Source organism: Poromitra crassiceps (assembly GCF_964638095.1).
Source record: "Poromitra crassiceps genome assembly, chromosome: 17".
Classification (NCBI taxonomy): Eukaryota; Metazoa; Chordata; class Actinopteri; order Beryciformes; family Melamphaidae; genus Poromitra; species Poromitra crassiceps.
The window spans coordinates 27,207,261-27,261,668 of NC_139635.1; the positions used below are offsets into that span (position 1 = coordinate 27,207,261).

The 54,408-nt window shown below is 43.8% G+C and overlaps 4 protein-coding genes and 1 pseudogene across 5 annotated transcripts; all 5 read right to left on the reverse strand.

Moving 5' to 3' along the window:
* Positions 1 to 5,868: 5,868 nt before the first annotated feature.
* Positions 5,869 to 7,421, reverse strand: LOC310791717 (E3 ubiquitin-protein ligase TRIM21-like; annotated as a pseudogene). Its single transcript has one exon. The product of its transcript is annotated as an E3 ubiquitin-protein ligase TRIM21-like (transcript).
* An 11,814-nt stretch (positions 7,422 to 19,235) lies between these two features.
* LOC310791698 (E3 ubiquitin-protein ligase TRIM39-like) lies at positions 19,236 to 20,876 on the reverse strand (the record flags this gene model as incomplete). The annotated part of the gene is made up of 1 exon (XM_083653353.1): positions 19,236 to 20,876. One exon carries the CDS (start codon positions 20,874 to 20,876, stop codon positions 19,236 to 19,238), a length of 1,641 nt encoding a protein of 546 aa, XP_083509479.1.
* Positions 20,877 to 27,190: 6,314 nt separating this feature from the next.
* Positions 27,191 to 28,822, reverse strand: LOC310791711 (E3 ubiquitin-protein ligase TRIM21-like; the record flags this gene model as incomplete). The annotated part of the gene is made up of 1 exon (XM_083653366.1): positions 27,191 to 28,822. One exon carries the CDS (start codon positions 28,820 to 28,822, stop codon positions 27,191 to 27,193), a length of 1,632 nt encoding a protein of 543 aa, XP_083509492.1.
* A 15,612-nt stretch (positions 28,823 to 44,434) lies between these two features.
* Positions 44,435 to 46,075, reverse strand: LOC310791788 (E3 ubiquitin-protein ligase TRIM21-like; the record flags this gene model as incomplete). The annotated part of the gene is made up of 1 exon (XM_083653453.1): positions 44,435 to 46,075. The coding sequence occupies one exon, from the start codon at positions 46,073 to 46,075 to the stop codon at positions 44,435 to 44,437; it is 1,641 nt and encodes a 546-aa protein (XP_083509579.1).
* A 4,683-nt stretch (positions 46,076 to 50,758) lies between these two features.
* Positions 50,759 to 52,399, reverse strand: LOC310791787 (E3 ubiquitin-protein ligase TRIM21-like; the record flags this gene model as incomplete). The annotated part of the gene is made up of 1 exon (XM_083653452.1): positions 50,759 to 52,399. One exon carries the CDS (start codon positions 52,397 to 52,399, stop codon positions 50,759 to 50,761), a length of 1,641 nt encoding a protein of 546 aa, XP_083509578.1.
* Between the last annotated feature and the right edge of the window lie 2,009 nt (positions 52,400 to 54,408).

A 54,408-nucleotide genomic window follows, 5' to 3' on the forward strand; every position in this document is an offset into this window, starting at 1 on the left:
CTAATCTATTTTGAGCTGTCTGGAGCCTGTTTTTCAGTGACAATGTGATGCTGGTGTACCATGAGGAACATGCGTAATCGTATTCAGGCACGTGCACACATAGACATGAAAGGGGGATTGAGCCCCTGCCTTTTTTTCAGTCTGTAAAAAGTGCTTTTTTTTTTTTTTTTTTTTTTTTATTATAATACATTTTTCTTTTTCATTCCAACAACACATGAACAAAACAAACAGCTCAGACACATTAAAAAATAAAATAAAAAGTGCCCTTTCCTGACCATGAATGCATTTCTAATGGTGCTTTGTATGGAAATTGCCCTTTCCATGCCGTCAGTGAAGGCAGCATTCAAAGAGAAATGCCTTTTCCGAGCTCTCTTGGCCTTGAATGCATCATTTGTAATAGGCCTCTGCATGGAGCAGTGTTTTTCTAAACTGCCCCTGAAGGCACCAACCCAAAAATGAACCCAAAAATGAATGAATAAATAAATACATAAATAAATAAACCACCCAATAAATAAATAACCAAAATATAGGGAACAAATGCAGAATTGTTGCTCTTGAAAATATTTTTTACTTTACACTATTGGAAAGGGATGTTGTGTTGTTGAATCCGCAAAAAATAAAAAAAATTCTAATACACCTTATCTAAATCTTCTGTCTTGCTTTTTAGAATTATGGTTAAAATGCATGGTATATTACAAGCCTCACTCAGTATCATTCAATGTTTCTGCCTGTGTTGCTATCTGTTGTAGTACAACAACCTAAAGGGAGAAAAGGAGCAAATACATATTGATGCTTAAATGATTTCACAACAGTATTGCAACAGCATGCAACTTTTATATACTAATATTATTCAGTTATGGAGTTATTTTTCCGTGACAAGTCTCATCCTAAAATGAGATATTCCTCTAAATCTGGGTAAAATCGGAATATTTAAAATGAGTTATAGCCCTAAATTGGCCTTCAAATTGCCTCAAATTTCCGTGCCCTTTTATTAATTTGAGCCCCTGCCCCTCTAATGTTCTGTGCACGTCCCTGATCGTATTGACACTGAACCAGGGCTCCCGCTAGAATTTCCAAAGCATACCTGTTAACAGAGGTTGAAATCCTGGTGAGGAATTTCACTCTCTGGTTAACCTTTTTGGCTACCCTCTGCGCCATGCTCTCTCCTGATAAGGTGTTGTCCAGCACACAGCCCAAGTATGTGACCTCCTCTCTGGCTGAGACCTCAACTTCTCCCACCACAACCCTAAACCCCGGAGACCTCCTCAATTTAATGGTAGAACCAAAGAGGATGGCTTCTGTCTTACCTAAGTGGAGGGACAACCTGTTATCAATCAGCCAGCAACTGATCCTGAGTAGTTCTCGGCTGAGGATCCTTTCTACCTCCCCTTTATCTTGATGTGATACCAGTAGAGCAGCATCGTCCGCAAAAAGAAGCAAATCACAATCACAGGCAGATTTCATGTCGTTGACATATAAAAGAAATAAGACTGGACCTAAAATGCTCCCTTGAGGCACCCCACAAGTTGGCTCTAGTGAAGATGACATGGTGCCATTCACTTCCACCACTTGCTTCCTACCCCTTAGGTATGACTCCACCCACCTTAGCGAAGCACTGTTAAAACCCATAGCCTTCATTTTAAATAGCAGTATATCGTGGTTCACGGTGTCAAAGGCTTTTTGTAAATCTAATAAAACCATTCCACAATATTTACCTTTATCTACTTCTGTTCTAATTTGGTCTGTCAGATACAGCAAACATGTGTCTGTTGAGTGAGATATTCTAAACCCCGACTGATACTCATACAGGATGTTGTTTGTTGACAGGTATTCATTTATTTGCTCAAAGATGATTCTTTCCATTACCTTTGACACCGTGCTGAGGATCGAGACAGGACGGTAATTCCCCGGGTCTAATTTATTTCCTTTTTTATAGATAGGAATAACTCTGGCTGATTTGAGATCAGTGGGAAAATGCCCCTTTTCAATGGACATGTTTAAAATAAATGTTATACATGGAGCAATTGTCTCCGCTGCGTCCCTCAAGAATCTGGCGGGAATTTTGTCCTGTCCTGTTGCCTTCGCAGGGTTGAGGGCCTTGAGTTTTTTTTCCACCGTGACCTCAGACACACTTGAGAAAGAAAAGGTATCTGCCAGGATACCTTTCTTCCTGTAAAACTCCCCCACCTGTTTATTTCCATATTTGCCACTCGGACTGGGCAATTTATTTACTAGTTTGTTTGCTATAGTAATGAAGAACGTATTTATATAATTAGCTACATTGGTATGTCCTGTAATCAGCGTGCCTCCTATATCTAAGTTCATGTTTTTAGCTTTTGTCTTGAGCCTGTTCCCGTATCCCGTCATTTTCAAACACTTCCACAATTGTTTAGGATTTGACTTATTTTCTGTTATTTTTTCATTGTAGTATTCCGCCTTGGCTATCTTAATTAATCTAGTTACTTCATTTCTAAGTGTTTTAAACTCAATATATAATTGCTCTTCGCTATTTTTTCTAAATCTAGTGAACATGTCATTTCTGGACTTTATTGCTCCAATTATTTCTGTGTTCATCCAATCTGGTTAACTTTGTTTGTTCTAGCAAAGTGATTGCAATTTCTGTTTGATTATTTTAATTTATTATTTAAAAAAGCACAGATGTAGGCCTACAGTAGCAGTCACAAGATTTTGTTTAAAGTTGAAATGGAAGTCGTTTTTTTATTTGGACAACATTTTTGAAAGAAAATAGAATGGAATAGTCATGATCTTGATGTTATTTCAATAAAAGTTCAACTTGGACCTTTTTGTTACAATTGTGTTGGGGCGGTGGGGCATGAACATTTTTCCTCCTTCAAAGTGGGGCATGACAGAAAAAGTTTGAGAACCACTGTCTTAAGCAGAACCCCCCCCCCCCCCCCCCCCCCCAAAAAAAAGATCCAGACAGTGATATGCAGTTTAGTTGGTGCTTTATTGCAGTGATTCCCAACCATGGGTACGTGTACCCTAGGGGTACTTGAGCAGCTTGCAGGGGGTATACTTGGAATGATTGGGGAATACAATTTACCTCCAAAATGATAAACAAATATATATATATTCCAAGTCATTTCATAAGCCCATTGTTAAAATGTGATGTGTGTGCCGCAACTAGTTCTGCTGGCAAGTGTCAACTGCTACACTGTTCTGCTACTGATAATGGCAAAAAACAACTAAAAAGCCCAAACACCGACAGTTCAGTGAAACATATATTTTGTATAGATTTACGTGTATGTAATCATCACCACGCATGAGTGAGGGGTACTATTGTCATGGAAAAACAGCTCAAGGGGTACATAAGACAAAAAAGGTTGGGAACCACTGCTTTATTGCACAGAGATGAGACGAGCATACCAGTTTGTTTCTAGTTGGTTTCCAATGCTGCTCTTGGTCTGTGGTCTGGTGAGAACTGTGTGTGCTCCCCCTCACCTGTGCCTAATGATCTCCTGTTACCTGTGCCTATTATTATACAACTCTGTGATCCATGACTGCCACCAAGTGTCCAAAAATAATACTGCAAGATATCTAAACAAAATAATATGACATGATGCCAACAACAAACATAAATGACTCCAACATTGTGATTTGGACAAACAATGAGCAGCATACACCTATTGTGTGTTTCTCTGTCCTCTGAAGCAGTCCTGGCTGGATTGATCCTGCAGGCTACTTAATATTTGAGTCTTTCCCTGTAGGATATATTTTTAAGCTTGATTTTTACTCAGGCTCTGGAGCTGGATCAGCTTAACAGAAGGGGTCATAGAGGTCATGTTTGAAATCATAAGGGTCAAAGTCGGAGGCTTTCTGCTCCACTGGTGCTTCAGCAACATGTTCCTCAGCTGGTGCCACCTCCTCTTTCACCACTTTCTCCTCAATGGGCGCAGCCGGTGAGGCAGTTTCTGTGATGGGGCGGGGAGGGTGGTCGATGAGGCAGTCGGGGTCCCAGTACGGGTCACAGTCGTACTCCATGCCCTTCACAGGAGGTGGAGGCGGAGATGGGGGTGGGACAGACTTTCTGGGAGCAGGAGGTGGGGACGGAGGGGGAGGTGCAGCAGCTTTCATCTCCTCCTCTGTCATGGGCCTGCAGGCCGGGTTGTGGCGCGGGTCGCACAGCACCGGGACGGCGCCCGTCGGCAGGTAAACAATCTGAGGCTTGCAGAGCTTGTTGGCGGGGTTACACAGGAAGATCACCTGGGCGTCGGCCATTCATTTACAAATTGTATTATTGTACAAAAGTGACTCCCTGGACTTCTTATTCATTAAATGTGTTATTATTCTAACCATAAAACCATATGAATTCATAAGACTGAACAGACACATGGATATTAGTTTAGAATAGATCAGGGGTTTTCAAAGTATGAGACTGTGGGCCTCCCCCCAGACAAAGCTTCAATTCCTGGATGCCTATGGGATCATCATGATTGTGTTATTTGATACCATAGACACTCAACAATTAAAGCCAAGATGGCCTGAGATTGGTGTCTGACATACTTCAAACTACACCAAATACATACAGGTCTGTCTGAAGGCATTTATTTGTTTCTAACTCTGGGAAAGTGGGGAAAACTGTCAAATTCCCCCAAACGATTGTATCTCTCAACTATCTCTTTAACCAAATCAGACACATTGAGGATATTCTATGTGATCACCTTTTGATAACTAATGTAATATTGCTTCACTTCACTGAGCGTCCCCTGAAACTGCTTGGAGCTCCCCTGGGGAGGCCCGCCTCCCACTTTTTAAACCGTTGGAATAGATCAACAGCAACTTAGTAACAACATTTCGGGTTCTGCCCCATAAATGCAGCCAATGGGACAGGCCGGGCCGGGCTTGTTTGTTTGGGCCTGATCTAAGCTCTATATTGTACTAGCAAACACTGTAACAGGAAGTAAGCTATGCACAGCCAGTTGCACACCAGCACAGCAAAAGTGGCTTGGAGTGGCTGTCCACCCTGCCCCGCTGCTCGATTGGTGCTGCAGCTTGATTGGTTGTCTTGCCGTCTTTGCATTTGACATTTTGAACTTAGCCCCTCCTCATGTTGCTGTAAATGCTCTCATCCATCGCCAGGTATCCCAGCATGCTTTGGAAGGAGATGACAGACGCATCCAATACACAATGAATGAATGAACAACTGACTAGTGTCACTGTGGTGTGCATCATGCACCGTTAGAGGAGTGAATAGAGATGTTACAATGAAACTGGAAAATGTGTCGTTTTCACACACTCACTTTAATGATCAAAGAAAAACTGGATATAAGGAAAAATACTTTTTTTGGTTGCAATTTTCAGAACATAGGCTCCGACAAAAACATCATCATCAACATTCCAATGTTACCACTAACCAGCCACGTCAAGTGCTTGTGTGCTTGTAAGAGTTGTGTGCAGGATCCCACGTAAGGGGTCCATGAAAAACAGGATATAAAGAAACATACTGAACTCTTGTTTAACTTTAACCCCCCCCATAATAAAACTAAATCACTTTGTCTACGTCACATGAACATGAGCCATAACACCACACATTTTGCCAAGAAGAAGAAAGGTAAAGAGACAAGTTACATCAGTAGTTACTAGTCTTCTCTCAGTGGAGAGCCCTATTGAAAGAACTTAATCTTCAAATGTGCTAGACAAATCTGAAAAGTGTTGTTGTTGTTCTATAAAATAAAATTCAACATTAGACTGGCTGCTAGTTACCTGAAGTCAAAACATGTGCGTAAATTGTCTTAACTGACAATGAATCCTGAGGAACATGAATGTTTAGTCTAATCTGTGTGATTGACAGGAGAGATGATCAGAGGGGTGGAGTTTTTACCACCATTATTAGAAGAGGTACTGAAGTTATGGGTAGAGTTTCTCAGTGAAGGTGCAGCCAGTAAAGGAGTAGATAAGAGCTGCAGCATCTACATCATAAAAGGAGACTAGACCCTCATCATAATCCACAAACACCCCCACCTTCTGAGGCTTCATCTTCAGAGAGAGGAGGACATCAGCTCTGTACTCATTTCCATTCCTCAACCCTACAGTCCAGTAGCCTTTCTCAGGACTCAGTGTGATGCGTCCCTTCCTGTTGATCGACCCTCTGGCCACTCCACATCCCAGGCAGTCTTCCCTTCAACCTGGACCTCGTAGTAAAACTTCCCTGAAGAGAAGCTCTGCTTTGCTAAGACACAGCTAGAAGAAGAAAATCTCTCTGGGTTGTCTGGGAGATTCTTCTTTACATCACCATCATGTACTTGTTTCCCGTCATCAGACAGGATGAGATGGGGATTTGCTGTATCAGGATCCAGAGTCACATCCACTGCAAACTGCTGGACCCTCTTCAGCTCAACATCAGCAAGCAGCTTCTCCATCTCTTTACTGAGTGTCTCCTCCAGCTGAGCCACAGCTCTCCTCACAGTCCCCTCATATGATGAGTGGACACTGACCTCTGTCCAGTCTTTGGTGTGTGGAGGATTGTTCAGGGATGGGAAGGTTTGGAGGAGGTGGAGGTGGTCTTCAGTGTGTGAGAGCTGCTCCACCTCAGCGGTTCTCTTCATCAGCTCAGAGATTTCCTGTTCCAGCTCTTTGATGACGCCTTCACCCTGTTTCTCTGTTGTTTTCTGCTTCTCTTCAATCGTCTCAATGAGCTCAGCCTGACCTCTCTCCACAGACTGCTTCAGAGCAGTGAAGACCCGCACACTGTCTGCTATCTCTCTGTCTGCATTTGCATTACTGAGCTCTACTGAGTGTTTGATCTCATGAATCTTCAGTCGTCTCTCCTGGATCATCTGCTGAATTTCAGCCTCCGTCTTCCCCAGTTCAGCCTTCTTTCCTTTATATTCTTCTTCCAGAGGGACAAAGCGATGTGACTTGTGGTCTGACTCAGTACAGAACTGACATACACACATCTGGTCCGTCTTGCAGAACAGCTCCAGCGGTCTGTCATGCTTCTTACACATCCTGCCTTCCAGGTTCTCCACAGGATCCATCAGCTTGTGTCTCTTCAGGGCTGAGATTCTCTGATGAGGCTCCAGGTGAGTCTCACAGTAGGAGACCAGACACACCAGGCAGGACTTCTGGGCCTTCCGTTTGGTCCCAGTACAGACGTCACAGGGAACTTCTCCTGGTTTGGTACTTTGTTGCTCTGGGCAGCTGCTGGCTTTCATCTGAGTTGACTTTCTGAACTGAGCAGCCATCTCAGATATGAAAGTATTGACATCCAGCTCAGGTCTTCTGTTGAAAAGCTTCTGACACATGGGACACTGGCACTGGACACTAACATCCCAGTGCTGTGTGATACAGTTCTTGCAGAAGTTGTGTCCACATGGTGTGGAGACTGGATCAGTGAACACATCCAGACAGATGGAGCACAGAAACTGCTCTTCAGAGAGCAGACTGCTGGCAGAAGACATAATGAGACCTGAAGGGAAAGTGTGAAATAACAACATTTATTACATCAATCTTGAATGACAATACCTTAAAAAGGGAATTGAAGTTGGATAAAAAAAGGGACTACACTCACATTTTATTCACTTTTAAAGTCTGCATCTATTGACTTCATTATACCATAATGAAACTGTCCTCCTATATTGAGGACACAACTGATGTCTTGAATAAAATGTCTGGCCTCAGTAATCTCCATTCACACTTCTTGGTAGCCTATATGCTAACATCTCTATCATGAGTTCATGTCTGCTTTGTGACACGTCCTGATCGGCTGGATATCCAGTTGTTCCTTTACTGTCTTTAACTGCCTGGATCATTCACAATAATGTCTTATCTTTACTGTCTTTAACTGCCTGGATCATTCACAATAATGTCTTATCTTTACTGTCTTTAACTGCCTGGATCATTCACAATAATGTCTTATCTTTAGGGACAACAATTACTGTCTTTAACTGCCTGGATCATTCACAATAATGTCTTATCTTTAGGGACAATATTCACTGTCTTTAACTGCCTGGATCATTCACAATAATGTCTTATCTTTAGGGACAACATTTACTGACAAAAGACTGCATGGTGTTGTAGTTGGCTCAAGTTTTTCTCCCAATGTGTTTATCTGTTTAAAATCCTCTTAATAATCATTTGTATCACTGTATTACTACTCTGTGGTCAGTAGGCTACATTGATGATATTTTCTTGATGTCATATTCAGTGGAAACTTTCATTAAATTGTAAAAAATTAGAATATTAGATTGTCAATGCATTATTCCCAGGCACAGATTTGACTGACCTCTGGGTCAAACATGAACGCTATGTAACATTCAGAATTAACAGAACACATTAAACCAATAAGGCCCGCCCACCTGTCAGCTGATGGCCTGATGAAGACCATGCTGATAAAGGCTTTCAAGTTAGTGGGCACTCCTAGCTCTCCTCTTTTTCACTTTAAGAATGTCTGAAAGCAAGTGGAGTCTCTTAATTTTTGGACGTACACTAAACACTTCAGTTGAAATCTCTAAAGATACAGGACAAACCGAAATCCATTCCATTAGGCCTATCTCTCGGCCACAGCTCAAGTTTGTGTTCTTTCTTGCTCTGTTTCAACACAGTAAATATAATCTGCTGTTACTCACCGCTAGTTTTCTTTTCTTTTGAGAGTCCTTTCTCGAAGCTCACTTGAGAATTGGACAGACCCACCCAGGTCTTTTCTCGACTGCAGCAAACAGCAATCTTGTCACAAGTTACTTTCTCTTTCAATTCCGGAACGTGACGTTGAAATTCGCTCATCTCAGTTTCCTGTTGCTCCGCCTTTTTTTGGGCGGGGGGGGGGGGGGGGGGGGGGGGGGTCCAAATCAATGTGTTGATTCATTTATATTCTTACCATTAGAGAGAGCTGTAGTACCACAAATAGTTGGCACACAAGTTTATTGTGCATTTATTTTTTTATGAACACACATATAAACATGACATCATACAGTGTAATTTGTGATTTGGGCAAACAATGAGCAGCATACAAATATTGTGTTGGATGGATTGGATTGATCCTGTAGGCCTACTTCATATTTTAGTCTAAAAATCCCCCTTTGTAATATGATTACTCATTATGGCTATTAAAATGAATCTTGAACAAAAAATCTTACTTGAGTAGATCAATGTAGCAAGTAAAGGCACTAAGGCAGAGCAAAATCTGCCAACACAACACTTGACAACCTTAAAATGATGAACAGGCATGTTTGTTTGTTTTGTTGTTAGTAAAAAATGATTGTATGTCAAACGTCAAATGCATTTAGATAGATGGAGAAATTGCAAAAAATCAGAATAGTATTACAAAAGTTGCGTCATTATTCCATGTTTGCCACACACACACACACACACAGGCACGCACACGCACGCGCACGCGCACGCGCACGCGCACACACACACACACACACACACAGCTCATTCCCATTCCATCCTACACCAATGATTCTCAACCCTTTTCATATCAAGACCTCTAATTTAGTCCACATTAGCACCACAGACTTGATGAGATTGTGTCTCTTGGACCCAAATCTGAGAATATTGTAGCGAATCAGTGTTACACATACAGTGGTGAGCAATGGTAGTGCCTCGAATACAGATAGGAACTGATGTGTGGGAGTGTTACTGGGGAACACTATGCTTGTGGGAGACTTCCGGGGGAGACTGAGCATGCGCGGGCAGTCTCCGGATACCGCCTAGAGAGAAGCTGCTAGCTATGAGCGTGACAACCGCCGAGAGTTGTAAATATGACTAACTGTGAATAAAGAACCCTGTACCAGCAAGAAGCCTCTGCCTCATCAATGCCAGGAACACTACATTGGCGTCAGAAGTTTAAACGGTGAATATTGCCTCCAGAATCGGCGAGATGGTTAACAAGTTCCTGAAGAAAGAGCGGAAAAAAATCAAACAAGAGGCGGGAAAAGAGAGAACCGGGGCAGACAACCAGGCATCCGAAGAGGAGGATGACTGGGTAGACGCAGCCGCGGCCACAGAGACCCAAGCGGGGACGGCAGCAGAAAGCCAGGGGCTGGTGAGGATGAAATCCGAGCTAGACGGCGCTGTCACCGTAGCCACGGAAGCTATCCCACGGCCCGGGGTAGCTAGCCAGCGGGTCAGCGAAGCGGGAGAGGGAGCGGAAAACCCGGGGCTGGTGAGAGTGAAGACCGAGCCTGTTGACGTTGCCGCTGTAGCCATGGAGGCTGTGCCACAGCCCAGCGGGGCTAGCCTGCGAGCCAGTGACAAAGACGGGGCACGGATCGAGGCGACAAAGGACGGCGGGCGCCGGGGAAAGAAGGAAGTGACGCCGCCAAAATACAACGGTAAAGGCGAGTGGGAGCCATATTGCACGATGTTTAACGTAGCAGCAGACATGAATGGCTGGTCGAGAGAGGAGAGAGCCAGTCACCTGGTGATGTCCCTAGAAGGCGAAGCTATAACGTGTGTGGCGGCAATGGCAGATACAAAAGACTTAGACGTGGTGATGGCGGCCCTGAGGAGGCGTTTCGGACAGTGCAAAGAAGAAGGCATCGTGGTCGCGGAACTGTGTAAACAGGCGTAGACGACCGGGGGAGTCGCTGCGGGCGCTGGCAACAGACATTGAGATCCTTAGCCGGCGCGTATACAGCCGGCTGCCGCCAGAATTGCTGGATGAGTTAGCCCGAAATTACTTCATCCAGGCTATCACGCCACGAGGCCTAAGAGATCAAGTAATGCTGCAACGGCCAAAGGCACTAGGAGTAGTGCTGGAGCTGGCGTTTGAAAGAGAGACAGTACAGTAGAGGGCTGGGGCATGGACAGCGACGCGGAGAGGGCTGTCCCCGTGGCGAGAATGGCAGCGGAGAGCCCGCTACAAGAAGAGCCAGCGTGGAAGACGGCGTTGACAGAGCAAGGCAACATGGTGAAAGAACTGTCCGAGTCAGTGCAGCAGCTAAAAGAACAACTGCTCCGCAGAGCGACCCTGCAGCCCACCCCCGCTCGGCAGCCCACCCCGCGGAACAACAGCTGGGCCAGAGGGAACATGATCTGCTGGGGATGTGGGCGCCCCGGACATCGGGAAGCAGAGTGCCGCCGGAGAACGTGGAACCAGGGAAACGGCACAGGGCCCGTCCAGATGGGGCGAGACGGGTCTACGATGTCACAGTCCCCGTAGCCACGTAGTCGCAGGAGGGAGCCCACCGACACCAACGGGGAGGTGGGGCTCCGTCGTCCCCCGAAGTAGACGACATCGCCGGAGCTGTCAGCATGCAGAGCGGGCCGCGCACGATGAACGGCTGCCATGTTCCAGTCTACCTACAAGGGAGATACTGCGTCGCCCTGGTGGACACGGGGTGTACGGCAACGCTGGTGAACGTCAACATGATGCCCGAGGGGACGCGTCTGGAGCAGCCAGCAGCACAGCTGCTAAGGACAGTATCCGGTGAGTTGATGCCAATGAGGGGGAGGGGGCACGTAACGATAACAGTGGGGGGACAGACAGTGAACTTTCCCGTGTGGGTGGTAGAAATGGCGGGGCCCTGCATCCTGGGGGAGGACTACTTGACGCTAAACCAATGCACAGTAGACCTAGGGAAGAGCACATTGACATTTGCAGGGGGGCCAGTAGTCCAGATGGGCCACCCTCCCACCGTTCCAGGGGAGCGGCCTAACGTTAACAACATCACTGTACACCGCGTCACTGTAGAGCACGAGCCCCACCCAGCAACCCAAGCCCCTAACCCAACCCAGACCCCTGTCCTGCACCAAGCCCCTCCCCAAAACCACGCCCCTAGCCCACCTCCGAACACTTGCCCTCAGCCAGCGCAACAGGCAGAGGGAGAGACCGAGAGGTTAGAGATGCTCAGGGGATTGCACCAACGCCAGAGTGAAGGGTTAGAACCCCAGCAGAGCGATGAACTGTGGCGAGTACTAGAGGAATATAAGGACATTTTCGCGATGTCGGACGATGAGCTAGGCTGTACCCACCTGGTGCAACACCAAATAGACACTGAAGGGGCGCGGCCCATCAGGTCGTATCCCCGTCGAGTCCCAGCAGCAAGGAGGGATATAGCGAACGAAGCTGTAGAGAACATGCTGCGGGCGGGGATCATCGAGCCGTCAGAGAGCCCATGGGCGTCGGGGGTAGTGTTGGTGAAGAAGAAAAATAGCGCGAAGATGCGGTTTTGTGTAGACTATAGGGGGCTGAACAAAGTGACAAAAAAAGACGCGTACCCGCTGCCCATCATCGAGGAGCTGTTAGACGTAGTGGGAGAGTCATCCTGGTTCTCATCCCTAGACCTCCGCAGCGGGTACTGGCAGGTGCCCCTCTGCGACGATGCCAAACCAAAGACCGCCTTCCTCACCGAGAGAGGGCTGTGGCAGTTTCGAGTACTCAGTTTTGGCCTGTGCAACGCACCCGCAACGTTCGAGAGGTTAATGGAGAAACTGCTGGGAGACATTCCCCAAACCGAATGCGTCGTATACTTAGATGACATCTTGACACACGGGGGCTCGTTTCAGGCAGCGGTGGGGGCGTTACAAAAGGTCCTACAGAAGATAGCAGAGGCGGGTCTGAAGTTACACCCAGATAAGTGCCACTTCCTGAAGAGGAGGGTGGAGTTCTTGGGACATGGCATCGGCGCGAGGGGCATTCGCACCCTGGAAGAAAAGACACGGGCAATCGTAGAGTGGCCCACCCCCAGAGACAAAAGAGAACTCGAGAGCTTCGTAGGGTTAGCATCCTACTATAGGAAATTCGTAAAAGGATTTTCTAACATCGCAGAGCCACTGTTCCGGCTAAAAGAAAAGAACACAGACTACCACTGGACGACAGAATGCCACCTAGCTTTCGAAGGCCTCAAGAAAGCACTGACCGAGTCCCCGGTGCTAAGAGCACCAGACCCCGCACTGCCGTTCCTATTAGACACTGATGCCAGCAATGGGGGTATGGGGGCCGTGCTGTCCCAGGCGGGGCCAAAAGGGGAGCGGGTGGTGGCGTACTTCAGCAAGACATTTGATAAGACAGAACGAAACTACTGCGTCACACGCCGGGAGCTCCTAGCAGTCGTAGAAGCGCTAAGACACTTTAGATACTACCTCCTGGGATAGCCTCGGTTCACCATACGGACCTCGGCGCTGCAGTGGTTATGGTCCTTCCGAGAGCCGGAGGGACAGGTGTGCCGCTGGTTAGAGAGAATGGCAGACTACAACTTCACCATAGAGCACAGAGCAGGGACACACCACGTCAACGCAGACGCCCTGTCACGACGACCCTGCGCAGAAAGGGGGTGTGTGTACTGCGAGAGGAGAGAAGGAAGAGAGAGAGAGCTCCAGGAAGAAGCAAGGATATGCCCTAACCATACGGGGGATGGACCAGTGTGCAAGGCACTGCGGATGGCAGAAGCAGCAGATTGGAGGGCCCATCAAGAAAACGACAGGGAGCTGTCGCCAGTACTGCAATGGGTAGAAGAGGGCCAGAAGCCAGGCAGGGGCCACCGACACAACCAAAGGGCTGTGGTCAGGGTTCGACACCCTGAGAGTGAGCAGCGGAGTGCTGATGAAGTCCTGGAAGGAGCCAGCGACAGGAGAGAGCAAGTGGAGGAAGGTAGTGCCGACGACGCTGAGAGAGGAGGTGTGCAGGAGCTGCCATGGAACTGTAGGGGCCGGGCACTTTGGGGTAAGCAAAACCCTCCGTCGCATTAGACAGGGCTTTTATTGGGGGAGGATGAGGAGAGACGTGGAGGATTTTTGTCGTCGCTGCGACCTCTGCGCAGCGTACAAAGGTCCGTTAGACCAGTCTCGCGCCCCGCTCCAACAGCTAGCAACAGGAGCCCCCATGGAGAGGGTGGCAGTGGACGTGATGGGACCGTTCCCTCGCACAGACAGTGGAAATCGATACGTCCTGGCCGCCATGGACTATTTCACAAAATGGCCAGAGGCATACGCACTGCCCGACCAGGAGGCGGGAACGGTGGTCGACGCACTGGTGACAGGCATGTTCAGTAGGTTCGGAGCACCAGAGACCCTACACAGTGACCAAGGGAGAAACTTTGAGTCACGAGTGTTCGCCACCATGTGCGAGAAACTGAACATCAAAAAAACACGGACCACAGCATTGCACCCCCAGAGCGATGGTCTGGTGGAGAGATTCAATCGGACGCGGAAAAAACAGTTGGCCATCCTCACCGAGGAGCACCAGAGAGACTGGGACACGCACCTGCCTCTCATCCTCATGGCCTACAGATCTGCCACCCAAGAGTCCACCTCCTGCACACCCGCCCTGCTCATGTTGGGCCGAGAACTGCGGACGCCAGCAGAAATGGCGTTCGGCAAACCACCAGATGCACTGGATGCGCCCCCGGGGCGAGAGTACGCCAGGAGGCTACAAGATCGATTAGAGTCCGCTCACAACTTTGCTCGAGACCAGCTGGAGAAAGCGGGCATGAGACAGAAAAGGAACTATGACGTGAGGGCAAAGGGAAACCATTTCCAGGGGGGGGAGTTGGTCTGGGTGTACACACCCCGGAGAAAGAAAGGGCGTAACCCTAAACTGGACTGTCACCGGACAGGCCCATGCAGGGTCATGGAGAGAATGGGGGAGGTGGTGTACCGAGTGCAGATGCCACTTGGTGGCAAGAAGGTACTCCACCGAGACAGGTTGGCCCCGTACAGGGGGGGGTGCACCCTTTCCCCAGATCTCGGCCGCCCAGCGGTTTCACCTAGACATGCTGGGAGAAGGAATCTGTTTCCACAGAGAGGGGCGTCCGGCTATGACCGGGCGGCCACCACCCAGGGACTTGAAGTCTCAGAGACACTGCAGGTGGGATCAGCCCCACAGGCAGATTCACAGAGAATAACATGGCCACGGAGAGAGCCACGGGCTCCAGGACACTTGGAGAACTTTGAGATGTATTAAAAAAAAAGAAAAAAAAAGGAGGAGGATGGTGGTCGGAAATGTTGTAACAGAAAAGAAAATGATGTACATGGCATGAGATATTGCGGGGGAGGAAAGATGTGGGAGAAGCTAGAGATTGAAACATAAAATGTGGTTAAAAAACAAAGAAGTTGTTAAAAAGAAAGAAAAGATGTTGGGTGTGTTTTGGTACAGGGGGATGTGTGGTGTGGTATCAACGTGGACGTTGACCTTATTGTTGGGCGGGGAGTATGTAGCGAATCAGTGTTACACATACAGTGGTGAGCAATGGTAGTGTCTCGAATACAGATAGGAACTGATGTGTGGGAGTGTTACTGGGGAACACTATGCTTGTGGGAGACTTCCGGGGGAGACTGAGCATGCGCGGGCAGTCTCCGGATACCGCCTAGAGAGAAGCTGCTAGCTATGAGCGTGACAACCGCCGAGAGTTGTAAATATGACTAACTGTGAATAAAGAACCCTGTACCAGCAAGAAGCCTCTGCCTCATCAATGCCAGGAACACTACAATATGTTTATTGTTGGATATGATTTTGTCCAGAATTCAAGACTATCTGCTGTACTGTAAACTACTTTTTATAAGTAGCTTTAGTTAACCACATTTCTCCCTATGATTCTCCCTGTTAGCTTTACTGTAGTTAATTTCTTCCCAGTGTGAAGTATTTGGTAGCTTAAGCCAGGCCCCCTCCTACCTCACCGACCTGCTCCACCATCATACCCCCTCCTACCTCACCGACCTGCTCCACCACCATACCCCCTCCTACTTCACTGACCTGCTCCACCACCATACCCCCTCCTACCTCACTGACCTGCTCCACCAACATACCCCCTCCTACCTCACTGACCTGCTCCACCACCATACCCCCTCCTACCTCACTGACCTGCTCCACCACCATACCCTCCTACCTCACTGACCTGCTCCACCACCATACCCCCTCCTACCTCACTGACCTGCTCCACCACCATACCCCCTCCTACCTCACCGACCTGCTCCACCACCATACCCCCTCCTACCTCACTGACCTGCTCCACCACCATACCCCCTCCTACCTCACTGACCTGCTTTATGGGCATTTCATATTTGGGTTGAGCAACTATTTGTATTTACCTTACATTTGTAATTTGTGCATCCTATAATGTCAAGTCAAGTCAAGTTTATTTGTATAGCACATTTCATACACAGAGGCAATTCAAAGTGCTTCACATAAAATGGTTGACAGGAAAATAAAATGGGCGGACATTTAAAAGCATCACAACAAAACTTAAAAAAAAGAGTATAAAAAGTGTATTACAGGAAAATAAACCAAAAGAAGAAATAAAATGGACATTTAAAAGCATCACAACAAAACTTAAAAAAAAAAAGAGTATAAAAAAGTGCAATAGGCAGCAGGCGCAGCAGTTGCAGAAAGAGCTAAAACTTATAGAGGACTCATTGGGTTTGCATAGTAGCTGTCAGCAGTTAAAGGCGACGGTAAACATAAAAGTCTTTAGTCTATTTTTAAAAGTAAGTAAGGTTGGGGCAGATCTGAGGTCTTCAGGCAATTTGTTCCAGCTAGCAGAAGCATAGTGGGTAAATGCAGCCTTCCCGTGATTTGATTTGATCCTAGGGACAGTTAATAAGCTGGACCCTGTTGACCTAAGAGTTCTAGATGGTTCGTAGCGTGGGAGCAATTCAGCTATGTATTTTGGGCCTAGGCCATTGAGTGATTTATAGACTAATAACAGTATTTTAAAATCTATTCTCTGACACACTGGCAACCAATGTAAGGACTTAAGAACTGGAGTGATATGATCAGCTTTCTTAGTCTTCGTTAGTACTCTAGCAGCAGCATTCTGAATGAGTTGAAGTTGCCTAAGTTATTTTTTGGAGAGACCAGAAAAAAGGCTATTGCAGTAGTCTAACCTACTATAAATGAAGGCGTGAATTAGTTTTTCTAGATCCTGTCTGGACATGTATCCCCTAATTCTTGCTATATTTTTAAGATGATAAAAAGCAGATTTTCTAATTGACTTAATGTGGGAGTTAAAGTTGAGATCGGAATCAATAATAACTCCAAGATTTTTGACTTGATCCTTAGGCTTCAGGGATCGAGACTCAAGGCATGCAGTGATTTTAAGCCTTTGTTCTTTGGGGCCAAACACGATGACCTCAGTTTTGTCTTTGTTTAGCTGTAGGAAATTCTGGCACATCCAGTTATTTATTTGATCAATGCACTGGCACAATGATTCTATGGGGGCATAGTCAGCTGAGGAAAGAGTTATATACAACTGAGTGTCGTCTGCATAGTTATGATAGGCTACTTTGTTTTTTTGCATAATTAGGCCTAGAGGGAGCATATAAAGGTTGAAGAGAACGGGCCCCATAATGGATCCTTGAGGCACCCCACAGGTCATCCTAGTTAGGTCAGATGTGTAATTGCCAATGGAGACGAAGTACTTCCTGTCTTGAAGATAGGACTTGAACCACTGGAGGACCGTACCCGATAGCCCAACCCAGTTTTCCAGTCTGTCCAATAAAATTGAGTGGTCAACAGTGTCAAATGCAGCGCTAAGATCCAGTAGCACTAGAATCGAATTTTTGCCTGAGTCTGTGTTCATTCTGATGTCATTTATGACTTTAGTAAGCGCGGTTTCAGTGCTGTGATGGGGGCGAAAGCCTGATTGGAGTTTATCTAGGAGATCATTTGAGGTTAGGAATCTATTGAGTTGTAGTTGTAATCTAATGTGTGTATATGTGCATTCTGTCTAAAGAGGATGTTGAAACCTGTAAATGAGCATAGTTTAAGCTCACATCTCGGGGCAGTATTGATTATATATGTTAAATGGTCAATTGTGTTATGGGAATTGCTGGTATTAGATAATAGTAATTATCTGTTTGTTTCTGTACTGCATATATTGTGTTAGAGAGCCACCTTGTGGTCCATTTGAGTATGGAACTTTGTTCGTAGTTATATAGCTCAATTGTTTGGTCACTCAATCCATTTGAGTTATGCATGTTTCCATTGTTTATTTGTTTCTTAGGAAACCACACCTAAAGTAATACCTGTATGCAGGACTACGGAAACACCTGGGTTGAATAAAAGGACTAAACCTTCTTTCTTGGACTTTTGATCCTGACCGATCACCTGTGGTGGGCTAGTGACTCTGATCCAGCACATAAGCAGAAGTTCATTGGAATAGCCTCAGTCAGTTATTCCTTTTTTTCAGCCCACATTCAAATCATTACTAGAAACTCACCTGTGCTTTTAACCTGCGATAACTGTATTGTCTTTTCCCTCATTCTTTGATCATTTGTATTGTGTATTATGTTTTGAATGTGTTGTTTACTTGATCTTTTTAAACCCCCTTGTAAAGGGTCTGAATACCATGAAAAGTGCTCCATAAATACAATGTAGGCTACTGTTATTAAATGTATTATTATTGTATCCTTATAACCGTATGTATTCATAAGACTGAACAGACACATGGATATAGTTTAGAATAGATAAACAGTCAAATTACTAAGAAGGATTCGGGTTCAGGCCGGGCTTGTTGTTTTGGACCTGCTAAGCTCTATATTGTATTAGCAAACACTGCAACAGGAAGTCAGCTCTATATTGTATTAGCAAACACTGCAACAGGAAGTCAGCTCTATATTGTATTAGCAAACACTGCAACAGGAAGTCAGCTCTGCACGGCCAACGCACACCAGCACGACAAAAGTGGCTTGGAGTCGCTGCTCGCTTGGTGCTGCAGCTTGATTGGTTGTCTTGCTGTCTTCTGGCCCCTCCTCACGTCGCTGTTGTTGCTCTCATCCATCGCCAGGTATCCCAGCATGCTTTGGAAGGAGATGACAGACGCATCCAATACACAATGAATGAATGAGGCAAATGACTATAGTGTCACTGTGGTGTGCATCATGCACCGTTAGAGGAGTGAATAGAGATGTTACAATGAAACTGGAAAATGTGTCGTTTTCACACACTCACTTTAATGATCAAAGAAAAACAGGATATGAAAGGAAATACTGAACTCTTCTTTAACTTTAACCCCCCCACATGATCTAACTAAATCATTATGTCTACATCACATGAACATGAGCCATAACACCACACAATCTGCCAAGAGGAAGAAAAGGTAAAGAGACAAGATACATCAGTAGTTACTGGTCTTCTCTCAGTGGAGACTGAGCCCTATTGAAAGAACACATGAATAATCTTCAAATGTGCTAGACAAGTCTGCAAAGTGTTTTTGTTGTTGTTCTATAAAATAAAATTCAACATTAATGGTAGTTAGTTACCTGAAAAAACAACAACAACATATGTGTAAACTGTCTTAACTGACAATGAATCCTGAGGCAAATTAATGATTAGTCTAATCTGTGTGATTGACAGGAGAGATGATCAGAGGGGCAGAGTTTTCACCACCATAATTAAGACAGGGACCGAAGTATGGGTAGAGTTTCTCAGTGAAGGTGCAGCCAGTAAAGGAGTAGATCAGAGCTGCAGCATCTACATCATAAAAGGAGACTAGACCCTCCTCATAATCCACAAACACCCCCACCTTCTGAGGCTTCGTCTTCAGAGAGAGGAGGACAGCAGGGCCAGCAAGAGCTTTGTACTCATTTCCATTCCTCAACCATACAGTCCAGTATCCATCCTCTGGGCCCACTGAGATGTTTCCCTTCCTGTTGATCGACCCTCTGGCCACTCCCACATCCCAGCGAGTCTTCCCTTTAACCTGAACCTCGTAGTAAAACTTCCCTGAAGAGAAGCTCTGCTTTGCTAAGACACAGAGACAAGAAGAAAATCTCTCTGGGTTGTCTGGGAGATTCTTCTCTACATCACAATCATGTACTTGTTTCCCATCATCAGACAGGATGAGATCAGGATGTGCTGTATCAGGATCAAGAGTCACATCCACTGCAAACTGCTGGACCCTCTTCAGCTGAACATCAGCAAGCAGCTTCTCCATCTCTTTACTGAGTGTCTCCTCCAGCTGAGCCACAGCTCTCCTCACAGCCCCCTCATATGATGAGTGGACACTGACCTCTGTCCAGTCTTTGGTGTGTGGAGGAGTGTTCAGGGATGGGAAGCTTTGGAGGAGGTGGAGGTGGTCTTCAGTGTGTGAGAGCTGCTCCACCTCAGCGGTTCTCTTCATCAGCTCAGAGATCTCCTGTTCCAGCTCTTTGATGAAGCCATCACCTTGTTTCTCTGTTGTTTTCTGCTTCTCTTCAATCGTCTGAATGAGCTCAGCCTGGCCTCTCTCCACAGACTGCTTCAGAGCAGTGAAGACCCGCACACTGTCTGCTATCTCTCTGTCTGCATTTGCCTTACTGAGCTCTACTGAGTGTTTGATCTCATGAATCTTCAGTCGTCTCTCCTGGATCTTCTGCTGAATTTCAGCCTCCGTCTTCCCCAGTTCAGCCTTCTTTCCTTTATATTCTTCTTCCAGAGGGACAAAGCGATGTGACTTGTGGTCTGACTCAGTACAGAACTGACAGACACACATCTGGTCAGTCTTGCAGAACAGCTCCAGCGGTCTGTCATGCTTCTTACACATCCTGTCTTCCAGGATCTCCACAGGATCCATCAGCTTGTGTCTCTTCAGGCCCCTCACTCTCTGATGAGGCTCCAGGTGAGTCTCACAGTAGGAGGTCAGACACCCCAGGCAGGACTTCTGGGCCTTGCGTTTGGTCCCAGTGCAGACGTCACAGGGAACTTCTCCTGGTTTGGCACTTTGTTGGTCTGGGCAGCTGCTGGCTTTCATCTGAGCTGACTTCCTGAACTGAGCAGCCATCTCAGATATGAAAGTATTGACATGCAGCTCAGGTCTTCTGTTGAAAAGCTTCTGACACATGGGACACTGGCACTGGACACTAACATCCCAGTGCTGTGTGATGCAGTTCTTGCAGAAGTTGTGTCCACATGGTGTGGTGACTGGATCAGTGAACACATCCAGACAGATGGAGCACAGAAACTGCTCTTCAGAGAGGCGACTGCTGGCAGCAGACATATCCAAACACTGAGACCTGAAGGGAAAGTGTGAAATAACATTTAAATCCCACTGTGACATCATCAGTGATGTCATAAATCCCACTGTGACATCATCAGTGATGTCATAAATCCCAGTGATGTGTGACATCATCAGTGATGTCATAAATCCCATGGATGTGTGACATCATCAGTGATGTCATAATGCAAACCTGCATGTATTGACTTCATTATACCATAATGAAACTGTCCTCCTATATTGAGGACACAACTGATGTCTTGAATAAAATGTCTGGCCTCAGTAATCTCCATTCACACTTCTTGGTAGCCTATATGCTAACATCTCTATCATGAGTTCATGTCTGCTTTGTGACACGTCCTGATCGGCTGGATATCCAGTTGTTCCTTTACTGTCTTTAACTGCCTGGATCATTCACAATAATGTCTTATCTTTACTGTCTTTAACTGCCTGGATCATTCACAATAATGTCTTATCTTTAGGGACAACATTTACTGACAAAAGATTGCATGGTGTTCTAGTTGGCTCAAGTTTTTCTCCCATGAGTGTGTTTATCTGTTTAAAATCCTCTTAATAATCATCTTTATCACTGTATTACTACTCTGTGGTCAGTAGGCTACATTGATGATATTTTCTTGATGTCATATTCAGTGGAAACTTTCATAAAAAAAATGAGAACATGCCCCCGGACCCCCTAGGGGTTCAGTGGTCCATGACCTTTGGGTGGGCTGAGCCCACCCCGGAAGAAAATTGTGTACAGTTTCAAGTAAAAATGGATCAAACTGGCGCACTTTGAGATCAAAATGAAGAGACTAGATATATGAAGAACTACACACATCAATATCTTCTTTACCGTTCTGTGGTTTTACAGCGATGAAAAAATAATTGTTTCCCTATATATACTATATATATTCTGCATACAGGTTACTATATGGTAGAATTATGCTTGCATAAATAATTGGGTGGGCTGAGCCCACCCAAAGCTCTGATGCTAAAACCGCCCCTGCCACTTGCCATAATACACAGGTAGGTTGGAGTGATCTAATGCAGCGTGGAACCAATGTTTTGATGTCGGACTGTTTTCGCATTCATTCCATGGATGATGGTTCATTCATATTGCCAAATATTTGATCTTGTTTTGTTTAGTTTTGCACAGGTTGCACTTTATTGATGTTCTTTTGAAAATATGTGCAGTGCAAAATGGGTTCATTGCAGCCACTAATAGGCTACAGTGATAAGACTTAATGCAAATTTTTCTTGTCAAATATTTCTTATTTTTTGCACAGATATAACTTTATTGATATCGTTATAACAAAGTGATTGCACATTTCATTTGATTTTTATCTGATGGAGCAATCTGGTTAACTTTGTTTGTTCTAGCAAAGTGATTGCAATTTCTGTTTGATTATTTTAATTTATTATTTAAAAAATCACAGATGTAGGCCTACAGTAGCAGTCACAAGATTTTGTTTAAAGTTGAAATGGAAGTCGTTTTTTTATTTGGACAACATTTTTGAAACAAAATAGAATGGAATAGTCATGATCTTGATGTTATTTCAATAAAAGTTCAACTTGGACCTTTTTGTTACAATTGTGTTGGGGCGGTGGGGCATGAACATTTTTCCTCCTTCAAAATGGGGCATGACAGAAAAAGTTTGAGAACCACTGTCTTAAGCAGAACCCCCCTAGCCTAGGTAAACCCAGCCACCACGTGACCTGCTCTCTCAGTTCCCAGTCACTAGTGACTGAGAACACTGAGAGCAGGTCACGTGGGGGATGGGTTTACCCAGGCTAGAACCCCCCCACCCCCAAATACCCTAGGGGTACTTGAGCAGCTTGCAGGGGGTATACTTGGAATGATTGGGGAATACAATTTACCTCCAAAATGATAAATAAATATATATATATATTCCAAGTCATTTCATAAGCCCATTGTTAAAATGTGATGTGTGTGCCGCAACTAGTTCTGCTGGCAAGTGTCAACTGCTACACTGTTCTGCTACTGATAATGGCAAAAAACAACTAAAAAGCCCAAACACCGACAGTTCAGTGAAACATATATTTTGTATAGATTTACTTGTATGTAATCATCACCACGCATGAGTGAGGGGTACTATTGTCATGGAAAAACAGCTCAAGGGGTACATAAGACAAAAAAGGTTGGGAACCACTGCTTTATTGCACAGAGATGAGACGAGCATACCAGTTTGTTTCTAGTTGGTTTCCAATGCTGCTCTTGGTCTGTGGTCTGGTGAGAACTGTGTGTGCTCCCCCTCACCTGTGCCTAATGATCTCCTGTTACCTGTGCCTATTATTATACAACTCTGTGATCCCATGACCGCCACCAAGTGTCCAAAAATAATACTGCAAGATATCTAAACAAAATAATATGACATGATGCCAACAACAAACATAAATGACTCCAACATTGTGATTTGGACAAACAATGAGCAGCATAAACCTATTGTGTGTTTCTCTGTCCTCTGAAGCAGTCCTGGCTGGATTGATCCTGCAGGCTACTTAATAATTTGAGTCTTTCCCTGTAGGATATATTTTTAAGCTTGATTTTTACTCAGGCTCTGGAGCTGGATCAGCTTAACAGAAGGGGTCATAGAGGTCACATTTGAAATCATAAGGGTCAAAGTCGGAGGCTTTCTGCTCCACTGGTGCTTCAGCAACATGTTCCACGTAGTGGTGGTCAGGACACCCAGGGCGTTTTGGTAGCTGGAGGCATCGGCGCCGTGGACCTGCTCCAGGTGACACATCTGCTGATACAACATCCTGATCCTGTTAATCTCATAGAGCTGCAGAAAGACAGACACATCGGTACAGGAGAGAGAGAACACATAGAAAATGTTAGTGGATCACATGAAAGGACAATGCCTATGGTAGTAGCTATATAGAACTCATGCTGAGATAGCCCTTTAAAAAGCTCATCTCCATTCAATCCTACACCAGTGATTCTCAAACCTTTTCATATCAAGACATTTTGTCTCTTGGACCCAAATCTGAGAATATGTTTATTGTTGGATATGATTTTGTCCAGAATTCCAAGAGTAACTGCTCTACTGTAGGTGGCAGAGGGAGAACAGTGAAACTATGATCAAAACAGTCATCCCTCTACATTCTCTAATCGCATTAACTTTTTTTTAAATCAAATAATTGTGAAGTTTAACAATTCAGCAATTTCCTGAGGACCCCCCTGGAACCCCCTCAAGGACCCCTGGTGGTCCCCGGACCCCACGTTGAGAACCACCGTCCTTAACTCACTCCTTCAATGTGTCCGATGCTGTTGTAGAAGCGGTAGTAGGACTGGAAGTCAGGAGTGCTGCGGTACCACTTGGGTTCAATGTTCCTCCTGGATCGAGTCAGGAAGTGGTGTGCTTGAGCAGAGTGGATGCTGACTGCCCCTGCAGCTGCATTCACTGTGGAAGAAGACAGAGGCAGAGGCAGAGGAATCAGGGAACAGAGGAGTTATGGCAATTTTGCTCCAATGCAATTTCTCATTAGCAGAGTATTACTTTGTTACTCAGTCACTCAAGAATTGGAGGGGAAGAGTACTGGGGTGATGGGACTTTTTGATAACTGAACTTTTCTTACTCTGAATTTAGGCTATTATACTACTTAATATTAGTATAGTAATCATGAAAGCAGTTTGGGGAGTAGTGAACTACAAACAAATTAATGTAAACTAAACTTAGCTTGCTGGTAGTTAGACTCAAGTAGTTAATTACTTTTTTGTCATTTTTTTGTACTTGAAACTATAAACAATTCTGGACCATAACAATCTGACATTGCTTGCACTTCCATATGAATAGTGGGGTATTTTATGTTTTTGGCTTATGTGACACTGACATAACAATTGGGCACTTTTTGCAATAAACTGAATTGAGTGGCATTTTTCTGCTGGCATGTGACTTTTTTGTATTATTTTGTTATAAGTAGTTTGAACTACATTTTCTGAGTAGCTTTAGTTAATCAAATTTTAGTATTTGGTAGTTTAAGCCATGGTGCTCATTGGGGCCCGGGGACCCCCAGGAGTCCTTGAAGGGGTTCTATGGGTCCCCAGCAAAAAGGCTAATTTATTTTCACTAGAATACCAACCATAAGTATAACACAAGGGCAGACTGTATTTTGGTTGTGGGTTTCATACTCACACCCGCTCCCGTGACCACATCACCCCTGTCCTCCATAACCTCCAGTGGCCCCCTGTCCCACAACACATCCAGTTCAAAGTCCTCCTCCTCACTCACAAAGCCCTCTATAACCAGGCCCCCTCCTACCTCACTGACCTGCTCCACCACCATATCCCCTGCCGTCGCCTCCGCTCCTCAGATGCAAACCTCTTGTCTGCACCACTCAGGACCAAGCGCTGGACCTGGGGTGGTAGAGCCTTTCTCCGTTGCTGCCCCCTCCCTCTGGAACTCTCACCCCAAACACATCAGAGACTGCATCAATCTGCCCACATTCAAGTCATTAATCAAAACTCACCTGTTCAAAAGTGCTTTTAACCTGTGATGACTGTGTATTGTATCTGTATTAACATCATTTCCCCTCATTCTTTGATCATTTGTATTGTGTATTCTGTTTTTAATGTTGTTTCCTTGATATTTTTAGACCCCCTTGTAAAGCGTTTTCGAGTACCATGAAAAGCGCTCTGTAAATAAAATGTATTATTGTACAAAAGTGAATCCCTCGACTTCTTATTAATTAAATGTATTATTATTCTAACCATAAAACCATATGCATTCATAAGACTGAACTGACAAATGGATATAGTTTAGAATAGATCAGGGGTTTTCAAAGTCTGAGACTGTGGGCCTCCCCCAGACAAAGCTTGGAAAGAGGAGCCCCCTCGCTCAATTCCTGGATGCCTATGGGATCATCATGATTGTGTTATTTGAGACCATAGACACTCAACAATTAAAGCCAAGATGGCCTGAGATTGGTGTTTGACATACTTCAAACTACACCAAATACATATATATATATTTTTTTTTACATAAATTTGTTTCTAACTCTGGGAAAGTGGGGAAAACTGTCAAATTCCCCCAAACGATTGTATCTCTCAACTATCTCTTTAACCAAATCAGACACATTGAGGATATTCTATGTGATCACCTTTTGATAACTAATGTAATATTTTTTCACTTCACTGAGCGTCCCCTGAAACTGCTTGGACCCCCCCTGGGGAGGCCCGCCCCCCACTTTGAAAACCGCTGGAATAGATCAACAGCAACTTACTAAGAACATTTCGGGTTCTGCCCCATAAATGCAGCCAATGGGACAGGCCGGGCCGGGCTTGTTTGTTTGGGCCTGATCTAAGCTCTATATTGTACTAGCAAACACTGTAACAGGAAGTAAGCTATGCACAGCCAGTTGCACCCAGCACAGCAAAAGTGGCTTGGAGTCTCTGTCCACCCTGCCCCGCTGCTCGCTTGGTGCTGCAGCTTGATTGGTTGTCTTGCCGTCTTTCCATTTGACATTTTGAACTTAGCCCCTCCTCATGTTGCTGTAAATGCTCTCGTCCGTCACCAGGTATCCCAGCATGCTTTGGAAGGAGATGACAGACGCATCCAATACACAATGAATGAATGAACAACTGACTAGTGTCACTGTGGTGTGCATCATGCACCGTTAGAGGAGTGAATAGAGATGTTACAATGAAACTGGAAAATGTGTCGTTTTCACACACTCACTTTAATGATCAAAGAAAAACTGGATATAAAGAAAAATACTTTTTTTGGTTGCAATTTTCAGAACATAGGCTCCGACAAAAACATCATCATCAACATTCCAATGTTACCACTAACCAGCCACGTCAAGTGCTTGTGTGCTTGTAAGAGTTGTGTGCGGGATCCCACGTAAGGGGTCCATGAAAAGACAGCCGGGCGAAACACCCGTCACTCCTAACCTCGTCTAAGTAGGCCAGAAGCTTTAATGATCAAAGAAAAACAGGATATGAAAGGAAATATTTAACTCTTCTTTACCTTTAACCCCCCACACACATGATCTAACTAAATCATTATGTCTACATCACATGAACATGAGCCATAACACCACACATTCTGCCAAGAGGAGGAAAAGGTAAAGAGACAAGATACATCAGTAGTTACTTGTCTTCTCTCAGTGGAGACTGAGCCCTATTGAAAGAACAAATTAATAATCTTAATGTGCTAGACAAGTCTGAAAAGTATTTTTGTTGTTCTATAAAATAAAATTCAACATTAGACTGGCTGATAGTTACCTGAAGACAAAACAACATAGTGTAAACTGTCTTAACTGACAATGAATCCTGAGGAAAATTACTGATCAGTCTAATCTGTCTGATTGACAGGAGAGATGATCAGAGGGGCGGAGTTTTTACCACCATTATTAGTATGGGGACCGAAGTATGGGTAGAGTTTCTCAGTGAAGGTGCAGCCAGTAAAGGAGTAGATCAGAGCTGCAGCATCTACATCATAAAAGGAGACCAGACCCTCCTCATAATCCACAAACACCCCCACCTTCTGAGGCTTCTTCTTCAGAGAGAGGAGGACAGCAGCAGCTTTGTACTTATTTCCATTCCTCAACACTACAGTCCAGTAGCCTTTCTCAGCACTCAGTGTGATGCGTCCCTTCCTGTTGATGGACTCTCTGGCCACTCCCACATCCCAGTCAGTGTTCCCTTTAACCTGGACCTCATAGTAAAACTTCCCTGAAGAGAAGCTCTGCTTTGCTAAGACACAGGTACAAGAAGAAAATCTCTCTGGGTTGTCTGGGAGATTCTTCTTTACATCACCAACATGTACTTGTTTCCCATCATCAGACAGGATGAGATGTGCTTGTGCTGTATCAGGATCCAGAGTCACATCCAGTGCAAACTGCTGGACCCTCTTCAGCTCAACATCAGCAAGCAGCTTCTCCATCTCTTTCCTGAGTGTCTCCTCCAGCTGAGCCACAGCTCTCCTCACAGTCCCCTCATATGTTGAGTGGACACTGACCTCTGTCCAGTCTTTGGTGTGTGGAGGAGTGTTCAGGGATGGGAAGCTTTGGATGAGGTGAAGGTGGTCTTCAGTGTGTGAGAGCTGCTCCACCTCAGCGGTTCTCTTCATCAGCTCACAGATCTCCTGTTCCATCTCTTTGATGAAGCCTTCACCTTGTTTCTCTGTTGTTTTCTGCTTCTCTTCAATCGTCTCAATGAGCTCAGCCTGGCCTCTCTCCACAGACTGCTTCAGAGCAGTGAAGACCTGCACACTGTCTGCTATCTGTCTGTCTGCATTTGCCTTACTGAGCTCTACTGAGTGTTTGATCTCCTGAATCTTCAGTCGTCTCTCCTGGATCTTCTGCTGAATTTCAGCCTCCGTCTTCCCCAGTTCAGCCTTCTTTCCTTTATATTCTTCTTCCAGAGGGACAAAGCGATGTGACTTGTGGTCTGACTCAGTACAGAACTGACAGACACACATCTGGTCAGTCTTGCAGAACAGCTCCAGCGGTCTGTCATGCTTCTTACACATCCTGTCTTCCAGGTTCTCCACAGGATCCATCAGCTTGTGTCTCTTCAGGCCCCTCACTCTCTGATGAGGCTCCAGGTGAGTCTCACAGTAGGAGGTCAGACACACCAGGCAGGACTTCAGGGCCTTCTCTTTGGTCCCAGTGCAGACGTCACAGGGAACTTCTCCTGGTTTGGCACTTTGTTGGTCTGGGCAGCTGCTGGCTTTCATCTGAGCTGACTTCCTGAACTGAGCAGCCATCTCAGATATGAAAGTATTGACATGCAGCTCAGGTCTTCTGTTGAAAAGCTTCTGACACATGGGACACTGGCACTGGACACTAACATCCCAGTGCTGTGTGATGCAGTTCTTGCAGAAGTTGTGTCCACATGGTGTGGTGACTGGATCAGTGAACACATCCAGACAGATGGAGCACAGAAACTGCTCTTCAGAGAGGAGACTGCTGGCAGCAGACATATCCAAACACTGAGACCTGAAGGGAAAGTGTGAAATAACATTTAAATCCCACTGTGACATCATCAGTGATGTCATAAATCCCACTGTGACATCATCAGTGATGTCATAAATCCCAGTGATGTGTGACATCATCAGTGATGTCATAAATCCCATGGATGTGTGACATCATCAGTGATGTCATAATGCAAACCTGCATGTATTGACTTCATTATACCATAATGAAACTGTCCTCAGTAATCTCCATTCACACTTCTTGGTAGCCTATATACTAACATCTCTATCATGAGTTCATGTCTGCTTTGTGACACGTCCTGATCGGCTGGATATCCCTTTACTGTCTTTAACTGCCTGGATCATTCACAATAATGTCTTATCTTTAGGGACAACATTTACTGTCTTTAACTGCCTGGATCATTCACAATAATGTCTTATCTTTAGGGACAACATTTTCTGTCTTTAACTGCCTGGATCATACACAATAATGTCTTATCTTTAGGGACAACATTTACTGACAAAAGACTGCATGGTGTTCTAGTTGGCTCAAGTTTTTCTCCCATGAGTGTGTTTATCTGTTTAAAATCCTCTTAATAATCATCTTTATCACTGTATTACTACTCTGTGGTCAGTAGGCTACATTGATGATATTTTCTTGATGTCATATTCAGTGGAAACTTTCATAAAAAAAATGAGAACATGCCCCCGGACCCCCTAGGGGTTCAGTGGTCCATGACCTTTGGGTGGGCTGAGCCCACCCCAGAAGAAAATTGTGTAGTTTCAAGTAAAAATGGATCAAACTGGCGCACTTTGAGATCAAAATGAAGAGACTAGATATATGAAGAACTACACACATCAATATCTTCTTTACCGTTCTGTGGTTTTACAGCGATGAAAAAATAATTGTTTCCCTATATATACTATATATATTCTGCATACAGCATATGGTAGAATTATGCTTGCATAAATAATTGGGTGGGCTGAGCCCACCCAAAGCTCTGATGCTAAAACCGCCCCTGCCACTTGCCATAATACACAGGTAGTTGGAGTGATCTAATGCAGCGTGGAACCAATGTTTTGATGTCGGACTGTTTTCGCATTCATTCCATGGATGATGGTTCATTCATATTGCCAAATGTTTGATCGGGTTTTGTTTAGTTTTGCACAGGTTGCACTTTATTGATGTTCTTTTGAAAATATGTGCAGTGCAAAATGGGTTCATTGCAGCCACTAATACAGTGATAAGACTTTCTTGTCAAATATTTCTTATTTTTTGCACAGATATAACTTTATTGATATCGTTATAACAAAGTGATTGCACATTTCATTTGATTTTTATCTGATGGAGCAATTGATTGATTGATTGATTGAGTTCTTTATTGATAATGAACAAACAGTATATACAGAATACATATAGGCTATACATACACAGGCCCACCATTATCAAAAGGATAAAAAACGCAATAAAGCTAATAGCTTATTTCCATTGCGGTCCTTAAGATGACTGTGATAAAAAGTGTACTGTTGTGTGTATGCCTGGATGTGTGTAAGTGTGTAACAGTATGAGTGCCTCAGGCACTTGTCAGCGTGGGTGTGCCTGCCACGCAGGGGGGAGAATAGTATGGGGAAGTAGGGCACAGTGAATAATCAATAAAAATAAGCATAAAATAAGATAAAAGACAATTAGTGCTATTAAAAATAAACCCAACACTGAAGGAATGCGTGCCCGTCCGCATGTCCTCGAGTGCCCACCACCCGGGTGGGGGTCGGCAAAATGGCCTTTCTGTGTGGAGTTTGCATGTTCTCCCCGTGCCTCCCGGGGGTCTCCTTCATATAGGAACCCCCTTCACAAAAACATGCAACATCCTGGTTGCTTATATGGTTCCTCCTCTGATCGTTAAGGGCGCCTGTTCAGAGGGAGGGGAACTGGTTGGAATAGCGTGAACCTCCCACGTGCTATGTCCTACCGGTGAAGCTTCCTCGGGCAGGTGAAAAGAAGCGGCTGACTTGACTGCCCATGTCTCGGAGGATGCATGGAATCAGTCTCGGCTCTCCCCAGATCGGCAGAGGATGGAGTAGCAACCAGGATTGAGTAATTCAAATGAGCACTAAACGGGGGATAAAAATGGGATAAAAAATCGGGAAAAAAACATTAATAAAAAAAAAAAAAAAAAAAAAAAAACCAACAAATCCTAATAAAATACGTACAATAAGATATAATCAAGTAAAATAAATAAAATAAAATAAAATCTAATAAAATACAGGGTCGATTGAAACACCGGCTCAGTCACTGGCTGGCCGATAACAGGTCGCCCCCCACCTCAAACACCTTGGCTACCATCAAATCGAGCATACCCATACTGTACAATATATTATAATACAATATACTATAATATTATATATCATTACCATACAATATTATATATTATATAACAATATAATCCCACAGCATAGCATAATACATTAAATCCAGGTTCTGCTTCTCCTGATCCAATTCTTGACTTTAACTTTGAAAGAATGATAGGAGCTGATCGTCTTAATCTCAGCTGGGAGACTGTTCCAGGCTACTGCCGCTGAGTATAGGAATGAATTCTGGCCAATGCATCTTTTGCATTTTACTGGGACCAAATCTGTAGTCACGGCATCCTCTAGTGCCGTGACCATGTACGTCACTGACCTTAGTGAAGTAATTTCTGAGGTATTTTGGGACAACATTGTTGACTAATGACTATCCTGTGGACCATGCCAAGTTTGATTTGTGCTACTCTCTCATCTACTCTGAGCCACTTGAGGCTGTCGAAATGAGACTGTTGTAGGTGAGTCCTGGGATTCAATTGTAGAATGAGTCTAACTAATCTATTTTGCGCTGTCTGGAGCCTGTTTTTCAGTGACAATGTGATGCTGGTGTACCATGAGGAACATGCGTAATCGTATTCAGGCACGTGCACACATAGACATGAAAGGGGGATTGAGCCCCTGCCTTTTTTCAGTCTGTAAAAAGTGCTTTTTTTTTTTTTTTTTTTTATAATACATTTTTCATTTTCATTCCAACAACACATGAACAAAACAAACAGCTCAGACACATTAAAAAATAAAATAAAAAGTGCCCTTTCCTGACCATGAATGCATTTCTAATGGTGCTTTGTATGGAAATTGCCCTTTCCATGCCGTCACTGAAGGCAGCATTCAAAGAGAAATGCCTTTTCCGAGCTCTCTTGGCCTTGAATGCACCATTTGTAATAGGCCTCTGCATGGAGCAGTGTTTTTCTAAACTGCCCCTGAAGGCACCAACCCAAAAACGAACCCAAAAATGAATGAATAAATAAATACATAAATAAATAAACCACCCAATAAATAAATAACCAAAATATAGGGAACAAATGCAGAATTGTTGCTCTTGAAAATATTTTTTACTTTACACTATTGGAAAGGGATGTTGTGTTGTTGAATCCGCAAAAAAAATAAAATAAAAATTCTAATACAGCTTATCTAAATCTTCTGTCTTGCTTTTTAGAATTATGGTTAAAATGCATGGTATATTACAAGCCTCACTCAGTATCGTTCAATGTTTCTGCCTGTGTTGCTATCTGTTGTAGTACAACAACCTAAAGGGAGAAAAGGAGCAAATACATATTGATGCTTAAATGATTTCACAACAGTATTGCAACAGCATGCAACTTTTATATACTAATATTATTCAGTTATGGAGTTGTTTTTCCGTGACAAGTCTCATCCTAAAATGAGATATTCCTCTAAATCTGGTTAAAATCGGAATATTTAAAATGAGTTATAGCCCTAAATTGGCCTTCAAATTTCCGTGCCCTTTTATTAATTTGAGCCCCTGCCCCTCTAATGTTCTGTGCACGTCCCTGATCGTATTGACACTGAACCAGGGCTCCCGCTAGAATTTCCAAAGCATACCTGTTAACAGAGGTTGAAATCCTGGTGAGGAATTTCACTCTCTGGTTAACCTTTTTGGCTACCCTCTGCGCCATGCTCTCTCCTGATAAGGTGTTGTCCAGCACACAGCCCAAGTATGTGACCTCCTCTCTGGCTGAGACCTCAACTTCTCCCACCACAACCCGAAACCCCGGAGACCTCCTCAATTTAATGGTAGAACCAAAGAGGATGGCTTCTGTCTTACCTAAGTGGAGGGACAACCTGTTATCAATCAGCCAGCAACTGATCCTGAGTAGTTCTCGGCTGAGGATCCTTTCTACCTCCCCTTTATCTTGATATGATACCAGTAGAGCAGCATCGTCCGCAAAAAGAAGCAAATCACAATCACAGGCAGATTTCATGTCGTTGACATATAAAAGAAATAAGACTGGACCTAAAATGCTCCCTTGAGGCACCCCACAAGTTGGCTCTAGTGAAGATGACATGGTGCCATTCACTTCCACCACTTGCTTCCTACCCCTTAGGTATGACTCCACCCACCTTAGCGAAGCACTGTTAAAACCCATAGCCTTCATTTTAAATAGCAGTATATCGTGGTTCACGGTGTCAAAGGCTTTTTGTAAATCTAATAAAACCATTCCACAATATTTACCTTTATCTACTTCTGTTCTAATTTGGTCTGTCAGATACAGCAAACATGTGTCTGTTGAGTGAGATATTCTAAACCCCGACTGATACTCATACAGGATGTTGTTTGTTGACAGGTATTCATTTATTTGCTCAAAGATGATTCTTTCCATTACCTTTGACACCGTGCTGAGGATCGAGACAGGACGGTAATTCCCCGGGTCTAATTTATTTCCTTTTTTATAGATAGGAATAACTCTGGCTGATTTGAGATCAGTGGGAAAATGCCCCTTTTCAATGGACATGTTTAAAATAAATGTTATACATGGAGCAATTGTCTCCGCTGCGTCCCTCAAGAATCTGGCGGGAATTTTGTCCTGTCCTGTTGCCTTCGCAGGGTTGAGGGCCTTGAGTTTTTTTTCCACCGTGACCTCAGACACACTTGAGAAAGAAAAGGTATCTGCCAGGATACCTTTCTTCCTGTAAAACTCCCCCACCTGTTTATCTCCATATTTGCCACTCGGACTGGGCAATTTATTTACTAGTTTGTTTGCTATAGTAATGAAGAACGTATTTATATAATTAGCTACATTGGTATGTCCTGTAATCAGCGTGCCTCCTATATCTAAGTTCATGTTTTTAGCTTTTGTCTTGAGCCTGTTCCCGTATCCCGTCATTTTCAAACACTTCCACAATTGTTTAGGATTTGACTTATTTTCTGTTATTTTTTCATTGTAGTATTCCGCCTTGGCTATCTTAATTAATCTAGTTACTTCATTTCTAAGTGTTTTAAACTCAATATATAATTGCTCTTCGCTATTTTTTCTAAATCTAGTGAACATGTCATTTCTGGACTTTATTGCTCCAATTATTTCTGTGTTCATCCAATCTGGTTAACTTTGTTTGTTCTAGCAAAGTGATTGCAATTTCTGTTTGATTATTTTAATTTATTATTTAAAAAAGCACAGATGTAGGCCTACAGTAGCAGTCACAAGATTTTGTTTAAAGTTGAAATGGAAGTCGTTTTTTTATTTGGACAACATTTTTGAAAGAAAATAGAATGGAATAGTCATGATCTTGATGTTATTTCAATAAAAGTTCAACTTGGACCTTTTTGTTACAATTGTGTTGGGGCGGTGGGGCATGATACTGATAATGGCAAAAAACAACAACTAAAAAGGCCAAACACCGGCAGTTCAGTGAAACATATATTTTGTATAGATTTACTTGTATGTAATCATCACCACGCATGAGTGAGGGGTACTATTGTCATGGAAAAACAGCTCAAGGGGTACATAAGACAAAAAAGGTTGGGAACCACTGCTTTATTGTACAGAGATGAGAGGAGCATACCAGTTTGTTTCTAGTTGGTTTCCAATGCTGTAACTGTCCCAGAGACATGTTTCATTGAGACATTGATGCATAATTCATATTTCCTTATTTCATTCTTCTGTCATAATAATCATAGGGATTTGAGTTCATATCGTTATTAAAAAGATTAAAAATGTAATAAATAAGATGTTATAAATAAGAGATTAAAAATGGTAAAAGTTGTCTAAAATATACTACTTTAAAATAGCCTAATGTTGGGTAAAAACTAAGTGCACTTCATGTAAGTTTTAATGTGTAATGTGTAATGAGTGTAATGAGTCACATGACCAGAGTTTAGTTAAGGGCGTGACCGTGGCGTTTTGGGTCAGAACGAATATTGCTGCTGCAGAGTAAAGACGTACAGCCCCAATCTAAACCCAGTCCGCACGTGGTTCAAAAGGCGCACACGGTAAATGTCTTTAATTTGGGTTATATTTGTGTAAAAGGTCTGTTAATGTAATTTTGACATTGCATAAACGATGTGATACGATGTAAACAATGTTATTTGATTTCAGCACATTTCAGTTGTGGTAATATGTTGGACATGTATAATTGCTGGAGAGACTTGGAATTGACAGAATCGTTTTGTTGTTATTTCTTCAGTTTTCACGGTGTCTGCTGATTGTGTCTGCTGACACAGAGAGAGAGAGTGTCAGCTGGCAAAGAGACCAAAGAGAGAGAAATAAAATCGTCAAAAGACATCAGTATGAAGCGTGGCCATCATTTCTAAGAGACATTGAACCAGTGTAGTTACAGTGAAAACGTAATCGCCGCCCGCATGGCCAAGAGATCAAGAAGTACCGCCGCCCGCAAAGCCGAGAGATCAAACTAAAGAGCCGCGCATCCTCCAGAAGCAGAGAGGAGGAAGCCGAGCGCTGGGGCAACGTGTGTGGCCGGAGTCGTCAACGAGGAAGCCAGCTGATCCACGGGAGAAGACGGGAGAGTCCATCTCAGCACCTGTCACAGTCGGCTGGAAAGCGGTACCGCGATTGCACCACCAGAGGGCGTCATCGACCAGCGTGGACTACAGTTCTGCAAAGATCCTTCACAGGCTCCAGAGTGCAGTGACTGTTCCTTTCCATTGCGGTCCTCAGGCAGAAGAGAGCGGCTCTGCTGTTGGCACAGGTTTGACTGTGCTACCGTGGCAACAGAAAGGACATTTGTAAAGTTAAGAAGGAAAAGAAAAATAGCTAACAGAAATTTAAGAAGATACAAAATAAAAAATAGTCTTCTGGTTAAATATTGGTTAACTAAGAGAAAAATAGAGAAAAGTAATTGATCTGTCATATAGCCTACTTGTCTGCTTCATGAGTGGCATTAAGAATATCACAATGGTGATTTTGAGAGTTTAAATGCCTAATCAAAGGGAGTGCTTTGGAAGATTATTCAAATAAATAGTTATCAAGCACTAGAACTTGATTTGCACTCAATAACCTAACAGTAAAGGTTAGATGCGTATTTAGCAGCAACTTTGTGATAAATACAGTGCTTTTCTAAAACATACACAATGGAAGAACATGGAAAAGATTCACAACTTGGTGAAGTTAGTGAGCAAATTGAGTCCCTCCAGGCAGAATTTAATGACTTAAATGAACAATTAAAATTACAACCTGATGAGGATGAAAAAGAGAGATTAGAATCACTCATAGGTGAAATTCATGCTAAAATAGAGATACTCAAAATAGCTATGAAGGAGCCTATACTAGCCACTGCAGAGGAAGTTGAAATAAGGAAATCTTCAAGGGAGAAAAGATTCACCCCTAAAATGCTGGCACTGAAGCAACAAGAAGCTTCTCAGAAAGAGACTAAATTCATCACACAATATGAAAAGTGGAAAGAACAAGTCAGACTTGCGCGTGCCAAACTTAAGGAGGAGTGCGCGGACGAAGACTTGTGCAAAATTATGACTGCTGTAGAAGAGCAGGAGACAAAAGTGAAAGATATCTATGATAATATGCGATCTCAATCGGCACCTTCTCCTGACATAAGGATGAAGATAGACTCCTGCGTAGCAGTATCAAGCGATCTGAGGAGGATAATTCATGTACGCCTGAGTGAAGTGGGGCAAGAGGAGTTTGATGCTAATGCAGAAAACGCAAGACTTCATAACGTGCTTGATAGAGAGTATGCCAAGTCAATATTTGGGACTACAATCTCCAATGTTCGTAGTCATCACTCCAAAGCGTCGTCAGAGCAGCAAGGCATCGCAGCAAAAAGAGTAGAGTGTGTTGCTCAGCTTGCGGCAAAGAAAGCCGAAATGGAGATGGAGGAGACAATTACTGCCCAAAAGCAAGAACTTAAGAGACTGGAAGATCAGAGAGATCTTCAAGTAATAGCTGCTAAGCTTAAAGCGTACTCTGAGGCTGACTCAGCTGAGGCATATGATGAAAGAAAATCATCACGCAGGGAGGAAGCCAATCGTCCTCCAGTGCCTCACAAAGACATTAAAAGTGAACAAACATGTAAGAGCAATAATAATGTGCAAACAAGCAATACTAGCAATGAAGCATCGTTAGTACAAGTCCTGCATGACACGATGGTGCTCACCAGACTTCCTGCACCTGAGCCTTCAGTCTTTTCAGGAGACCCACTAAAGTTCTTAGAGTGGAGCACAAGTTTCAAGGCGCTGATAGAACGGCGATGCGCAAATCCAGCTGACAGGCTGTTCTACCTACAAAAATACGTCAGTGGCGAAGCACGATCTGTATTAGAAGGAAGCTTCTACAGAAAAGATGACGAAGCCTACGACCAAGCATGGCAGGCACTGAATGCTCGGTACGGCCACCCCTTTATACTCCAGCGTGCATTTAGAGAAAAACTAAATAATTGGCCAAAGATCAGCTCGAGGGAGTCAGTTAAACTGAGACAATTTAGTGATTTTCTGACAGGCTGCAGCAATGCCATGCCACACGTCAAAGGGCTTCAAGTGCTAAATGACTGTGAAGAGAATCAAAAAATGCTCCAAAAGTTGCCTGATTACGTGACCTCTCGCTGGAATCGTCATGTAACAAAGCAGTTGCGACAAACAGAGGAATATCCACATTTCAAAGAGTTTGCTGAGTTTCTGGCGCAAGAGGCAGAAATCGCATGCAATCCTGTAACATCCTTTCATGCTCTGAAGCCTATGGAAGACAAGCCATTCAGAGAGATAAAGCGTGCAAAGGCTAATGTGTTCGTTACCAATGGGAACTCATCGGACATATCAAGTACAGTGATGAAAACATACAGTGCTGTGGAGAACAGTTCAGAGGATTATTCTTCTTCAAACCCAGTCACATGCATGTTCTGTGGAGAAAGTCACTCCATCCACAAATGCCAGAAGTTCACTGACAAGCCTGTAGAAGACAAGAGACGGTTCATATTTGACAATCACCTGTGCTTTGGCTGTCTTAGGAGAGGACATAATTCAAGGGACTGTAAAAATAAAGTTACTTGTGGCATATGTAAGAGACATCACCCAACGTCACTTCATGAAGACCGTCCTGCTGCTGCTACCGACATGTCACCTCATGCCATGCAGACCGAAGAAAGCTCATCTTCCCTTTCTTGCAGTGTAGACACAGGCGATGGTGGGAGCACATCTATGATAGTACCTGTATGGGTTTCCTCAATCGCTATCCCTGAGACAGAGACCTTAGTGTATGCCCTATTAGATACCCAGAGTAGCAACACTTTTGTAGACAAAGAGGTATGTGGGAAGACAGGGGCCGGTTTAGAACCAGTCAAGTTAAAGCTAACCACTATGATGGGAAAAGATTCCATTGTTCAGAGTGAGAGAGTTAGTGGTCTTAGAGTTAGAGGATTTTCCTCTGAAAGCTTTATCAACTTGCCACCAACCTATACCAGAGAGTTCATACCACTTGAACGTTCCCACATTCCTACCCCTGAAACTGCCAAAAGGTGGAAACATCTGAACAGAGTAGCGCAGGAAATACCAGAGCTGATGGATTGTGGGGGTGGGCTACTGATAGGCTACGATTGCCCCAGAGCATTGGCTCCGCGTCAAGTCATCACGGGAGGTGTTGATGAGCCGTATGCGGTCAAGACTGACCTGGGTTGGAGCGTAGTTGGCAGCTCATCACGAGTCACAGAGTCAAAAGGGAAACAATGTGACTGTGTAAGAGGCACACCTACAGGGAGGAAGAGAAAACAAAGATATGCCCTCGATTCTCTCTCAGGAAGTAAAGAGATTAAAGTCAGTGACGGGACAAAGAGTCACATCAACGTGAGTGTTTGCTCAGTGAGTCTGTCAAGCCACAATGTCCAGACGAAGGAAACCAAAATGGTCACCAGTTCAGGGAGCATGCCGTCCCATTTTGCAGGAGAGACGAGTGGGCGGTCGGCCGTCTCAGGGAGTCTGAGAGGGAACGCCAGAGGCTCTGGAGCCCTTGTGGGGTCAACAGGTGTGAATACTGACCAAGCTCGGATGAGAGCTGGAGGTTTCTTGAGAGACACTCAATGGGAGGCACCGGGTGACATCATCCCGGAAATTACTGTAGCTCCAAGATCCGAGGTTAAGAGAACTAAGACTAAGACTCAGATGTACGGTTTGAGAAGAGAGATTTGTGCGAAGAAGAAGCCCAGCCGAGTTCAGGGCTCGAAGAGAGGACGGGTTCGCTGCCCAGGCAGACCTCCAGAACTCAGGAGGGTTAGCCAGCTCAGCCAAATTGACACCAAACCATTGAAGAGACAGGAAGCTAAGGAAGTTCTTATGGAGGAAAATAAGGACAAACTAGCAAAAATCAAAAAGTCAATGAAGCGAAAGGCTAGAATAAAAAGAAAGGACACCAAAATTGTAAAGATCAAGATGGACTTTTGCGAAAAGCCACATTACAGATAGGAAATAGAGGTCTGTGCTAGAGGGTTCACGACTCATTAATGTATCTATTCTTGAATGTCCTGTTCATAAATTAGTTGTACTTGCACAGAGCAACTAAAAGGTGTTTTGATGGAACTAATCTATAAACACTTACCTGTGTGGAGAGTTTAAAGTGTCAGTGTTGAATTAAGAGTTTGTATTCCGACTATTTGATTTTGGAAATTACTAGATGTATTCAATATTTGTATGACTATCATAAATCATAGTAAGTTGGTGGGAGTGTAACTGTCCCAGAGACATGTTTCATTGAGACATTGATGCATAATTCATATTTCCTTATTTCATTCTTCTGTCATAATAATCATAGGGATTTGAGTTCATATCGTTATTAAAAAGATTAAAAATGTAATAAATAAGATGTTATAAATAAGAGATTAAAAATGGTAAAAGTTGTCTAAAATATACTACTTTAAAATAGCCTAATGTTGGGTAAAAACTAAGTGCACTTCATGTAAGTTTTAATGTGTAATGTGTAATGAGTGTAATGAGTCACATGACCAGAGTTTAGTTAAGGGCGTGACCGTGGCGTTTTGGGTCAGAACGAATATTGCTGCTGCAGAGTAAAGACGTACAGCAGTATAAATAAATGTTATACATGGAGCAATTGTCTCCGCTGCGTCCCTCAAGAATCTGGCGGGAATTTTGTCCTGTCCTGTTGCCTTCGCAGGGTTGAGGGCCTTGAGTTTTTTTTCCACCGTGACCTCAGACACACTTGAGAAAGAAAAGGTATCTGCCAGGATACCTTTCTTCCTGTAAAACTCCCCCACCTGTTTATCTCCATATTTGCCACTCGGACTGGGCAATTTATTTACTAGTTTGTTTGCTATAGTAATGAAGAACGTATTTATATAATTAGCTACATTGGTATGTCCTGTAATCAGCGTGCCTCCTATATCTAAGTTCATGTTTTTAGCTTTTGTCTTGAGCCTGTTCCCGTATCCCGTCATTTTCAAACACTTCCACAATTGTTTAGGATTTGACTTATTTTCTGTTATTTTTTCATTGTAGTATTCCGCCTTGGCTATCTTAATTAATCTAGTTACTTCATTTCTAAGTGTTTTAAACTCAATATATAATTGCTCTTCGCTATTTTTTCTAAATCTAGTGAACATGTCATTTCTGGACTTTATTGCTCCAATTATTTCTGTGTTCATCCAATCTGGTTAACTTTGTTTGTTCTAGCAAAGTGATTGCAATTTCTGTTTGATTATTTTAATTTATTATTTAAAAAAGCACAGATGTAGGCCTACAGTAGCAGTCACAAGATTTTGTTTAAAGTTGAAATGGAAGTCGTTTTTTTATTTGGACAACATTTTTGAAAGAAAATAGAATGGAATAGTCATGATCTTGATGTTATTTCAATAAAAGTTCAACTTGGACCTTTTTGTTACAATTGTGTTGGGGCGGTGGGGCATGATACTGATAATGGCAAAAAACAACAACTAAAAAGGCCAAACACCGGCAGTTCAGTGAAACATATATTTTGTATAGATTTACTTGTATGTAATCATCACCACGCATGAGTGAGGGGTACTATTGTCATGGAAAAACAGCTCAAGGGGTACATAAGACAAAAAAGGTTGGGAACCACTGCTTTATTGTACAGAGATGAGAGGAGCATACCAGTTTGTTTCTAGTTGGTTTCCAATGCTGTAACTGTCCCAGAGACATGTTTCATTGAGACATTGATGCATAATTCATATTTCCTTATTTCATTCTTCTGTCATAATAATCATAGGGATTTGAGTTCATATCGTTATTAAAAAGATTAAAAATGTAATAAATAAGATGTTATAAATAAGAGATTAAAAATGGTAAAAGTTGTCTAAAATATACTACTTTAAAATAGCCTAATGTTGGGTAAAAACTAAGTGCACTTCATGTAAGTTTTAATGTGTAATGTGTAATGAGTGTAATGAGTCACATGACCAGAGTTTAGTTAAGGGCGTGACCGTGGCGTTTTGGGTCAGAACGAATATTGCTGCTGCAGAGTAAAGACGTACAGCCCCAATCTAAACCCAGTCCGCACGTGGTTCAAAAGGCGCACACGGTAAATGTCTTTAATTTGGGTTATATTTGTGTAAAAGGTCTGTTAATGTAATTTTGACATTGCATAAACGATGTGATACGATGTAAACAATGTTATTTGATTTGAGCACATTTCAGTTGTGGTAATATGTTGGACATGTATAATTGCTGGAGAGACTTGGAATTGACAGAATCGTTTTGTTGTTATTTCTTCAGTTTTCACGGTGTCTGCTGATTGTGTCTGCTGACACAGAGAGAGAGAGTGTCAGCTGGCAAAGAGACCAAAGAGAGAGAAATAAAATCGTCAAAAGACATCAGTATGAAGCGTGGCCATCATTTCTAAGAGACATTGAACCAGTGTAGTTACAAATGCTGCTCTTGGTCTGTGGTCTGGTGAGAACTGTGTGTGCTCCCCCTCACCTGTGCCTAATGATCTCCTGTTACCTGTGCCTATTATTATACAACTCTGTGATCCATGACTGCCACCAAGTGTCCAAAAATAATACTGCAAGATATCTAAACAAAATAATATGACATGATGCCAACAACAAACATAAATGGCTCCAACATTGTGATTTGGACAAACAATGAGCAGCATACACCTATTGTGTGTTTCTCTGTCCTCTGAAGCAGTCCTGGCTGGATTGATCCTGCAGGCTACTTAATATTTGAGTCTTTCCCTGTAGGATATATTTTTAAGCTTGATTTTTACTCAGGCTCTGGAGCTGGATCAGCCTAACAGAAGGGGTCATAGAGGTCATGTTTGAAATCATAAGGGTCAAAGTCGGAGGCTTTCTGCTCCACTGGTGCTTCAGCAACATGTTCCTCAGCTGGTGCCACCTCCTCTTTCACCACTTTCTCCTCAATGGGCGCAGCCGGTGAGGCAGTTTCTGTGATGGGGCGGGGAGGGTGGTCGATGAGGCAGTCGGGGTCCCAGTACGGGTCACAGTCGTACTCCATGCCCTTCACAGGAGGTGGAGGCGGAGATGGGGGTGGGACAGACTTTCTGGGAGCAGGAGGTGGGGACGGAGGGGGAGGTGCAGCAGCTTTCATCTCCTCCTCTGTCATGGGCCTGCAGGCCGGGTTGTGGCGCGGGTCGCACAGCACCGGGACGGCGGCCGTCAGCAGGTAAACAATCTGAGGCTTGCAGAGCTTGTTGGCGGGGTTACACAGGAAGATCACCTGGGCGTCGGCCATTCATTTACAAATTGTATTATTGTACAAAAGTGACTCCCTGGACTTCTTATTCATTAAATGTGTTATTATTCTAACCATAAAACCATATGAATTCATAAGACTGAACAGACACATGGATATTAGTTTAGAATAGATCAGGGGTTTTCAAAGTATGAGACTGTGGGCCTCCCCCCAGACAAAGCTTCAATTCCTGGATGCCTATGGGATCATCATGATTGTGTTATTTGATACCATAGACACTCAACAATTAAAGCCAAGATGGCCTGAGATTGGTGTTTGACATACTTCAAACTACACCAAATACATACAGGTCTGTCTGAAGGCATTTATTTGTTTCTAACTCTGGGAAAGTGGGGAAAACTGTCAAATTCCCCCAAACGATTGTATCTCTCAACTATCTGTTTAACCAAATCAGACACATTGAGGATATTCTATGTGATCACCTTTTGATAACTAATGTAATATTGCTTCACTTCACTGAGCGTCCCCTGAAACTGCTTGGAGCCCCCCTGGGGAGGCCCGCCCCCCACTTTGAAAACCCCCTGGAATAGATCAACAGCAACTTACTAAGAACATTTCGGGTTCGGCCCCATAAATGCAGCCAATGGGACAGGCCGGGCCGGGCTTGTTTGTTTGGGCCTGATCTAAGCTCTATATTGTACTAGAAAACACTGTAACAGGAAGTAAGCTATGCACAGCCAGTTGCACACCAGCACCACAAAAGTGGCTTGGAGTGGCTGTCCACCCTGCCCTGCTGGTCGCTTGGTGCTGCAGCTTGATTGGTTGTCTTGCCGTATTTCCATTTGACATTTTGAACTTAGCCCCTCCTCATGTTGCTGTAAATGCTCTCATCCGTCGCCAGGTATCCCAGCATGCTTTGGAAGGAGATGACACAGTGACTAGTGTCACTGTGGTGTGCATCATGCACCGTTAGAGTGAATAGAGATGTTACAAAGAAACTGGAAAATGTGTCGTTTTCACACACTCACTTTAATGATCAAAGACAAACAGGATATAAGGAAAAATACTTTTTTTTGGTTGCAATTTTCAGAACATAGGCTCCGACAAAAACATCATCATCAACATTCCAATGTTACCACTAACCAGCCACGTCAAGTGCTTGTGTGCTTGTAAGAGTTGTGTGCAGGATCCCACGTAAGGGGTCCATGAAAAGACAGCCGGGCGAAACACCCGTCACTCCTAACCTCGTCTAATTAGGCCAGAAACTTTAATGATCAAAGAAAAACAGGATATGAAAGGAAATACTGAACTCTTCTTTAACTTTAACCCCCCCCCCCCCCCCCATCATGATATAACTAAATCACTTTGTCTTCACATGAACATGAACCATAACACCACACATTCTGCCAAGAGGAGGAAAAGGTAAAGAGACAAGATACATCAGTAGTTACTTGTCTTCTCTCAGTGGAGACTGAGCCCTATTGAAAGAACACATGAATAATCTTCAAATGTGCTAGACAAGTCTGCAAAGTGTTTTTGTTGTTCTATAAAATAAAATTCAACATTAGACTGGCTGCTAGTTACCTGAAGACAAAACAACATATGTGTAAACTGTCTTAACTGACAATGAATCCTGAAGCAAATTACTGATCAGTCTAATCTGTCTGATTGACAGGAGAGATGATCAGAGGGGCAGAGTTTTTACCACCATTATTAGTATGGGGACCGAAGTATGGGTAGAGTTTCTCAGTGAAGGTGCAGCCAGTAAAGGAGTAGATAAGAGCTGCAGCATCTATGTCATAGAAGGAGACCAGACCCTCCTCATAATCCACAAACACCCCCACCTTCTGAGGCTTCATCTTCAGAGAGAGGAGGACAGGAGGGCCAGCAAGAGCTTTGTACTCATTTCCATTCCTCAGCATTACAGTCCAGTAGCCATTCTTAGGACTCAGTCTGATGCGTCCCTTCCTGTTGATCGACCCTCTGGCCACTCCTACATCCCAGTCAGTCTTCCCTTTAACCTGAACCTCGTAGTAAAACTTCCCTGAAGAGAAGCTCTGCTTTGCTAAGACACAGGCACAAAAAGAAAATCTCTCTGGGTTGTCTGGGAGATTCTTCTTTACATCACCATGATGTACTTGTTTCCCATCATCAGACAGGATGAGATGGGCGTTTGCTGTATCAGGATCGAGAGTCACATCCACTGCAAACTGCTGGACCCTCTTCAGCTCAACATCAGCAAGCAGCTTCTCCATCTCTTTCCTGAGTGTCTCCTCCAGCTGAGCCACAGCTCTCCTCACAGCCCCCTCATATGATGAGTGGACACTGACCTCTGTCCAGTCCTTGGTGTGTGGAGGATTGTTCAGGGATGGGAAGCTTTGGATGAGGTGAAGGTGATCTTCAGTGTGTGAGAGCTGCTCCACCTCAGCGGTTCTCTTCATCAGCTCACAGATCTCCTGTTCCAGCTCTTTGATGAAGCCTTCACCTTGTTTCTCTGTTGTTTTCTGCTTCTCTTCAATCGTCTCAATGAGCTCAGCCTGGCCTCTCTCCACAGACTGCCTCAGAGCGGTGAAGACCCGCACACTGTCTGCTATCTCTCTGTCTGCATTTGCATTACTGAGCTCTACTGACTGTTTGATCTCCTGAATCTTCAGTCGTCTCTCCTGGATCTTCTGCTGAATTTCAGCCTCCGTCTTCCCCAGTTCAGCCTTCTTTCCTTTATATTCTTCTTCCAGAGGGACAAAGCGATGTGACCTGTGGTCTGACTCAGTACAGAACTGACAGACACACATCTGGTCAGTCTTGCAGAACAGCTCCAGCGGTCTGTCATGCTTCTTACACATCCTGTCTTCCAGGTTCTCCACAGGATCCATCAGCTTGTGTCTCTTCAGGCCTGAGATTCTCTGATGAGGCTCCAGGTGAGTCTCACAGTAGGAGGTCAGACACACCAGGCAGGACTTCAGGGCCTTCTCTTTGGTCCCAGTGCAGACGTCACAGGGAACTTCTCCTGGTTTGGCACTTTGTTGGTCTGGGCAGCTGCTGGCTTTCCTCTGAGCTGACTTCCTGAACTGAGCAACCATCTCAGATATGAAAGTATTGACATGCAGCTCAGGTCTTCTGTTGAAAAGCTTCTGACACATGGGACACTGGCACTGGACACTAACATCCCAGTGCTGTGTGATGCAGTTCTTGCAGAAGTTGTGTCCACATGGTGTGGAGACTGGATCAGTGAACACATCCAGACAGATGGAGCACAGAAACTGCTCTTCAGAGAGGAGACTGCTGGCAGAAGACATATTTGAGACCTGAAGGGAAAGTGTGAAATAACAACATTTATTACATCATTCTTGAATGACAATACCTTAAAAAGGGAATTGAAGTTGGATAAAAAAGGGACTACACTCACATTTTATTCACTTTTAAAGTCTGCATCTATTGACTTCATTATACCATAATGAAACTGTCCTCCTATATTGAGGACACAACTGATGTCTTGCCTAGAGCCTAGAGACAACCCACCTCAGGTCTCCCTATTTTATATGACAATGGTTCATTCACCAAACCTGCATGTATTGACTTCATTGTAACATAATGAAACTGTCCTCCTATATTGAGGACACAACTGATGTCTTGAATAAAATGTCTGGCCTCAGTAATCTCCATTCACACTTCTTGGTAGCCTATATGCTAACATCTCTATCATGAGTTCATGTCTGCTTTGTGACACGTCCTGATCGGCTGGATATCCAGTTGTTCCTTTACTGTCTTTAACTGCCTGGATCATTCACAATAATGTCTTATCTTTAGGGACAACATTTACTGTCTTTAACTGCCTGGATCATTCACAATAATGTCTTATCTTCAGGGACAACATTTACTGTCTTTAACTGCCTGGATCATTCACAATAATGTCTTATCTTTAGGGACAACATTTACTGACAAAAGACTGCATGGTGTTCTAGTTGGCTCAAGTTTTTCTCCCATGACTGTGTTTATCTGTTTAAAATCCTCTTAATAATCATTTGTATCACTGTATTACTACTCTGTGGTCAGTAGGCTACATTGATGATATTTTCTTGATGTCATATTCAGTGGAAACTTTCATATATTAAATTGTAAAAATGAGAACATTAGATTGTCAATGGATTATTCCCAGGCACAGATTTGACTGACCTCTGGGTCAAACATGAACGCTATGTAACACATTCAGAATTAACAGAACACATTAAACCAATAAGGCCCGCCCACCTGTCAGCTGATGGCCTGATGAAAACCATGCTGATAAAGGCTTTGAAGTTAGTGGGCACTCCTAGCTCTCCTCTTTGTCACTTTAAGAGTGTCTGAAAGCAAGTGGAGTCTCTTAATTTTTGGACGTACACTAAACACTTAAGTTGAAATCTCTAAAGATACATGACAAACCGAAATCCATTCCATTATGCCTATCTGGATCGGCCGACAGCTCAAGTTTATGTTCTTTCTTGCTCTGTTTCAACACAGTAAATATGATCTGCTGTTACTCACCGCTAGTTTTCTTTTCTTTTGAGAGTCTTTTCTCGAAGCTCACTTGAGAATTGGACAGACCCAGGTCTTTTCTCTACTGCAGCAAACAGCAATCTTGTCGCAAGTTACTTTCTCTTTCAATTCCGGAATGTGACGTTGAAATTCGCTCATCTCAGTTTCCTGTTGCTCCGCCTTTTTCTGGGCGGAGGGGGGGGGGGGGGATCAATGCGTTGATTCACTTTTTATTCTTACCATTAGAGGGCTGTAGTACCACAAATAGTTGGCACACAAGTTTATTGTGCATTTTTTTTTTTTATGAACACACATATAAACATGACATCATACAGTGTAATTTGTGATTTGGGCAAACAATGAGCAGCATACAAATATTGTGTTGGATGGATTGGATTGATCCTGTAGGCCTACTTAATATTTTAGTCTTGCACAGAGCAGAGAGAGGGGAAAATAGAGGCGAGAGATATGAGATACGGCTCAGGAGAATTCATATGGGATATTGATGTGATCGCTGCGCTGCATACTTGCCCTAAGTCAAATCCTCCTTTGTAATATGATTACTCATTATGGCTATTAAAATTAATGTTGAACAAAAAATCTTACTTGAGTAGATCAATGTAGCAAGTAAAGGCACTAAGGCAGAGCAAAATCTGCCAACACAACACTTGACAACCTTAAAATGATGAACAGGCATGTTTGTTTGTTTTATGCATTTAGATAGATGGAGAAATTGCAAAAAACCAGAATAGTATTACAAAAGTTGCGTCATTATTCCATGTTTGCCACACACACACACACACACACACACACACACACACACACACACACACACACACACACACACACACACACACACACACACACACACACATTCCCTAGAAGAGCTGAGCTTCTGACCACGGCTGGGTCATATTGACTTCCCCTGTGTGATGGCAGGAACATACAGTGTATTAAGAATTCATGGTGCATGTCTTTGACTGCAACCATCCAAAGGCTGACCCCCTCCTACCTCACCGACCTGCTCCACCACCATACCCCCTCCTACCTCACTGACCTGCTCCACCACCATACCCCCTCCTACCTCACTGACCTGCTCCACCACCATACCCCCTCCTACCTCACTGACCTGCTCCACCACCACCACCATACCCCCTCCTACCTCACTGACCTGCTCCACCACCATACCCCCTCCTACCTCACTGACCTGCTCCACCACCACCACCATACCCCCTCCTACCTCACTGACCTGCTCCACCACCATACCCCCTCCTACCTCACTGACCTGCTCCACCACTATACCCCCTCCTACCTCACTGACCTCCTCCACCACCATACCCCCTCCTACCTCACTTACCTGCTCCACCACCATACCCCCTCCTACCTCACTGACCTGCTCCACCACCATAGCCCCTCCTACCTCACCAACCTGCTCCACCACCCTACCCCCTCCTACCTCACTGACCTGCTCCACCACCATAGCCCCTCCTACCTCACCGACCTGCTCCACCACCATACCCCCTCCTACCTCACCGACCTGCTCCACCACCATACCCCCTCCTACCTCACCGACCTGCTCCACCACCATACCCCCTCCCATAGCCTCCGCTCCTCCGATGCAAACCTCTTGTCTCCACCACTCAGGACCAAGCGCTGGACCCGGGGTGACAGAGCCGTCTCCCTTGCTGCCCCCTCCCTCTGGAACTCTCTCCCTAAACACATCAGAGACTGCATTAAACTGCCCTGTTAAAAAGGCCATCCCCTTTTCATCCCCTATTATCTATAAACCCACTACCTTATTATCATTCTCACTAATAGGACCTTTATCATTCATTAGTTTATGGGCATTTCATATTTGCGTTGAGCAACTATTTGTATTTACCTTACATTTGTAATTTGTGCATCCTATAATGTGTGTATATGTGCATTCTGTCTAAAGAGGATGTTGAAACCTGTAAATGAGCATAGTTTAAGCTCACATCTCGGGGCAGTATTGATTATATATGTTAAATGGTCAATTGTGTTATGGGAATGGCTGGTATTAGATAATAGTAATTATGTTCGTTTCTGTACTGCATATATTGTGTTAGAGAGCCACCTTGTGGTCCATTTGAGTATGGAACTTTGTTCGTAGTTATATAGCTCAATTGTTTGGTCACTCAATCCATTTGAGTTATTCATGTTTCCATTGTTTATTTGTTTCTTAGGAAACCACACCTAAAGTAATACCTGTATGCAGGACTACGGAAACACCTGGGTTGAATAAAAGTACTAAACCTTCTTTCTTGGACTTTTGATCCTGACCGATCACCTGTGGTGGGCTAGTGACTCTGATCCGGCACATTAGCAGAAGTTCATTAGAATAGCCTCAGTCAGTTATTCCTTTTTTTCAGCCCACATTCAAATCATTACTAGAAACTCACCTGTGCTTTTAACCTGTGATAACTGTATTGTCTTTTCCCTCATTCTTTGATCATTAGTATTGTGTATTATGTTTTTAATGTGTTGTTTACTTGATCTTTTTAAACCCCCTTGTAAAGCGTCTGAATACCATGAAAAGTGCTCCATGAATAAAATGTCCTGTTATTAAATGTATTATTATTGTATCCTTAAAACCGTATGTATTCATAAGACTGAACAGACACATGGATATAGTTTAGAAGAATAGATAAACAGTCAACTTACTAAGACAGATTCGGGTTCAGGCCGGGCTTGTTGTTTTGGACCTGCTAAGCTCTATATTGTATTAGCAAACACTGCAACAGGAAGTCAGCTCTGCACGGCCAACGCACACCAACACGACAAAAGTGGCTTGGAGTCACTGCTCGCTTGGTGCTGCAGCTTGATTGGTTGTCTTGCTGTCTTCTGGCCCCTCCTCACGTCGCTGTGGTTGCTCTCATCCATCACCAGGTATCCCAGCATGCTTTGGAAGGAGATGACAGATGCATCCAATACACAATGAATGAATGAACAACTGACTAGTGTCACTGTGGTGTGCATCATGCACCGTTAGAGTGAATAGAGATGTTACAATGAAACTGGAAAATGTGTCGTTTTCACACACTCACTTTAATGATCAAAGAAAAACAGGATATGAAAGGAAATACTGAACTCTTCTTTAACTTTAACCCCCCCCCCCCCCCACACACACACACACATGATCTAACTAAATCATTATGTCTACATCACATGAACATGAGCCATAACACCACACATTCTGCCAAGAGGAGGAAAAGGTAAAGAGACAAGATACATCAGTAGTTACTGGTCTTCTCTCACTGGAGACTGAGCCCTATTGAAAGAACGAATTAATAATCTTCAAATGTGCTAGACAAGTCTGAAAAGTATTTTTGTTGTTCTATAAAATAAAATTCAACATTAGACTGGCTGCTAGTTACCTGAAGACAAAACAACATGTGTAAACTGTCTTAACTGACAATGAATCCTGAGGCAAATTAATGATTAGTCTAATCTGTGTGATTGACAGGAGAGATGATCAGAGGGGCAGAGTTTTCACCACCATTATTAAGACAGGGACCGAAGTATGGGTAGAGTTTCTCAGTGAAGGTGCAGCCAGTAAAGGAGTAGATAAGAGCTGCAGCATCTACGTCATAAAAGGAGACCAGACCCTCCTCATAATCCACAAACACCCCGACCTTCTGAGGGTTCATCTTCAGAGAGAGGAGGACAGAAAGGTCAGCAGCAGCTTCGTACTCATTTCCATTCCTCAACACTACAGTCCAGTAGCCATTCCCTGGGCTCAGAGGGGTTTGTCCCTTCCTGTTGATCGACTCTCTGGCCACTCCTACATCCCAGGCACTCTTCCCTTTAACCTGGACCTCGTAGTAAAACTTCCCTGAAGAGAAGCTCTGCTTTGCTAAGACGCAGGTACAAGAAGAAAATCTCTCTGGGTTGTCTGGGAGATTCTTCTCTACATCACCATCATGTACTTGTTTCCCATCATCAGACAGGATGAGATCAGGATATGCTGTATCAGGATCCAGAGTCACATCCACTGCAAACTGCTGGACCCTCTTCAGCTCAACATCAGCAAGCAGCTTCTCCATCTCTTTACTGAGTGTCTCCTCCAGCTGAGCCACAGCTCTCCTAACAGTCCCCTCATATGTTGAGTGGACACTGACCTCTGTCCAGTCTTTGGTGTGTGGAGGAGTGTTCAGGGATGGGAAGCGTTGGAGGAGGTGAAGGTGGTCTTCAGTGTGTGAGAGCTGCTCCACCTCAACGGTTCTCTTCATCAGCTCAGAGATTTCCTGTTCTAGCTCTTTGATGACGCCTTCACCCTGTTTCTCTGTTGTTTTCTGCTTCTCTTCAATCGTCTCAATGAGCTCAGCCTGGCCTCTCTCCACAGACTGCCTCAGAGCAGTGAAGACCCGCACACTGTCTGCTATCTCTCTGTCTGCATTTGCCTTACTGAGCTCTACTGAGTGTTTGATCTCATGAATCTTCAGTCGTCTCTCCTGGATCATCTGCTGAATTTCAGCCTCCGTCTTCCCCAGTTCAGCCTTCTTTCCTTTATATTCTTCTTCCAGAGGGACAAAGCGATGTGACTTGTGGTCTGACTCAGTACAGAACTGACATACACACATCTGGTCAGTCTTGCAGAACAGCTCCAGCGGTCTGTCATGCTTCTTACACATCCTGTCTTCCAGGATCTCCACAGGATCCATCAGCTTGTGTCTCTTCAGGCCCCTCACTCTCTGATGAGGCTCCAGGTGAGTCTCACAGTAGGAGGTCAGACACCCCAGGCAGGACTTCAGGGCCTTCTCTTTGGTCCCAGTGCAGACGTCACAGGGAACTTCTCCTGGTTTGGCACTTTGTTGCTCTGGGCAGCTGCTGGCTTTCATCTGAGCTGACTTCCTGAACTGAGCAGCCATCTCAGATATGAAAGTATTGACATGCAGCTCAGGTCTTCTGTTGAAAAGCTTCTGACACATGGGACACTGGCACTGGACACTAACATCCCAGTGTTGTGTGATGCAGTTCTTGCAGAAGTTGTGTCCACATGGTGTGGTGACTGGATCAGTGAACACATCCAGACAGATGGAGCACAGAAACTGCTCTTCAGAGAGGAGACTGCTGGCAGCAGACATATCCAAACACTGAGACCTGAAGGGAAAGTGTGAAATAACATTTAAATCCCACTGTGACATCATCAGTGATGTCATAAATCCCACTGTGACATCATCAGTGATGTCATAAATCCCAGTGATGTGTGACATCATCAGTGATGTCATAAATCCCATGGATGTGTGACATCATCAGTGATGTCATAATGCAAACCTGCATGTATTGACTTCATTATACCATAATGAAACTGTCCTCCTATAGACCAAATCAGCGGGATGTTTACATTTACTTCCGGGTACCCCTGGGTCCACACATTATAATGGCGGTGAACGGCACAAACTGACGTGTTGAAGACAAAAACAGACAAAGAAGACAAAAATGGTTCGTCCGTGTTGTGTTGTTGTTTAATATCATTCATAACAACACTTTCACTAACGTTAGTGGAGACCAGACTAGCTAATTTACCTGTTGGACCAGACTAGAGTAGACTTGAAGCTAAATTAAATTGACGTGGCGTCAGTAGCTCTGTCTGTACCAGGCTCTTTCTCGGCGAGAAGAGCCTGGTGACGCGAGGTTACTCTATCTGTAACGTAAAAAAACAGCGAGTTTGACAGACAAACAAACGTTATTAGCTAGCTAACACTACATAAAACAAACACAGAAGAAAGGCTAGATACGTCGGACAAGCATGTTTACCAACCGTTTAACCATTTAAATTGAAAGTAGTCGGCCGAAAACAACGAGAGGGTTTGACAGCATTTATTTGACAACACGCACATTTAAACCTGCCGCCTTCCCCAAGTGGTACCCGGAAGTAAATTTGTTTACATGGTGACGTCACGGTGCTTTGGTCTATATTGAGGACACAACTGATGTCTTGAATAAAATGTCTGGCCTCAGTAATCTCCATTCACACTTCTTGGTAGCCTATATGCTAACATCTCTATCATGAGTTCATGTCTGCTTTGTGACACGTCCTGATCGGCTGGATATCCAGTTGTTCCTTTACTGTCTTTAACTGCCTGGATCATTCACAATAATGTCTTATCTTTACTGTCTTTAACTGCCTGGATCATTCACAATAATGTCTTATCTTTAGGGACAACATTTACTGTCTTTAACTGCCTGGATCATTCACAATAATGTCTTATCTTTAGGGACAACATTTACTGTCTTTAACTGCCTGGATCATTCACAATAATGTCTTATCTTTAGGGACAACATTTACTGACAAAAGACTGCATGGTGTTCTAGTTGGCTCAAGTTTTTCTCCCATGAGTGTGTTTATCTGTTTAAAATCCTCTTAATAATCATCTTTATCACTGTATTACTACTCTGTGGTCAGTAGGCTACATTGATGATATTTTCTTGATGTCATATTCAGTGGAAACTTTCATAAAAAAAATGAGAACATGCCCCCGGACGCCGGACCCCCTAGGGGTTCAGTGGTCCATGACCTTTGGGTGGGCTGAGCCCACCCCGGAAGAAAATTGTGTACAGTTTCAAGTAAAAATGGATCAAACTGGCGCACTTTGAGATCAAAATGAAGAGACTAGATATATGAAGAACTACACACATCAATATCTTCTTTACCGTTCTGTGGTTTTACAGCGATGAAAAAATAATTGTTTCCCTATATATACTATATATATTCTGCATACAGGTTACTATATGGTAGAATTATGCTTGCATAAATAATTGGGTGGGCTGAGCCCACCCAAAGCTCTGATGCTAAAACCGCCCCTGCCACTTGCCATAATACACAGGTAGGTTGGAGTGATCTAATGCAGCGTGGAACCAATGTTTTGATGTCGGACTGTTTTCGCATTCATTCCATGGATGATGGTTCATTCATATTGCCAAATATTTGATCGGGTTTTGTTTAGTTTTGCACAGGTTGCACTTTATTGATGTTCTTTTGAAAATATGTGCAGTGCAAAATGGGTTCATTGCAGCCACTAATAGGCTACAGTGATAAGACTTAATGCAAATTTTTCTTGTCAAATATTTCTTATTTTTTGCACAGATATAA